The 71,769-nt window shown below is 39.5% G+C and overlaps 2 protein-coding genes across 3 annotated transcripts; both read left to right on the top strand.

Moving 5' to 3' along the window:
• The first annotated feature begins 661 nt into the window (after positions 1-661).
• ICE1 (interactor of little elongation complex ELL subunit 1) lies at positions 662-46,548 on the top strand. 2 transcript variants are annotated; one of them, XM_065752989.1, is made up of 18 exons: positions 662-779; positions 1,660-1,718; positions 3,188-3,227; positions 4,767-4,892; positions 8,499-8,575; positions 15,477-15,514; positions 17,309-17,391; positions 17,645-17,684; positions 17,765-17,821; positions 18,858-18,947; positions 26,498-26,850; positions 27,340-32,091; positions 34,501-34,669; positions 37,896-38,056; positions 43,689-43,879; positions 44,407-44,513; positions 45,086-45,184; positions 45,987-46,548. In XM_065752989.1, exons 1-18 carry the CDS (start codon positions 666-668, stop codon positions 46,166-46,168), a joined length of 6,738 nt encoding a protein of 2,245 aa, XP_065609061.1. In that variant the 5' UTR covers positions 662-665; the 3' UTR covers positions 46,169-46,548. The 2 variants fall into 2 exon arrangements, with proteins under 2 accessions (XP_065609061.1, XP_065609062.1); XM_065752990.1 differs by lacking the exon at positions 662-779 and adding an exon at positions 828-955.
• A 15,831-nt stretch (positions 46,549-62,379) lies between these two features.
• Positions 62,380-68,965, top strand: HUS1 (HUS1 checkpoint clamp component). Its single transcript, XM_065753056.1, has 8 exons — positions 62,380-62,468; positions 62,745-62,872; positions 63,412-63,588; positions 64,239-64,346; positions 65,221-65,295; positions 66,708-66,807; positions 67,143-67,274; positions 68,612-68,965. The coding sequence occupies exons 1-8, from the start codon at positions 62,417-62,419 to the stop codon at positions 68,692-68,694; spliced, it is 855 nt and encodes a 284-aa protein (XP_065609128.1). The 5' UTR covers positions 62,380-62,416; the 3' UTR covers positions 68,695-68,965.
• Positions 68,966-71,769: the final 2,804 nt, after the last annotated feature.

Consider the following 71,769-nt stretch of genomic DNA (forward strand, 5'->3'; position numbering starts at 1 on the left):
TACACTGGGGTCTGTAAGTGATGTGCACCTTCCACGTAATGCTTAGCAACTTACTGATTTCAACTATTTCAGCTACAAAATATGGACCTCTCTCAGAAGACATTCAGCAGCGAGGGAGGTGAGACGAGATCTCCCAGTGCCACCTGCCCTGCAGTTATAAGGCCAAGCGTTGCTGGCTCCCATCTCACTCCCGCGCCGTCACTTAGCTCTGTCCCGCCTCACTCCGGGCGACAATCGAAAAGGGCGCGGAGCAGCACAGTTCAGCGACGCCACCCAAGTACGACGCGCCGCACACAGCCGGCACACAGCAGCCTCGTCCTCTCGCGAGGCGAGAAAAGCCTCTCCACATTGGCGCCTGTTCCTACAGCAACTCTAATCGCGCCCGGATGGCAACAGCGCCGTGGAGGAATGCACGTATGGAAAAACAAGAATAGCAGCTTTCCTTAGTCCGTGCTAAGATATTGTTCACCGGACCCTTTCGATGCACGCCCTCTTCAGAGGGCAACGCCTTCTGTCTTTCCGCTGCCACCAGTCAGGCAGCAACGAAGCCACTCTCGGGGACGTGTGGGCGGATCCGGGTCCTCGCCAAGGTGGCGTCGCAGCTGTGTGACTCTTCACCACATCACTGCTGGTGCTGCGTAAGGGGGCGTAGACGGGGGAGGTGAATGAGCAGAGCGGAAGGCGCGGCTGGGACTATGATGCCTGGGGAGACGCAGCTGCCGCCAGCGGGGATTGCTGCTGCCGCCGTACCCTGCAAGAACTGTGGTGTTCTCCAGCAGGTAGCGATGGTCCACGGTCCACGTAGCGCAGGAGTGCCTGGGCGGGGTTTTTGCTTAGGGACGCGATCGTGGGAGTAGGCCTGGCCTTTGTAAGGTGAGGAACGCTGGGTTCCTCATCCGTTCTCCCGGTGCAACGTGAATTCGGATAGCGAATGTGACATGCGGGTTTTGGAAAGGTAACAGCAGAGGCGAGCTTCTTTAATTGGGCGAAATGCAGCCAAACACAGCCAAACATAGATAGAAAAATGTGTCCTGTCGTTGCAATTAGACTGCAGTTTGGTTAGAGAAGTCTGGTATCCTTTAGTTAGAGTTTCTGGTATCCTTTTGAAGTTGCTTCGATGCAGTGGGAGAAAGCCGTTTGCCTTTGTTCCTAAGCAAGAACGTTCTATAGTATAACACTTGGTGCGGTCTTCGTTTCCTCTTTAAAGGAGGAGGGCACTGCTGACAGTTCGTAGAGTGGGAAAGATCATCAGGTATCCCTAGAACTGATAAGAGTCATGCATGTGGGATAGTTGTAACCTCAAAAGAACTAGGCAGTGTTTATTCAAAATATTCTTCCTGAGTTTAATTTGATTTTGAGAGATAAAACTAAGATGATTTTTGAACATATTCTGCTGTACAGGCAAGGTTTAAAGAACTTTTGTAGTAATTCCTCTCAAGTATACATATTTTCATGTGCATCCTGCAATCTTAATGTGCTTGTACATATACCTAATTAATTTTTTTTTTGTAAATAAGTGAGCAGTATTATAAGAGAAAATTGAAAAGTCATATTATTTTACAGTGTAAAATATTCCTAATCATATTAGCAGTCATTTACAGTGCATAGTACTGTTCTGGGGGTAAAACATGTTTACCAGATTGATACTCTTCCTTACAGAATATAAACGAATATGTAGCTGCATTAGTTGCCCTGAAGCAAAAAATGATTAATGGCGAGTAAGTACAATTGCACGTGTGCCTTATATGTATATATATTTGCTATTCTTTACTAATTATTAAACCAAATGATGATCTGTGGGATATAGATGTTTATTTAATGCACAAAAGTAAACTCTCAAAGTGAAAGAAACTTATTCAATAACAGATCTTAAATCTAGTTTTAAAGGCTTCTTTATTCCTTAAAATGTCTATGTGTAAGTTTTGAATAGTTCTGTAGCTTTTTTATTATTCTGAATAGATAGCAGAAGAAGCTCTTTGAAGGTATTTATTTCATTTTATAGATTGTTAACCATGTGTGAGAACTGAAAGCTGAGCACAGATGTATAAAAACCTTTTCAGGAAAATTTAATCCTAGCATTAAGATGTGAAATGCTGCTGGAATTAAATAACAGAATATGCAGTGCTGTAAAATGGTTAGAACAGTAACATTCCAAAATGCTTCTTATAATTTGCTTTCTATTCCTGGACCGTTTCTGCCACATTTTTAGTATAAAATCATGTGGAAGAAGGTGTTGTGGTGTGTTCTGTGATGCTCTGTACCACAGCCAAATAGACTTGCTACATTTCCTAATTGCAACGGTTTGTTTCTTATGTATTGTTCCCCAGATATATGTCAATCAGGCTTTAGCTAATTTGGTTTCCAGAAGACATTTAAGAGAGCCCTTGCTGCTTTACTTTGAGACTTCTTTTCTAAACTCCTTTACTTACTTTACTTACTCCATAGAACACTTTTCCTGCCTCCAGTCTTTGTGTCATCCTTCTTCCTTGTGCAGTCATTTCTTATGTGAATTACCTCTGCTGTATCTACTTGTATCTCAGCTTCTTTCTTTTATGTCTGACTTGATGAGTCTTTACCTGCTGAAGGAGAAAGTTACTCTCTGGAGTAACTGCCACTGTACTTCTCATTCTTGCCCTTTCTTCTCTCCATTCATAAAAACTGTTAAATTTGAAGAAAGGAAAGAATAGCTCTCCTTGATGCTGTCCCTTGGCTCTCTGGTCAGATTAGCCACTCATGATTTCTAGGAGGATAACATAAAGATGAACACTTCAGAGTCTTTTGAACTATTTTTCTTCCATTTGTGTGTTATTTCCTTGAAAGATAATAAGTTTGGAGACTAGGGCTTAATTTTGTGATAAACACACAGATGTATCCGTATTCCTTACCCAAATTGTATGTTTTCTATTCTTTATAAAAGCTGCAAATAATTAATGTAAGTTCATGTAACTATTAGTTTAGTTGTATTTTCATTTTACATAAGTCTGATTTGTGATTTGTGATTTAAATGGCTTAATGAAACAAAAGGGTAATATTGACTTTTATCAAAAAATGGAAACTTATCATCTGTTTCCTTCATTTATCTATAAAGCAAAAGGGGAAGTGTCTTAGGATGTATTGTTAAAATCAATTTAGAAAATGAGTAGTATATTTAGCTTTTATAAATAATATTTTTATCTTTCTCTTGCAGCCGTTTGCTGACAGAGTATCAACAGAAATGCACTGATATCCTTTATTTTTCTATTAGCTCTCTAATGGAAGTAGTATATCAACATTTCTTATAAAAGGGCTTGGTATTTTTTATTTAAGGCTTACGTTAAGAGAGTATGTCTTTCTGTAGTAAGAACAGACTGGATGTACTTAAAAAATAAATAGGGCTTCAGAACTAAACTTACAATCTGTCTGTATCTGTCATGCTCCAATATAAAGGAGGGAGACGAGTCATGGAGGTTATCCTGCTGACTACGCCATTAGAAATGTCACGCTCCAATATAAAGGAGGGCGATGAGGGTTCTTTGATTATGTATATACCCAGCGTGAGATTAAGAAACAGTGGTTCAAATGTTTATCCGACCAGTTTATTACCACTATAAACCAGGGAGATGGGGAAGGCGGACACTGTTAGGGTGATGGGGAAGGGAAGGCGAGCGATAGGAAAGATAGGAAAGAAGCAAGGGTTTGTACAACGCAGGGAAAGTCACCAGCCAGGATCCCAGGGGCGGTCCGGTTGCAAGCGGCTCCGACGGTCCGAGGCAGAAGAGCAGGGGTGGCAGAAGCGGGGAGAACAGCAGCAGCAACGGGCAGCCCTGAGCAGCAAGCAGTTATCCTGGGGAAGCGGCACTGGGTCAGCACAGGAGAAGCAGCATGGGGAAAGTCCAGGAACAGCATCAGTCAGCACCGGAGAAACAGTGAGGAGTCAGCACCGGAGAAGCAGCAGTGATCAGCTCGTGAGGGTTCAGATGGTAGAACACCTCGAAGGAGCGGCGAGGTCCAGGAGAAAGCAGCATGTCTCAGGTAGCAGGCCCAGGAGGGAGTTCAGCAGCAGGGATCAGCTCATGAGGTTTCCAATGGAAGGGCACCAACACAGCAACAACAACAACAAAACCACAACAATCTCATGGTGGTCGATCCTTCTTTTATCCTTCATTTTACTTGCCTATGTTCATTTTACTTGCCTACGTGGCAAATCCCGTGCTAGCCTGCCAGGCAAGCTTCTCCTGAGATGGCTATCTCCCCACGGAGATGAGTACCACGCAAAAAGAGTGTTCAGCAGCCATTGAGCTGCAGCTTATCTCTCTTTCGTTGCCCATCTGCTTGTCCCTTAGACAAAGGATTTCACAACCCTTGCCCAGGACTAGCTTGGACATGTTCGGACATGTTCATCAGCAAACTTTGAGGCAATGATATAAAATATTAGTCTCTTACAGTATCTAATATACATTTTAACAGGAACTACTTCGAATCTGCACTGTTGAGAATTACTCATTTTTTTTCCAAGGAAAGATCTGCTTATTCATTTTAAATTCATTAAAATGTATCAGTTAAAATTTATAAAAGGAAGTGTTTACTTTTTGGGTGGAAGTCATTAGATTTTTTTTTTTTTGCAAGTAGTGATTGGACTGAAATATACTTCCATAAGCAGAACAAACTATCTTGAATTTCTGCCTTAACAAGAAATTACAGCTTCAGTTTGCCGAAAGGTAAGTTTGGTCTTATTGACTCTAGTTTTAAAACTACCTATATATATATATTTATTTAATTTAAATTACATTTCCTCTTATAGGGAGATCTCTGCACTACGTTGTCAAGTGGAGCAGATGCTACAGAAAATCCTGCCCCTGGAAAATGGTCAGAAAGAGTTGGGTTCCTTGAAAGCAGAGTTGGAAGAGAAAAAGGTGTGCTTTTAAGGTTTAAATAACTTGCACTTAGTCTGTCGAAGGAAGCAAACATCTAATGCTTTTCTTAATGAATCAGGTTACAATGAGCCCAGTTATTGCCAGCTTGTTGGGACAAGTAGTTCTGGTTTTAGGTGAAATCAATTAAATGTCAACAAGTTTCAGATAGGAACTACCTGAACTTCTGCTCTATGATTTTTGATCATATTATTTGGTTATTATTACTTAGGAAAGGGGGAGTTATTTTCAAATTCCATTGGTTTTCTGGTCTAATTTGGATTACTAGATTACAGAATCCTTCATAACCTGTTCTATTAAAAAGGTGCAAAGAGAGTCTGTCTGAACTGACTAGCATTTGGTTTGCAGTTTTGAATGTATGATTCTACACTAATAGCTACTTGAATTTATTTCTCATTTCTCTCCTGCATCTTACCTTATTCTTCTGCAAAAGAAAATTTGATTCCTCTAAATACAGTTATTTACTAGACATAAACTATTACTTCTGCCAGAAAAAAAAAAACAAAAACCTCAGAGACTCAGAGTTCTGGAGTTTGTTTTGCCTATATAAGGTAGGGAAATAACATTTTTTGAGTAACTATTTATAGTTCTTCTGTGTTAGACCTGCATTTCATCTTTGATTTCTCTCAGCAAGCCTTAATAGAATCATAGAATGGTTTGGTTTGGGAGGGACCTTAAAGATCATCTAGTTCCAAATCCTTCTAGATCAAGTAGCTCAAAGCCGGATCGAACCTAGCTTTGAATACTTCCAGGGAGGAGGCATCCACGACTTCTCCAGGCAACCTGTTTCTCACCACCCTCAGAGAAAAGAATTTCTTCCTAACGTCTAGTCTAAAGCTACACTCTTCCAGTTTAAAACTGTTTTCCTTCATCCTGTTGCTACCTGTCCTAACCAACTTTCTTGTAGGCCTCCTTCAGGTACTGGAAGGCCACTGTAGGGTTCCCCCCAGAGCTTTCTCTTTTCCAGGCTGAAGAGCCCCAGCTCTCTTGGCCTGTCCTCATAGGGGAGGTACTCCAGCCCTCTTATTATCTTTGTGACCCTCCTCCAACAACTCCATGTCTTTCTTATGTTGGGAGATCTGGAACTGGATGCAGTACTCCAGGTGGGGACTCACAAGAGCAGAGGGGCAGAATCACCTCCCTCAGCCTGCTTGTCACACTTCTCTTGAGGCAGTCTAGGATATGGTCAGCCTTCTGGGCTGCAAGTGCACATTTCTGGCTCACTTCAAATCTTAAAATCAACTGACCCTTGCACTTGGCTTTATTGAACTTCATGAAGTTGGCATGGGCCCACCTCTCAAGCCTGTCTAGATCCCTCTGGATAACATCTCTCCTCTCTAGCATGTCAACTGCACCACTCAGCTTGGTGTTGTCTGCAAACTTGCTGAGGGTGCACTTGATCCCACCATCCACATTGCCTACAAAGAGGTTAAATAAAACCATTCCCAACACTGATCCCTGAGGAACACCACTCATCACTGGTCTCCACTTGGACACTGAGCTGTTGACCCAGCCAATTCCTTATCCTGTGAGTGATCCATCCATCAAATCCTTTTTTCTCCAATTTGGCAGCCAGTATGTCATGTGGGACAGTATCAGATGCTTTGCACAAGCCCAGGCAGATTATATCAGTTGCTCTTCCTTTATTCACTGACACTGCAACTCCATCATAAAAGGCCACCAAATTTGCCAGGCACATCTTACCCTTGATGAAGCCGTGTTGGTTACCACCAATTGCCTCATCTTTATTTTCCTTGTGCCATTGTAGGGCCTTCAGAAGAACCTGTTCCACGATATTGGCAGGCACAGAGGTGAAACTGATGGGCCTATACTTTCCTTGTGGATCTTCTTTCTTTCCCATTCTTGAAAATAGGGTTATGTTCCCCCTTTTCCAATCAGTTGGAACTTCACCAGACTGCCATGACCTTTCAAATATGATGGGCTGTGTGGCTTGGCAACTTCATCTGCCAGTTCCCTCACAATCTGTAGACAGATATCATTGGGTCCCATGGGCTTGTGTACCTTCAGGTTCCTTAGATGGTCTCAAACCTGATCTTCACTTACAGCAGGTATATCTTCCTTTTCCAAGCTTTCACCTTTGCTTTCTGCAATTTGGGTGGTGTGGCTTCCCGGTGAAGGCTGAGGCAAGGAATTCATTGGGCACCTTAGCTTTTTTCATATTCCTCATGACTAGGTCTCCAGTTTCCTTCCAGAGTGAGTCCACATCATCCCTGATCATCTTTTTATATACTTGTATATACTTTTATATGCTTTTTATGTACTTGTAGAATTTCTCTTTGGTCCCCTTGATGTCCCTTGCTAGACTGGCTAATCCTGCCTGGATTTTAGCTTTCCTAACCTGGTCTCTGACTGCTCAGTCTACTTCTTTGTAGTCTTCCCAGGTTACCTGTTCTTGCTTCCACACCCTGTAAATTTTGAGCTTAATTAAGTCAAGAAGTTCCTTGATCTGCAGTGGCCTCCTGGTATTCTTGCCTACCTTCCCTTTTCTCAGGATGTGCTCCTTCTGGGCTTGGAGGAGATGGTCCTCAAATAGCAACCAACTTTCTTGGGCCCCTCTTCCCTCCAGGGCTTTTCCCATGTCATCTTGCCAAGCAGTTCCCTGAACAGGTCAGAGTCTTCTTTCCTGAAGTCTAGAGTAGCAAGCTTGCTGTGCATCCTCTTTGGCATTGTAAGAATTTTGAATTCCACCATTTCATGGTCACTACAGCCAAGGCTGTCCTTGAGCCTTCACATTACTCACTAGCCTCTCTTCATTGGCGAGGACAAGGTCCAGCATAACACCTTGTCTTGTGAGTTCCTGTACTACTTGGAAGAGAAAGTTATCATCAACATGTTTCGAGAACCGTTTTGATTTCTGGTGCCCTGCTGTGTTGTCGCTCCAACAGATATTGAAGTGGTTGGATCCTCATAAGGATCATGTTTTATGAATGTGAAGCTGTCCCTACCTGTTATATAGAGACCCTCATTCACTTGATCTTCCTGATTAGGCAGTCTGTAGCAGATCCCTGCTATGTCATCTCCTTCCCCTGCTTTCTCTTTAAGCTATCAGCTCTCTGTTAGCTTCTCATCCATTCACAGGTGGAGCTCCATGGACTCCAGGTGGTCACTGTAGGGCACAATACTCCCTTCCCTTCTTCCCTGCCCGTCTTTCCAGAAGAGTTTTTAACTATCTATTCCTACTTTCCAGTTGTGAGAGTCATTCCACTATGTCTCAGTGATGCTAATGACATCATAGCCCTGTAGGCCTGCAAATCCTCCTGCATGTTCCCTGTGCTCAAGTGCCTGTACATCGTAGCTGATATCCTTACTGCTTTTCCAGAGCAAATGCCAGATTGTGTATGGTATATGTTAGCTGTGTTATCAAATGCAGCTTTGAGTTCCTTTCCAGGTAGGTCTTGGAAATATATTCTCAGAAGGCAAGTTCTTTTTTGTTATAACTTTTTTTTTTTTTTAAGTGCGAGCGAAACCTTTCAATGCGCTTCTTTTCTTGCTGAATATACTTTTTTGACTATACAACAGTTCTCACCCAGGAGGGACATGTTTTAATTACGTTTTCTTTTTCCACAGAGTTCTCTCAAGATTTATCAGGAGAGTCAACTGGAATGTGTTAGAATCAAAGAAGAAATAGTTAAAAGTGATGCTGTGTGAGTGATATTTGTTTTTTTGGGGGGTTTTTCACCATCTTTCTTTTCTATTTATTCTTCCAGAACTTGATCTTGTTCTTTACCAAGTTACAATTTTTATTTTGCTTAAATGTTTTTGCTTGTAGGTTTGTAGAACAGGGAGTTGATGGGATAGTTGTCTTAAATTGTGTAGCAAACTCTCTAGAAAGTAATATTAGATTACTTAGTATTTAGTTTTGAAGTGGCTTTTAGTGGTTGTTTGGTGAAGGATTTTAAGAAAAGATGAAGTTAGAAGAGAAAGTCTAATTTCTCCACTTCAAGTGGTTCTTATTTTTTGTTTTTTTTCTTATTGCCATCTATTTCCCTTCTGTTGATAAATATCTGGGCCCAATACATAAATGATATTACGAATGCAATTTGTTTTTATAAACAGTTATTGTAATGTTGAATTTTAAGGAAGCAACTGAGCAGATGCTGAACTGACTACAGTAGTTGGAAACGAACAAAAAGGATGTGGCCCCAAAAAACAGGGGAACCATTTTTGCTAATGTAGTACATAAGACTTTGAAACAGTGCCTTGGTAATTCCCATAATTTGTTCTTAAAGTAACTAGGTACACAAAGGTTTCCTTAGCTGGAGCTTGTGCATGTATTATCTTTGTGAAGAATTTGTCTAATTGCTTTATAACTCTTATACTCCTGGCAGTAAATCATTGTGGCTGGGAAATTGTGAATTGTCAGTGTTGTATGGAAAGCTTCTTATGATCTCAAAAGGGAACTAGCTTGGGTGTTTGTGAATTTGTAGTTGTAATTTTCCTCCAAGTGCATTGCTTTGCATTTATCAATACTAATCCTTGCTGTCTATGAAAGACTGTTTTGCTTTTTTTTTCTTGCCAACTTTTATTTCTAATGTATTCCAGTACACATACCACTGGGACTTCACTTGTTACTCCCTTCTTCCTTGTAAACTGAGTATAATTTTGGTGTTAACAACAGGTTTAGGGAATACATTTTCTCTCTTTTTTTTTCTATTTTAGTTTTTTTTAGCACTTGTGAGGCCAAACCTGGAGGAGTGTGTCCTGTGCTCCCCAATACAACACAGACACAAGCATGCTGGAGAGAGTTCCAATGAAGATCTGCATAGCTAATTAAGGGACTGGCAGTTTTTCTCCTATGAAATACCCTTGTACCTTGTACCTGCCTTGTGAAACATGTAGATAATCACAAGCACAACAGTGCACCATAGCAGACTAACATTGTCATTTCTATCACACTGCTCTTCTTTTGCATGTAAGTACTTTGTCCTATAAGACTGAAGGAATTTGTAGCCTCCTGTCTAAGCAGCAGAAGCAGCAGCACCATTTCCAATGCTGTTTTGGGAGAAAACTGATAACTTTAATATGTTGTCATAAATACAGACATCTGTCTTGATCCCTATTGGTCTCTCATGTCTTCAAGAAGCCCCTCACTACAAGAAGGACATTGAGGCCCTGGAGTGTGTTCAGAGAAGGGCAACAAAACTGGTGAGGGGTCTGGAGCACAAGTCTTATGAGGAGCAGCTGAGGGAGCTGGGATTGTTTAGTCTGGAGAAGAGGAGGCTCAGAGGAGACCTTATTGCACTTCCTGAAGGGGGGGTGTGGTGAGGAGGGGATGGGCCTCTTCTCCCTGATAAATAATGACAGGACGAGAGGAAATGGCCCGAAGTTGCGCCGGGGAAGATTTAGATTAGATTTGAGGAAACATTTTTTCTCTGAAAGAGTGGTCAGGCACTGGAATGGCCTGCCTAGGGAGGTGGTTGAGGCACCATCCCTAGCACTGTTCAAGAAGCGTTTAGATGAGGTGCTAAGGGATTTGATTGAGTCCAGTGGTTAGGGATGGTGATAGGAGGATGGTTGGACTAGATGATCTTGTAGGTCCTTTCCAACCTAATGTACCTATGAACCTATAAGAAGGGCAAGAAAGAGGACCCAGGGAAATACAGGCTTCTCAGCCTCACATCAATTGCTAGAAAAGCAGTGGATAAGCTACTTCTGGAAATCATTTCCAGGCATGTGAAGGATGAGAAAATCATTATGATTAGTCACCATGGATTTACCAAGGGAAACAAGGAGGGCACAAATTAGGTTTTATGTCTCTCAGAGATATTAAAGGAATTGGGAGCACAGGTAGTGTTCTCTCTCCTCCAACTTGGAGACTGGGATCCAGCAAGAAGACAAGTGGATAGGTTGAATGATTGGCTGCGTGGATGGTTTCTTGCTTGGGTTTTGGGTTCTATGATGTTGAATGCACTTTTGAGAGACCAGTCTCTTGATGATAGATCAAATGCAAGTGACCGGCTGTGGCAACGGTATTCTGGGAAGCAAACTGGCTGGACTTAGTAGCAGACCTTTGAATTAGATTCAGGAAAGGAAGGGGATGTATTTCTGAATGACAGAGAAGAGCCAGGAAACACTGTCACTCTAGGAAGCAGCAGGGAAATTGTCAGAATTGTTCTAAGGGAATGTGGGAAGTCTACTCTGAGAAAGTTATGCAGCTGATAGACCAGCTGAAGTGCATCTACACCAACGCACGCAGCACTGGAAACAAGCAGGATGAGTTGGGTGTTACGGTGCAGTTAGAAATCTGTGACCTTAATGCTGTAATGGAAACACAGTGGGACAAAATGGACAAGTGAAACACTGTAGTTGAAGACTACAAGCTTTATAGATGATAAAGGTAGGGCAGGAGGGGCAGTGGTGTTGTTCTCAGTGTTAAGAAAGGAATGGATTCCAGAGTGTTGCATTTTGAGTGGAAATTAAGGACTGGACCAAAAAAAGATGGCTGTTAGACAGGCTGCCTGATCAAGGGGAGTCTGTTGACCAAGGCTACTACTTTCAGCTACTAGAAGCATTGCACTTGCAGGCTCACATCCTGCTGGAATGTTCCAAGCACCTAGATGTCTGCTGGGAGTGCAACACAGCTGGCTGCTAAACAATCCAGAAAATTCCTGGGGGGCACTGAGGAGAACTTCTTGGTCCAGGTATTAGACAAACCCACCAGAGGAGAAGCACTACTGGACCTGGTGCTCACCCATGCTCATTGAAAAGTTTAAGATTAGAGACAGTCTGGCCTATAATGACCATGCCCTGGTTGACTGAGTTTGTAATCTCATGGAATATAGGCATCTCTTTAAGGATTCCTTTCTTAAGGTGCAGAAGCTCTATGTTTCATCCCTATGTGTATGAAATCAAGCTGGGGAGGCAGGGAACAGGTACAGCTGAGCAAGAACCTGCTGGTGAAAGTGGGAGATAAAAGGCAGTGGAAGCTGGGACGCGTGGCCTGGGAGGAGTATGAGGACGCTGTCCAATTGTGTAGAGGTGGGATCAGGAAAGCCAAGTCAACTGAACTTGGAAGTGAATTTGACAAGAGATGTTCTGAAGAACAATTAATAGGGGACTTCATAGGTACATTAGAAAAGAAGAGCCATGGAGAGTGTATCCATTCTGATAAATGGGAATGGAGAACTGGCAACAACAGATATGAAGAAAGCTGAGGTACTCAGCAAGTTCTTTGCCTCACTGTTCTCTGATAGTCAGGTTTCTCACATCTTTCATGTCCCTGGGGACTGGGGGAGGAAAGTTGCTCCCACTGGAAGCAAAGGATTAGTTTGAAACCACCTGATGAGGCTGAATATGTTGGATAATGAATTGGTTGGAAGCTCATAGCCAGAGGGTTGCAGTCAAAAATTTTATGTCCAGGTGGATGCAGGTGATAAGTAGTGAATCCCAGGGGTCCGTCTTGGAATTCATTCCTGCTCTTCAACATCTTTTTCAATGACCTAGATGGAGTGTGCCTTTAGTGAGTTTTCTGGTGACTAAGCTGTGTAGTGCTGTTGATACAACACAAAGAATGGGACATGAGCTTGAATGTGAACCTGTTAAGTTTAAACAAATTCAAGTGTAAGGTGTTGCACCTGAGTCAAGGCAATCTCAGCTATATGGTCAGGCTGAGAGGAAAACTCATTAAGAGCAGCCCTGTGGAGAGGGAGTTGGAGGGTCCTGGTGGATTAAAAGCTTGACATGAGGCAGTGGTGTGCACTTGCAGCCCAGAAGTCCAACTGTATCCCAGACTATGTCAAAAGAAGTGTGACTGGCAAGGGAGGTGATAGTCCCTCTCTGTTCTGCCCACATGAGACCTCATCTGAAGTGCTGCATGCAAGTCTGTGGTCCCCAGCAGAAGGATGTGGACTTGTTGGAGTCAGTCCAGAGCAGGGTTTTGAAGATGATCAGAAGGCTGGGGGACCTCTCTTACAAGGAATGGTTGAGGGAGCTTGAATTGTTCAGTTTGGAGAAGAAAAGGCTTTGGGGAGGCCTCATTGCAACTTCACTATTTCAAAGTAGCTTGTAAATAAGATGGAGACAACTTCTTACATGGTTACTGAAGTCCATTATTCTGATCTGCCATTTGGAGATGTCCTTAGCAGCTCAACTTGAAAGCTGTTATTTAGTTGCACTCTGTATATTTACAAGGATGGTAATTCACTTCTAAGGTTGTAAGAAGCATGATAACTTCAGACAAGTGTTATACCACTTTTAAGAAGATTATGGATATGAAATTGCATCTATAGAGATTTGAAAGAAATGCTCAAAACTTAAGGTTGCCTTGTAAGTGAGATTGTTCATTTTAGTTCATATTATTTCTATGGAGGAAGTAGGTATGATGGACAGTTTTTGTTTGTACTTAGGTTTTTTTAAACTGTTGACTGTTATAAATATATTAATGTTTTTTATAATTTTGGTAGTTTAGAAGTACTGCGTATTTTCTGCTTCTGAGTGTGGTCTGAGTGCATAGCTTTCTGACAGTTGAAGATTAGATAGGAGCTTAAGTTGTGCATCACAAGAGGAGCTCTGTCCAAGTGAATCATTTACAAATCTTGTTTTTTGCATTGGTTGGTGAAATCAGTCAGTATACCAGTATACCTCTAACTGTTTCTTCTGATATGATAAATATTGTCATTTAGTGGTTGTCTGGTTGTTCAGGATCTTAGCTGCTTGTATATGCAGCAGAATTTTTGTGTATTTGACAATTATGGAAAAGCAGAAGCTCGTTACCTATTATTTTTGAAAGCACATTCTTTTCTTTTGCACTGCAAAAATCTTTGAAAATTATTTTTACTCACCTCTGTGTTGACTGTCAAAACAACTATCTGTATATGAGGAGAGTTAATTATGAATCTGTTCAGGCAGAGAAGGCCTGAGTGAATCATGTTAACTTTGTAGTTTAAATACTTATTGTGCTGAAGATGGTAAATTGGTGATCTTTGAGTGGATTTTCAGATGCATTCTAATTAACATCTGAAGTGAAAATTAATGCTTCCACATCCAGGAAAGCTAAGGATGTAAATCTTGGTCCATTATACAAGCTGTAATGAGGAGAATGGATGAACAGTATTTGTCTTTCTCTTTGAAAATTATCTGTGAGCATTGGTAACGTGGTTTTTTCAGTTCAGTTTGTTTTGCGTATAAAATAGAGTTGGCAATGTAGATAATTGTTCAGGATGAATAATTGGTTTTGGTTTGCTTTTAGTAAACCCCTGGATATTCTAAACAAGTACCTGTGGGATGTAAGTTATCTTGAAGGCTCTTCTTGATTATCTAATGTATCTGCTAATAATTGTAAGCAAGGCTTATTTGTTTGTAAGGAATGATTAGACTATCCGGTCTACATTTTTTGTTGGGTTGTCTGCCCTGCATCCACAAAGCTGCCTGCTCACCTTGCCCTCCTCAGCAAGACAGTGGAGAGAATATGATGGAAAAAAAACTTGAGTCGAAACAGGTACAGAGAGATAACTCACTAGTAATGTGTAAAACAGAATTGATTTACACAGAAGATTAACTTATTTTATTGCCAGATAATTTGCAAATGACACAGGATAGATGGAGAATGCTTACAGTCAATTCATAATGCTTTTTCTCTACTGCTTCCTCCTCACACACTTCCCCTGTTCCAATGTAATGTTTGTCCCATGGGATATATGGATCTTGTAGGATACACTCCTTCATAAACTGCTCCAATGTGAACCCTTCCCACAGACTGCAGTTCTTCAGGAGTTGTTCCAGCATCGCTGCTTTCCATGGGTTGTAATCCAGAAACTCCAGTGTGAGTCCCCTTTGGGCCACAGTTCCTGCAAGAAAACCTGCTTCTACATACACTTGTTTATATGAGTTGCAGTTCCTGCCAGGAGCCTGTACCTGAGTGAGCTTTTTGTGGGCTCAGGCTTCCTTCAGAGCATATATACTTACTCTGGTGTAAGGTCCTCTGCAGACTCCACTGTGGTAAACAATAGAGTGCAGGGGGTGCAGGAGAAATTCTACTCCTGGACTACCTTCCCCGCAGCTCCCTTATTGCCCTTGACATCTACAGGGTTACTTTTCTCACTTTTTTTTTTCTTTAACTCCTCTCTCCTGCAGCTGCTCAATGTTTTTATTGATACCTGTGTTACTGATAAACTTAGCTATGTCTGCAGTGGATGTTTTGAGGCTGGTTGTAACTACTCTTTTCTCTAAGGGGCTACCCCACCCTGCTTCCAAAACCTTACCAACCAAGACTCCACACAGCCTTGCATCACAGAAATGCAGAGAACAGAAGCCCATTTTCTTAGAATACTTCTTTTTTGCTGGAAGCTTTAGCTGAATTTATATTTATATTCATGGATTAATGAACGGACTCTCTTAAGTAAAGAGCAAGCTTTTGCTATATGAAATAAACCTATTGATCTGAGAATGTCAGCAGCATGTCACTGATTTAAGCTTTCAAATTCAGGGTCATAGGCTTGAAGTCTATGAAGTAGTTTTCTTCTGAAATGTCTGGATTTATTTTCTGGCAATTTTTCATACAGTGTAATTGTGTACAAAAATTATATATTAATGCCTTCTTTTTAACAGGAGAAAGAGACTGGAAGCAAAAGTGAAGAAACTTGAAGGTAACTTTTTACATTGTGTTCCCAGTGCTGTTGACCTATTCCATCTTTTAATTTTTTTGGTATCCAAATAAGTAGTTGGAAAAGTTAAAGAAAAGCTCAGTAGTTCTGAAGTTCAAGAGAGCAAGGCATGTCATTACTACAGGTGATGTTTAGTCCCTGAATTACATCTGCCATTCTGCAGTATGTTTGCAGTAGAGTATTGTGGGCTCACGACCTAAACTAAGTTGGAAGGGAGCTTGAAAACCTCAAAGAACGAAGGCTGACGAGCCTGTCCAGGCTATCTGACCTACTACCTGACAGCCCTCATGGTGAAAAATCTTTTTCTTGTATCCATTCAGAACCTCTTGTTTCCTTCTGCCAGGCACCACCTAACACACTGGTTCCATAGCCTTGGTACATTATAGGTATAGAAAAGCTGCCCTTAAATCCTTTCAGAACTTTTTCTTCTCAAGCTAATAAAGTAAAGTTCCTGGAAATAACAGGGCTTATGCTCCAGTACACCAATAATCTTAACAGGATTCATGTAGTCATGTTTACATTCGTGTTTGAATGTGTAGTGGTCCTAGCACTTTTTTTTTTTTAATATATTTTAAATATTCTGGCAATTTGTTGTTTTTTGTTGTTGTATTTTTTTTTTAAAGCACTTACCTCATGGTACTCTTTCCCTTCTGCATACTCTCCCTTCATTGTTTTTTTTTTTTGTTTTTTGTTTTTTTTGCTACCGGAGAGTAGATATGCTTAAAGTATTCTGATACTTTTCTTGGTGTACTGTCAGTTTGCAAGGCAAACATTTTCATATGTGGTACACGTGGATACAGTTTAAATTTCTGCATATATTAAATCATTGTTTAGTTAGCTAGCCACAACGAACTGAGTGACTTGTATCTTAATTTATGAAACCCCCAAAATCCTGATATAAAATATAGGTACATTATGTTTATTTTGATTAATGCTTTGGAGTTATTTTAAAATGGCAGCATGGTTTTTAAATCCTCCAACCCCAAATGCAAATTCTGGCAGAGCTATGACAAAATTCTGTGAGGAGGTTTGCATTTTTTTCCAGTTTGATTTGTTCTTTTTTTGTGTTTGTTACATATTCCACTCTCTGTACTTTAGCGTGGTATCTTTTGTCAGTCCTTTTGTCAGTTCTTTCCCTATGATTACTTTGGTTGGACTGCCATTTGAGCTGCCGTTCAGTGTGTTTACTTGTGATATGCTGTGTTCTGCGACCTGCTCTGATCAGAATACAAGTTCTGTCTGTCTCTGTTCTCTGTGTATAAATCACTTAGCTCAAACATATCTCTGGCTTGTGGATTTTTTCAGGATCTTCAGATTCAGTTCCTATGCCCCCATGCAACTGTTTATTTCTGCCCTGCTGCACTCTCTTGAAGTTTATGCTGGATATTGAGTGTTACAGCATTCTAATCTACATTTTTATCTACATTGTTTGTGTTAATGCTTACCCACATTTTTCTAATGTAATTGGCTATAGTGTTTTCACCCTTAGACTAGAGCCTCTCTTCTAAGTTACAGAATGAAGCACATGAAGAAGTATTGCACTTCATTCTTAATCTTTTCCCTTAATGCTAAATGTGCAGACAAAGAAAACATGCTTATGTGCATGAGTTGTACATCAAGTTCAAGTATTAATGTGCTAAAATAAAATTTGGGAAGATTTTTATTTCACACTATCTACTTCATCTCATAATGTGATTTGTAAATTGGTAACTAGTATAAATTAAATTTGTTGACTCTCTTAATTTCCAACTTGAATTTTGATTCTGTTTTTTGAAGAGGCTGCAACAAAGCGTACACAAGACTTCAAACAACTGAAAATTGAAAAGAAAAAACTTGAAAAAGAGTTAAAGAAGGCACAGGTAAAACTTTCCTGTTTTGTAGAACAGATTTTTTGAGTTTTCTGGGGAAAAAAATAAGGAAATTACAGATATTGAATTAGTGTAATGACATTTGGGGATATTGAGTGAATAAACGTAGCAATTTTAAGAGATTGTAAATTTTCAAACTGAAGTATGACATTTGAAATGTAGATTTAAATTACAGTCTGATTTAGAGTAGATTCTCTGCAAACAGTATATTGCATGAATAATTAATATTATTTAATTTTTACAGGGAAAACTTGATGGCATACTTAAAGAGAAGTGCAGGAGGGGTATGTATTCAGTTTTTATGACCTTCAGATTTGTGCGGTAATGTTTCATTTGAACACTTTTTTTCCGTGCTTCTCAACAGTTAAACATGCAGAGACCCAGAGTTCAAATGAAGATTTTGCAACAGATATAGACAAAGGTAAGACTTTTGCAAGATCTTTCTCTGCACAGACCAAACCATTATGAATTTTAACTCTTACAGATATTTGTTTATTCTCTTTCCTGATTTTTTTTTTTTTTTTTTTAGAGAGAGAGCATCTGGGGTGCTTGGGGTTGCACATTGGCAAGAAAATGACAGAACTTTTCTAAGAGTAGTTGTTGTTGATAGAAACGTTACAGTGATGAGGGAATAGTATAATAGATGACTAGCCTATCTTCAGTTTTACAATAGGGAGGTATTTGGTTTGTTAAAATGACTACATCTACTCCATGTGTAATGTGTGACAGATTGATTTGCAGCTGTACAACAAAGCAAACAATAAGAAAAACAGAAACAGTTCCATCATTTTTGAAAATCAAACAAATCATAAAGGAAGTATGCTAAGCACAAGAGGCAAGATAGGAGTGTAATCTGTAGCTGTGTAAGGCTTTCTGCTTACTTATAATAGAAATTCACAATAAGTAGTTGTCTTATCCTACTGACATGCTTTACAGTTTTTTTTTCTAATGATCTAATATATTTCCTACCAATTCTTCAAACCTGACTTTAAAGCGAAGCTAACCCATTCAAAACTTCCTCTAAAATACAGAGGATAGAAGAGACTTGTAGCAACTGTATTTTTGCGCTTCTAAAAATAACTAGGATTGATTCTTTTTGTCTGAAATATTTTGAAGGCACATTTCAGGCAAAAGAACAACTTCTGTTTTCTATTTCTTGTTTTGCGGTACCTGTATATGAATTTTGTTGGCAAAATTAAACTATTACGAAAAAGATAGACTTTTTGCTTATAGATTAGTACGTTTTTGTTGCCTTTTGGGTTGTACTAAATCAGAATCCAATCTCATCTTTTAATTTTTAACTTAGTTTTCTCTTCCTCTGAGGTAAAGCGCCGAGTTGTCTTAATCTTTTTGTGTATTTTGTCATAGACATGTCTGTTTTGTGTAAGAACAGAGAAGCAAATTCTTGGTTCTCCAATCAATTTTTCCTTACTTTATGAAAATATTTCCTTTAACAGAAAAAATAAAATTCTTGTTAGAAGAACTCTGGATGTGCATTGACAACGCAAAAGAGAAAAGGGAGAAGCAGGAAAATGATACCATTTTGGGTGAGATGACACAAAATCTTGAAATTCTCTTGAAGCTGTCTTTCTTTAATTTAAAAAGAAAAAATAAATAAATAAATAAATAAATAAATATTCGTACCTTTTCTTATTCAGTTTCTGCTCAGGACAAGGCATAGCCCAGAAAAAGAAGGCTGTTTGTTACAAAAGGTAGATTCTAGTAAATGTGGATATATTAATATGCAAACGTGTTGATTTTAGTCATACTATTTGTGTAACTCTTTTTGCGTGGACTTAAATACTTTACTTTGATATTGCCTGATCAAATATGTGTGATTAGAATATTTGAAAATCATCACAAATTTTGATTTGAACACAAAAATGGGGGTAAAATGTTCTTGTATGCAAAAACTGACTTTTAATCTGTTGTTACAGTTTGGAAATCAAATTATTAGAAGTAGTCAATGCAGCTGATAATTGATGTAGTCAGAACACACCTCTCATGTTTATACCTTAATTATATCATTATAAACTGTGTAGTATATAATGCAAATTCTGGGATGCACATAATCTTTATTCCAAAGCAAGCACATAGTATCAAAATTACATTTTAAAATTTAAGAAGCAGTTATTGCCATTTTGTTAATATGTGACTGAATAATAGTAATGGTGCATTAATTAATGTGTATTTGGTGTATTATTTTTTTATGATACAGAGAAACATTGTACAGTTCTGTAACAACGTTCAATGTAATTGTAGAAAAGGATGAGTAGTTATCCACTTGTACATTGACAACAAACTCAAAGTGCTTTAACTTCACATAACGGATGCTGTTTTCTTTCTGCTGTCAAGAGTAATAGATTCTTGAAGCTGCATTGGTATTCCTGTAGATGCCTCCACACAAATAATTTTAATTTGCTCTTCTACTTCGGTTTTCCACACCTCAGGATGTAGAGAGATGCTGTATTATGGCTTCAGGATTCACAAATGAGGTAGACAGTTGTCACCTGGGGTTCTGAATTTCATTTCTTGATCAAAGATCAATTAAATGACAAGAACAAGCACAAGAAATTCCAAGAATTTGAAATGTGAGTGATTTCAGGGCTTATCACATGCTTTTCTCTTATCCACCACAAGCAAAACTTTAAATTTCCAGGAGTCCTCTTGCATCTTTCCTGTTCACATCTTCTGAAGAAGTGGTTTGTTCTGTTCTTTTCTGCTAAGGTGGTCATTTTGTTCTGGCTCTCAGTGGCCATTGCCTTGGATTTGTAATATGGATGTTTGATGTTTAGTAATGCAAATCTCTAGCAATCAAAAAAAGAAAAACAAATCTTAATGAGTTTGTCCACAGTTCTTGTCCAACATTTTAACAGCTTGGTCTTAGGAAATCAAATTGCTCGTGATATAGATGAAGTATCTTTTCCCAAGAGTGTTGGTTCTTATATCTGTCTGCATATAGCCTTTCAGGAATATAGCTCCATAGATGATTTATTTGTACTGTTTATTCTATTCTATTACAACACACTAATTAGAATAACTTGGGTTAGAAGGGACCTCAAAGATCTTCTAGTTCCAACTGCCCTGCCTCAGGCAAGGCTGCCAACCACTAGATCAAGCCAGACAGGTTGCCCTTACTGGTTTTGGACACCTCCAGGGATAGGGCATCCACAGGCTCTCTTGGGCAGCCTGTTCCAGCACCTTACTACCTTCTCAGTGAAAAAATTGTCCCTGACATCTAGTCAAAATCTCCTATCCTTTAGTTTAAAACCATTCTCTCTTGTTCTGTCACTTTCTACCCATGAAAGAAGTTGATCTCTTTCCTGTTTATAATCTCCCTTTAAATATTGGAAGGTTGAAATGAGGTCTCCTCAAAGCTTTCTCCAGACTGAACAAGTCAAGCTCACTCAGCCTATCTTAGGAGAGGTGCTCCAGCCCTCTGATCATCTTCATGGCCCATCTCTATACCCTCTCCCACAAGTTCTACACCCTCCCTGGGAAGGGAGCCCCAGAGGCTAGGTGCACTACTTTAGGTGGGACCTCATAAGGGGTAGAGTAGAGAGGGACAACCACTTGTCGCCTGACTGGCCACCCTTCTTTTGACGCAGCCCTGGATACAGTTGGCATTCTGAGCTCCAATTGGACACTGCTGGCTCATGTTAAGTTTCTCATTGACCAGGACCCCTAAGCCCTTTTCCACAGGGCTACTCTCGAAGATTTCTTCTCTGTCTGTATGCATAATCCGGGATTGCACTGACCCATGTATAACACCTTGCTCTTGGCTTTGTTGAACCTCATTAGGTTTACATGGACCCACTGTTCAAGTTTGTCAAGCTCCTTTTGGATGTCATTCCTTCTTTCTGTTGTATCAAGTGCACCATTCATCGTAGTGTCATCAGTAAACTTGCTGAGGGTGCACTCAATGCCATTATCTGTGTCATTGATAAAGACGTTAAAGAATACCAGTCTGAAGACAGACCCCAACAGACACCCTTCAAACCCATGTCACCCCAATTTTGAGATAAGGATGTGGTACAGGGCTGTGTCAAAGGCATCGCGCAAATCTGGGTAGGTGACATAAGCTACCTTCCCTTTGTTCACTGTTGTTGTCGCTCTATCATAGAAGGCCACCAGATTGGTCAGGCATGATCTGCACTTGTTGAAGCAGTGCTGGCTGTCTTAGAACCCGTTCTCATCCCTCATGAACCTTACCATGTCTTCCAAGAGGATCTGTTCCATGATCTTCCCAGGCACAGATGTGAGTCTCACTAGCTTGTAGTTCCCCAAGCCTTTGTTTCTCTCTTCTAAATGGAAGCGATGTTTCCCTTTCTCCAGTCACCATGGACTCTGGCTAACATCCGTGACTTTTCAAATATGATGGAGAGAGGCTTGGCAACCACATCAGCTGGCACCCTCATGACCTTAGTGTGCTTGTCATCTGGCCCCAAATATCTGTTACAATCAGTACTTTTTCTGTTCCACTTGAGTAGCTTTCTTGAAGAACATGTATACGTACGAAAACTGGAAAACTAATCATACTTTCCATCTATGCTTTTACAAAGAAGTCTGCTATTGTGAAGCCCTCAGAAGGCAGTGAGGACTGGATAAAGTTTGGGTTGGTTTTGGAAGTTCTGCTAGAAATCTTACAGTAGTAAATTTGACTGTATCTGTAATTGAACATAGGACCGTAATGTAAGGTTAATAAAGGGCATTTCTGTTTTTTCAGAATTTGAAAACCTATTTCCTGTGTAACTTAAGCATAAAATCACCAACATTTTGAATGGACATGTGAAGAAATATTTGAAGAATCTTTTGCAGCCCAGTGCTAAAGACTTTGGTAATTTGGGTTCTCCTAAATGCACTGATGTGTAAAGGAGTAGAGGAGATGAGGGAAAATGGGAAGGCGGTGTGTGATGAACTGAGTCTCTTCAAACAGTATGTGCAACAGGGTTCTGAGCTCAGTCTAGCTCTGTAGTCAGAGCTATACCTATTTTATCTGATCTTTCTTTTGGTTTGAAATTCCAGGAGTATACTGGAGGCATACTGGCATGTGTCTGCATTAATACTTGGTAACAGTGGTGTTACATGTAAGAGACAAAGATAACACTGAATCCCTAAGGACCAGTGTAGATTTTATGACTCTGAGATTGAAGTTAATATGATGTGGGTGAATTATTAATCAGATTTCACTTTGTCTTTAAGACCATATGAAGATCTCTCAAGATACTGACATTTTAGGTATTGTTATTTTCTGTATTTAGTTTCAGCCGTGCAGTGTCCTCCTTAGTTATTTGTTTCGTGTGCTGGTATGTATGGGCATGCTCTATTGTAAATTATAATATACTGCCTGTAACTCTTAAGAATAGCAAATGCATAAAACATCCTCAAGTTTGTGTACTTAAAGAAGAGTTAAAGAATTGGGGGTTGTCAGTAGGATATTAAAAACTTTCTCGGGAGGGATTTTTCTCAGACAAATACTCATATTTTTCCTTGAAAAGCAGGAAATGGTTATGGCCAGGCAGTTGCAAACATCATGCTGAAAGTGGTGATTTTTTTGCTTCTATTTTATAGTAGAAAAGATTATGTGGCTGGAGAAATTATTCTGGTAAAATATCCAACATCTTTATCAGTAAGCTGGTCCTTCTTTTTGAGAAAAACAAACAAACAAAAAGACTTGTTTCAGTCATTTACTTTGTTATTTAGGGTGGAGAGAAAAGCAGACAATGCAGGGCTGTTGAACATCACAAAGCAATGTGGACAATCAGGTGCAAATATTTGAATTGTAAAATTCAGGTTATTTAGTTCCAGGACACTTGACATTAGCACTGGATTGCTTATTTTATCTCCTCTTTCTCCATCTTTTACCAAAAAAGTGTTGTAGCTGTTAATGTTCGTTTGTTTGTTTTTCCAGTTCAGACTAATCCTGATATTCTTTTCAGGAGTTGGAGAAGGCAGCAGTGTAAGGATTTGAAGCTATATGGACTAGATTCCAGATTGTAGGCTCCAGGACAAAATGTAATCATCTGGATAAGTGACATTGTGAAAAAGAGTAATATTTCCTGGAAAAAGTAAAATTTGTCTTTAAAATGTGATTCCTGAGGGGATCCTTTTGGATGAAAAGGGCTTGATATTGCTAGCTCTTTTCTTTATTTAGGTAATTGGACATCTTTTAAAGTGACAAAGAATTCATTGTTTCCTGTGAGTTAGGTTACATTGCTATGGATAAAACAGGTAACCAGGGTTCAAAGTAAAAAAGCACCTATTCCTTGAAGAAATTCAAGAAAAGTGATCGCAGACTAGGTAGGAAAGAGGTGGAGTGAAAAGTGGAGAATCTCTCAATTACTTTGAAATGATGATCAGTCTCTCATCTGTTTCTTAGAGGAAACTGTTCAGTGAATGGTATGTATCAGTATTGTAGGGCTTCGTATAAGTGTACTACCAATCTTGAAAGGATAGAATGTAAATCTGATAACTTACTACTACTTTGTAGTTTACTGTTCAAAGTGAATTTCCCAGTTGTCTAATTGAAGGGGCAAAATAAGAATTGCATGTTTTTTCCCTTTTAGTTGTGGAGGGTCTTCAGAGCTTATAACTGGTTGACACAGAAGAACTTGAGAAGTCTTCTATTATCTTACAGAAAACTGCTTTCTGACATTTATTACTGTTTGTCTTTTTGTGTTGTTTGGGTTTTTTTTCATGCTAGTGAAAGATCTCCTTTTCCCTTCAATGGTCTAAGGGGGCTCAAACTTTATAAAGCACTGTGTGATCTTAAAACTTTGAAAGCGTAGCTTTGAGTGAAGGAGATGTCAGAGCTTATTTGTGTTTGGGGGAATGGGTTGTAAGGCTCTTAAGGCTTGTCCATTTCTTCATTCTGCTAGTATCTTCTTCAGTCATCTTGAAAATAAAGTTTTTCATCTATTTTCATACAAAAGCATTTAGGAATAGTCAACATATCAGAATGTGCTTAAAGGTTGTTGGGAGACTGTCATTGGTTTGCGGGACAGTTTGACCCAGTACCATGACAATTGAGGCAGGGGACCCAAAGGTCCACGCCCCAGGGAAAAGGAAGGGGAAAAGGGAAAATGGGAGATGGGCCTAGGAATAAAACAGCAGCAACAATCTGAGGAGGAAAGCTGATTTACTAAGTAAGATATAAGAAAGTAAAATAACGCAATATAATACAATATAATTGGAATTGAGGCTAATGAATCAAATAAAATGAGCAAGAGAGAGAGTGTCTGATAAACCGAAGGCCTTACGCTAACACTGAAGGCGGATGGCTGCAACAAACACCCACTGCCGAGCTCAATCCTGAAGGGAAGAGAGAGTCCCGTGACCGCAGACAGTTTTTATCTTTCCCTCTGGGCGGAAACATGTAAAAATGCAAAGCATCGCAAAGTCCTCTGGGGAATGTAGTTCTTCTCTTCTGAAACAGGTACACCCATAACTATTGATGATCCATGGAGCTGGAGCATTAACTCTTTAACTCCCAATACACTACATGATGCTGTGATGTGGAATATCAATAGTATAACAAAAATCATAAAACCATAACAGAGACAGACCTCTGGGGGACCATTTTCACCTCTGGAATTGAATTAATTCTTTCAAATCTGGTACTACCATTTGTGTTGATTGACAAGTATCACTGTAAGTTTTAGCAGTAGAGAAACAGCTGCAATAATAATGAATCACAACATTATTTCTTACTTTCTTAGGAGACGAAGTTGTGTCAATTAAATCAGTATATAATCTGTTCAAAATCATTTTGTGTATGTGTTGTGGAACAGTAAGTGGACGTACGAATGTACAGAGAACAGGCTTGATCTCTTTGCTTGGAAACTGTTGTTGCTGTGTCCAGCAATAGATATTTGTGGGCTATTAGAACAAACAAACAAAAACAACTTCACAAATGTTGTATAAGAATTGAAAATATGGAAGATTAGGTTCTAGTATCATGGGGAGCACTAGCTTTTGAGATTGTTGATTTTTATGATTCTATCAGAGATCAGTATTTCTTTTTGTAGAATCATAGAATTTAAATTTCATAAACCAGGCCATCTTTTCATTGTTAAAACTATCTGCTATCAGTATTTGAGTTCTTTATTGTTACTGTTTAGACTTTCCTAGGGCAGTGTATTTTATCTGCATACATAAAAAATGTGTTACTGTGTAATAATAAAACATGTAGTTTGAAAAGGAACAAAACAAAAGTATAACGGAGAGAACCACATACAGCACGTGTACATTCTTGCTTGTTGCTAGAATAACTTTATGAACTGGTATAATTGTCTTTATCTTGGAAGAGTTATCATCCTCTTAGTATCTTTTTGTGTGTTACAAACTCCTTCTTGCACAGCTATGATTTCTATTAAAAAAAAAACAAAACAAAAAACATAAAACTAACTGCCTCACTTCTAGGAAGGTTTTCTTTAAGGGTTTAGCTTAAACTAGGTTATATCATTAAAGACAGAATCTTACACAAATAGACTGAAGACTGAAATTTAAATAATAAAAGCTTTAAAAACATGCATATTAAATCATAAACCTAGGTGTATGGTAGGAACTCTGTTTATAGCGGTATGTAATTGACCTACATGTCATGCTTTAAATATGAAGGTGCAGCTTCTGGCTCAAAGCTGCATGTTCCTTTAAGCAGAAAGTTAAGAGTTTGAATGAGGAATGTCGCTACATGCTTATCCTGCTTTTCTGGAACATCAGTTATTTGGCTAAAACTGGAAATAAATTACTGGACTGTTCAGACTGACAGTGCAACCCAAGTACAGTCATTTCTGATATGAAAACCTAGAGAAATCATGGAATTCAGAAAGTGTGTTTTGAGTGGGAGCTTTTTGTACATATGTATAGTCTATTCACAAGAAAAGGCTATTTGAATAATAACGTGATCTTGTCAAAACAAGAATAACAACATGTGGAAAATATTTCTGGAAGTCATCTTAAGTGTTCCTTTTTACTCATCTGTGGAGAATATCACTTAAAAAGATGATAATTTAGTCTTACTGTCTTACTGCATTAACTAAATAAAGAAAAACAGGGAGGAAAAATGTTTTAATTTCTTAATGTTTTTGTCTCTTAGAAACTGTACAAGCCCACCGAAAGATTGGAAAGTGTGATGGCAAAACACTGCCTTGTCATTCTTCAATAGGAAGTGCTGGAAAGCAAAGTTCTGTAACAGCTCTGCAATTTCAAGTGAATACTGATCCTTTTGGAGGTGACTATCTTGAGAACAGGACTGCTGAAGATTATCGGCAAGGTTGTGAGGATAAAGCTATAGATGTGGTAGCACAGAGAGATGAAATGCACAATAGTTCAGCCTTCTCTGATCAGGAGCAAAAGGGCCAAGGTGCAAATGTGGTGGATATATTGAACTGGGTGAGGCCTCTCCCTGCTCTACTTTCTCCAGTACAGCTTTCACCAGTAGCTACTCAGGTAAGTTCAAAGGTATGTCTGACAACTTGGTGTTGGTAATATATTGCTGCAGAAATAACAAGTTGATATTCTTGGGCTTTTTGGGGTACCAGTGTTGCTTACTCATACACTAATATAATCTCTGAGTGTTTAGATTTGTATATGTATATTTTTTCATGTTCTAACACATTGCTTATGGTAGGCTGCAAAAGGCAGTCTTCTGAAGTATATTTAAATGAAGTTGGCCATGTCTTACTCGTGTCTTACTCAAATGTTATATTTCAGTAATCTTAGAATAGAAGTGGGTAAGCAAGGAAGTATCAATTTTTATAAAGACGATTTCTGTTTGCTATAAGGAGTAGTGATATAGAAGGTTGTAATTCTGTTGATCGGCCTTGATTTCTCAAAACGACTGCATGCTAGAACCATTAGTATACTTGCTTAGAAAAAACAGAGCCCTTAAAAATGATATTAGGCTTTGGAAAACTGACTTTGTATTTGTCATTGAAGGATATATTGTTTGGAGAAATCACAAGTTCTAGCGATGAAGAAGTTGACTGTGATGCTTCTGCAGTGGAGTGTATTCTACAGGAAGACCAAGTTCAGCCTCAAAGTTGTTGTAATGTATTCAAGCTGAATGAGGAATGTAATAGGTGGAACAAACCACATGGACATAGTGTTAATGCAGAAATTTCATGCAACTTGAGTAGAACCAAAAGAATTGTTCCTATAGACCTAGAGACGTTAATCAAAGAGGAGAGAAATACAAAGCAATATGAAGTTGATACTTCAATTACAAGTATAGAATCTAACAGAGACTGTTTGAAGGAGAATTCTGAGAACATGGAAACTATGAAGAGAGATCTAATGGAAGCAGCAGCATGTGAATTGGAAGCCAAAGAAGAACAGAAAGGAGATATCAAGAAGATGCACAGTGAAGAAAGGGCCTCTTCATTACATTCTATGCTACATAGTTTCAAACTTCAGAATCAAATAGAAACATGTGGTGAGGCTGAGCAAATGGAGAATGTGAGCTTAGTCAGAGATGGTGGTTATGAGGGTACACACGAAAAGTATGGTGAGTTAATGAAAGCGGAAATATACGGATTATCACATGAAAGAGAAATTCCCAAGGCAGTACCCATTCCCCAAAATGCTACTCATTCTTCTCATGAGCAAAACCTTGCTGTATTTCAAAGAAAAGATTCTGAGGAGAAATCTGGTGTTTTGATAGAGAGTGAAGTGGTTGAAAATGAATGCAAGGATGCAATAAAAGTAACTAATAAGACAATTAATGTTGAGGAAAATATCAAAGAAGTGATAACTGGAGAGGAAGCAACAGCTGCAATACAGATGCAAGGGCTCTGTGCAGAGCCTAACAGTGAGAGAGCGCTCTCTGAAAATGTATTGTACAGTATCAGTAGCTCTAAATCTTTCTGTGAAGCAAAGTGTCCTGAAGATCTAATAATACAGTATGATGGTGAGGGAATAGTTATGGAGACTGATGTATGTACTAAATCTGCTGAGAATTCTGTTCACTCTCAGTGTTCTGAAAGAAGACATGACAGAGAAAAGATACTGGAGGAACAATGCATGCATACACTCAAGTACAAAATAGTCAGAAAACACGAACTGGAGACAGCTGAAGTCTCTCAGTGTTATTTACCTGTATCTGCTGTTGAAGGAATTGAACATTCACTGTATATGCATGATACAGACAAAAAAGTAGGTGTGGTGGGAAGTGCTTCATTGGCCTTACCAGAAGATGATGGACAGTTCAAAAGTCAAGACATAAGTATAATCAGACCCAAATCTGTTGAACTAACTATGATATTGAACAAAGCAAGTATTCTTGACATAGCTGAATCATCAGAGCTACTCCGTAGTGCAGAAAATGAAAAATTACTATATGAGAAGGAAAGGGAAGATTTAAAAGGTAAAAATCATCAGGAAGAAAATTACAGTCATTTTTTCCAAGAGAAGTCAAACTTGGAAAGTATACCTGCAGTACCAAAGATGGCATGCATTACTGATGCAGAAAGCATAGCTAAGTGTGAATCATTTGTGTTGGATTTTATGGAAAGAAATGGTGAAATTAAACAACCTGAAAATCTCTGTAGTACCTTAGAATGTGAGTTGTCTGAAACTCAAAACTTTAGAGTGATTGAATCTCAGGAGAGTCAATTCAAAGTTAATCAAGAAGATTTTATAAGGGAAAGCAGTAAACTGTTAGAAGTGGATACTATCCCGTCTGTCTTAGTAGAAAGTAATCTTACTTCTCAAACACAATTTGCAAAACCACAGAAGCAGTTCTTGGTAAGTGAAAATGCTAAATGTGATGAAACAAAAGCAGAATTAAACAAGCAAAGCAAGGAATTGATGGTTGAGGCTGAGGGGGAAAAGAATATTGTGAATAAAAATAAAGTTTCAGAGCTCATACAACAGCCTGCTTCAGAAACAGATGTCAATAATGGCTTTGCTCTGTATTCTCAAATGAACTTGAAAACAGGCTGTATAAATTCTGAAGAAATGGATTTCCCTGTTCAAGTGAGAAATGGCTTGGAATCTACAGTGCCTAGTGACATAAATTTCAGTTTTCAGAAAATTATCAGAGTTGTTAAAACTGATTTCACAGAAGATACTTCTCCTACACAGGAAAAAAAAGGAGATAAAAATTGCATTATGAGTAGTGCATTTAATTGTTCTTTAGAAGGCTTTAAAAAAGGTGCTGAGATCACAAGTACTGAAAAGGCTAACATACACAAGGAAGTGGACTCCTGCTCTGAGAAGTACATACAAAAAAATGAAGGAGAAGTTCCAGGTGAGGAGTTGCCAACAGATAAAGAACCCGAGGCATCTGTTAAATTACAAATTCTGCTTGCAGATTCTTATAAGAAGAATACTTTAAGCTTCCAAAACTTTATTTGTCAAGAATCAGAATGCAAGACTTCTGCGTGGGATGCTAGAACCGATTCTTCTAGAACTTGTTCACTAACAGCTGGGGGTAAAAGCAAGGGGTTGAATAGGTTTGAGGCATCTGAGGAAAATAGCATTAAAAGGTCTAAAAATGCTTTTGATATTGCAGAGCAGAGTAATGAATCTAAGGAGGACTATCCACTACAAAAGGTTAGATGTATGAACTGTTCTGAATGTGTTCCCATGTTCAGGAAGGAACTAAGAGCATCAACAAGAATTGTAGTGGACGCTCTGGAAGCTGGTGCACTTGTTGGAGCTGGTGACCAACTATGTGAACTTCATTCAACAATGCACTCAAGAAATACAGTGACAGGTAGTCACCTAAAACCAGATGCAGTAATGGGTATGGATAGACATTGTGAAATAGTCTCTTCTCCAAATGCAGCAAATGTAAAGTCAGATATGGTTGAGGAGGGTTATCGTAAAGACTTTTCCTTTTTGAAAAGAGGATGTACGTTATCTGAAAATACTGATGGTGCTAGTGAATTCAGGGTAGGTAATTGTGTAACTGGGTGGATGAATGATCTGTTAAAAGCTGGGACATTCAAAGGAAGCCCTGTGATGCCAAGTGCTTCAAAAAGTAGATTACCACTATGCCGGATGTTAACCACATTCTCAGAAGCTTACAGAATAGCTGTAAAATGCAGTAAATTAAATACAAGAATGTTAGCACTCAGGAATTTCATAGAAAAGTATTCTGAGATGTTTGAGTCAAATGTGGAACAAAGTTTACCACACAGTATCGATATGGATGTTTCAATTTTTGAAGAATATAATAGCAATCAAAATTGCACTGCTTGCAACTCAGGAGAAAATGCCACTAATGCAATGCCTTGTTGTTTTAGTGGTACAACTTGGAAGGACTTTCTGGATAGTGGTAGAAAGAACTTCATTGTTAAGTATTTTGCAAATCCAGCCCTATCTGATGTAGACTGCAATTCTCAAACAGTTAATCAGGCTCCTGAGCCACAAAAAATAGTATTTGAGAACTCATGCATGCTAGAGTCAGAGTCTTGTGTGGATGTTGCTCTCAAAAAGACCAATAAATTGAATTGTAAAGGGCAAGAACAATCTGAAGTCTTGAGTGTTTCAACCAAGACAGCTGTCCAAGTAATGCATGGCAGGCTATCAAAAGAACTATTTCATGGTGAAAGAAAAACAAATGCTGTTGAATTTAATGTAACTGAGCCAGTTCTTGCAAATGCTGATACTTCTATGCCAACAAAATGTTCATCTGAAACTATAAATAAAATCAGGCAAGAGTTGGGTCCTCCTCTGCCCCCCTTGCTACTGCCTTTGATTGCTACTCCTCCAAGAGCTGCGTGTTCTATGGCCCCAGTAATGTCTTCTTCTGATCGATCCTCTTTGCTTTCCCCTCTTGATGAACTGATATCGCCACTACGTGAATCCCCTGTTCCTCCTATGATGCCTCCCTTGACAGATACTCCAACAGTCAGATCTGCCCTTTTGTTTTCCTCTCCATCACCTTCAGAAATGGCAGTAAGTAAAAGGATTCTCTCCTCTCCTTTGCAATTTTGTACTTCCATTCCAAAGCATGCACTTCCTGTTCCAGGAAGATTTCCTATGAGTGCAGTTGATGGTGCTACTGCAGGTGGTCCTCAGGAAAACTCTGTGAAAATACTGGACACTATGTATCCAGAGCTATCTGCAAGGGCAAGGACACTTAACATTCTAAAAGGCAATATTCAGCTTAACTTACATGCTCTTTCAGATAGTCAGAGTTCCCCAGGACCTGTGGCTCAGATAGGTGGTTTCAAAACAATAGCATCTACATCAACTGCTTTTGTTAAAACTGGGAGCAATTTGAAATCGGATGGTAGCAAAGATCAGGACAAAAAACTGAAAAATCAGCAATCGATTTCAAGCTCATCAAATCATCTTGAAAAAAGGACGTTACTGCCAGTACCTATGCCTAGAAGTGCTAAGAGGCTGAGGTTAGACAGTGAGCCACCAAAGCTGGAGCCCAGTGGTATTGCTGCTATCAGAAGTGGTCACAATATGATCTCTGAAATAGAAGAGAATTTCGATGACAAGAGCTATGAAATCAGTGATTCAGCACACAGTTCCAGTTTAGAAACATCTTTACCAGTAAAGAAGATCATTGATGCTGACTGCCAGAAAGTTTCTTTGGCATTGAAGAAAATTGCTGAGTGCTGCTTTGACTTGTTACCAGTTATTCAAAGTCATTTGGGCAATATGTCAAAGATTCCAGTAATGAGAGATGAAGAGAAAGAAGTTGTCAACGAATTTGGTATAAAAAACAAGGTAAGTAGAGTCAAAATTTTGAGTTTTGTATTTTAATAGTGGCTCCTGTGCGAATGAAAAGAGTGAGTGTGTAGTAGTTGAATTCTCACTGTAGTTGCCAAGTGTAGCAAGAAAGATTATCAGATGTGTAAACTTTTATTATAAGTTTTTCACTGAGAGCATGGTGAGGTGCTGGAATAGGCTGCCCTATTCCACATCCACTGCTCCAGTTGTGGATGTGCCGTCTCTGGAGGTGTTCAAAGCTAGTCTAGATGGGCCCCTAGGCAACTGTTCTAGTGTTTGATCTAACAGTTGGCAACCTTACCTTCTGCAGAGGAAGTTGGAATTGATATTTTTGAGGTCACTTCCAACCCCAGGTATTCTATGAATCAATAAACAAAATAGAAGTTATTGTTCAAAAGTGTCCAAGATTCAAAACAGTATTTGTAGATACTTTATACACACAGAAGGAAAGCAAATACATTTTATTAACATAGCATTTTTTGTAGTGGGTAGTGTAAGAGAAGTTTCTTTCCTTTAAAGGTGAGGCTTGATTATTGCTTTTTATTTTTTTTTTCAGTTAAACAAGATAAATTATGTTATATATGTGATAGTGGTTTGCCCTTTTATTCTGTGTTTTGATTCTCTAACAAGTTGTTCAAGTTAATTTTATTGAAAAAATCTTTCATTAGTTCGTGTCTCAGAACTTGCTTGATGTCATTCCCATGGATATAGTCTGCAGAAGAGCAATTTACCAGCTGATTTGTAGCAGTACTTTGCCTTGTTCCTGTAATGAAATTGATTAGATCAAAATACTGATCTCTCAATTCTCCACAGAAGGTGTCTAAAGAGTTCTTTGGTTATCTTGGTTAAGAATAAGAATTGTCATATTTGGTAACTTGATAGAAGCAAGACTGTGCAACCTGTACTCCTAGTAGGCATATGCGCAAAGTACCTGCCTAACCTTATTCCCGTCTTAAGCTGACTACAGTGAAAGGCTGGTACTGGAAGAAATATACTTAATCTACCTGTATGTACAAGGGCTGGTCCAAAAGTAATGCTTCCTGTTTCATTTTGTTGGCTCATGACACTGGGGAAGACTATGGAGTTTGATCCTTCCTGCCAGTATTCCATTAAATTTTGTTGCTGTGCGACAGATGCCAACAGAGGGACAGTCTGACAAAATGACAACTGATGTGGAAATGTATTATGAAGCGAAGATGTCTAATTGAATTCCTCCACGTGGAAAAAAAATCCACACATTAACTTTCACCAATGCTTGCAGAATGTTTATAGAGGCCAAGTAGTGGTGGGTGGTGCCTTTCAGCAGTGGTGACAGCAATGTTCATCTCCACCAGTACAGATTTTTATGAGGGCAGCATGCAGGCTCTTTGTTGATTGCCGGTGAAAATTCATAGCTAATGGCGATGACTGTGATGAAAAATAGCATTTTTGTAGCTGAGAATTTACTCTATCAAATAGTGTTATTGTGCTCCTTGTATTTGTTGTAGTTTCCATGGAAGGTATTACTTTCAGAGCAACCTATGTGGTACATATGGATCCATTCAGTAGTTAGCTTTAGACATTTAGTCTGTCCAGTAGGTGGCTCATATTTTTCCCGTTTTCCCAGCTGACCATATATATGCGATCTTGTGCATGTTGACTTACAGAACGACACAAGAGAATGCATATGGCTCCAGTAGCTGGACAAGACTCAAGACATTAACAGAATCTGACCCTCAGATTCACGCATGTTTGGACTTTAGGTTTCTCTAGAAGCCACCATTCAGTCTCTTGATGTCTGTAGGTTCCCACCTAAACGCAAGATGTCTCCAGCACTGGTTCCTAAACTTCTCAATTCTGTTTCATACTTTCAGCCCTCTAGGCATCCTTTAGAAAGTCTTGAAGAATCCAGATTTTCTTCTGTTCTGCTCATTCTGTATTGCATATCCCTGTAGACAGTTAGACCCCACTCCCTCCCTCTCTCAAAGGAACATCAAATGATCTGTGGAGAACCTCTGCTGTTGAATAATCTGTTAAAACTTTCACCTGGACAGTGGGCTGCTTGTCTTCCTGTGACAGCTGTAGGAGCAGCCAAGTTAGGATGCTCCATTTGCTCTGATAAGATTATTGGGGTTCTTTATTGCTCTCCTTTTTGTTTATGGAAGATAGCTTTTAGTCGTATAACTACACAATTCATTTTTAAAGAAAAGTAGTCCTGTTTTGTGTCTCTTTAAGACGTGTGTTCAGGGAAGTTTCTACTCTTATTTTTTCTTTTGTTACTTTCCTCTGATTTAATTATATGCATTCTTATATATATATATATGCAAACAGTACTCTTACAGGTAGTTCTCTTGTCACATTGTGAGAATGCTATTAAATGTTTTCAAATATAGTACAATCTAATAACTATTTTTTTATGCCTTACAGCATTTAGCAGAGCCATTGCTGCATGTTATTCTCAATAACCTCAAGGCTCAGAAAACAGTCTCAAGTTACAGTTTCAGTCAGGCTCTTTGTCGAGTTTATACAGGAATTTGTCGACAGCTCGGGGATTTGGAAAGAGCCCGCCTCTTCTGCTATAGCTTACTGAAAGAAGGTATAGTGTGTGTTGGTGGTCTTGTGTTTTTAATGTGATGTGTTTATTCTGTAGTGTTCCAGAATGATTATGTTTGTAAAAGCAAACATTAAAAAAATCCTTCTGTGAAACGGACACTTTCCTTAGTAATGCATGGCAGGCTATCTGTAGTATAGAAATACAGACTGTTCTAGAAGAAATTTACTCAGTTTCTCTGTATCATTGTATCTCAGCTTGGTGCTCTTGGTGGTCAATTCATTTTTCAAATAAATACTTTGTACTTTCATTTTTGCCCTGCCATCTCCAAAATGATGAATAAGGGCTGATATATCATTTATTTGTTTGTTTATTTATTTCCTTGTTTGTTTATTAAATCAAACCATGTTTTGGCTTAAAACAGTGTCAGGAGGTGGACACCACCTGAATCTAAACCAGTGCATTTTTGTAACACGTCCTCTGTGACATTCTGTCATCATCTCTTGTCTTAAGTCTTGCTTGGTTAAGAGGTTTTTATTGGTGTTTTTTGTTTTCCTCCATGTGTTCCCATTATCTTGAGTGATAGAGTAACAAGGGTAATACATAAATAGTATCACTGTATTAGCTAAGTAGTTCTGGATGGGCTTCACTTAACTTGAAAATACATAAGCATCTGGAGTTCAAAAACAGTGTATTGGTATCTGCATGTCAAATTCAGATTTAAAAAAACTAAAAATGGGGTGCACTGTAGGGCTAAATGCTACAGTTATTGATAGCTTAAGGTATTTGTTCTAAGTTAAAAATTATGATTTTATTCTGTCCTTATGTATTTTTTCCTTTCTTTTTCATAACTGTTGATTTCTTAACCTGTCTTACTTTACATCAACATCGATCATCATGATTCTCCTTCAATTTTTTTGACTTTATTAGTTTTAATCCCATACTGTGTTGAAAATCATTTGTCAGATACTTTTTCATAGTCTAACTTAACAATTAAGACTTTTATTTTGCAGTACCTTGGTACTTTACCTTTTTCTAGGCCCTTCTAAAAGTTCACTTTTTGGCAGGTAGAAAGGAAGTAAGATCTAAATTCAGTAGCTAATTGCAAACTGTGTTGAATGGTTTTCTGTTCTGTACTTAGAATTACATACATTCCTATTGTGTGTGTTCTGTGTTTTCATTATTTTGAATGCAAAAAGTTACAAACATGTTGAGGGTGTTTTTCATTCATTTCACATAATCATAGGGGTTAGAAGGGACCTCTTGAGATCATCAACCCTCCTATTAAAACAGGTTCCTTAGAGTAGGTTGCACATGAAAGTGTCCAGGTAGGTTTTGACTGTCTACAGAGGAGTCTCCGCAGCCTTTTGGGGCAGCTTTCTGCTGTGCATGTTCACCATCAAACTAAACTTTTTCCTCATGTCTGTATGGAACCTCATGTCTCCCAGTTTGTACCCATTGCCCCTTGTCCTATCACTGAAAAAAGCCTGGCCTCACCCACCAATTAGATATTTATAAGCAATGTTAATGAATCCCCTCTCAGTCTTCTCCAGGCTAAACAGTGTTGGGTCTTTCAGCTTTTTCTTGTAATGCAGATGGTCCTGTCTTCTTCCTGTCCCTCCACTGGATGCTCTCTAGTAATTCCTTGTCTGGGGAGCCCAGAACTAGACACAGTACTCTACATGTTGTCTCACTGGGGCAGAGTGGAGGGGGAGTAAAACCTCCCTCAACTTGCTGGCCACGTTCTTTTTAATGCATCCTAGGGTATTGTCCTTTTTGGCATACTGCTGGGTCATGGTCAGCCTGTTATCTACCAGGACACCCGGGCCTGCAGAACTCCTTTCAAGCAAGTCGGTCCCTAACCTGTACTGTTGCTTGCAGTTATTCCTCAACACGTGCAGGATTGAACCTCAGCAGGTTCCTTTCCGCACAGCTTTCCATTCTGTACAGGTCTCATTGGCCAGCACAGCATTCTTGTTTGTCAGCCACTCCTCCAAACTCTGTATCATTAGCAAACTTGCTGGGGATATACTGTCCCTTCATCCAGGTCATCGATGAAGATGTTAGATAAGGCTGGACCCAATACTGACTACTTGAGGGACACCAGTAGCTACAGGCTACTGTGCTGCTGATCACAACCTTTTGAGCTATGCCAGTCAGCCAGTTCTCAGTCTACTTCACTGTCCACTCATCTGTCCCACAGTTCGTAAGCTTTCCTATGAGGAAGTTATAGGAGACAGTATCAAAAGTCTTACTGAAGTCAAGGTGGACAACACGCACTTCTTATCTACCCAGCTGATCATGCCATCATAAAAAGCTATCATGATCATTATTTTCCCTTGGTGAACCCACTTGGACTACTCCTGATAATCTGCTTTTCTTCTACTTGTTTGTAGATTTCATCCAGAATTTATTTTTATTTGATTACCAGTGCATTCATTTTGAGGTTTTCTCCTTATATTGAGTTAAACATATTAATTCTTGTCAAAAACTTGGCAACGTAAGATTGAGCTATGTTTCATCTACACATTTGTCAGACTGACTGAGTAGTCAGTACTATCTCTTTAGACTTGCAACATTTGTTCTCTTGACTTCCTGTCCATACCTTTTTGTTATGTTCTCCTTTTAGGTATTCTGCCTTAAATTAGGTCTAAAATATTAAATTTTACCTCATTTTCGTACTTCTTTTTCTTTTATCCCCTCTTCTGTTCTTGTCATCCTCTTTCTTTTCTTTTTTTTTTCCTTTTTTTCTTTTTTGTCTACCTTTGGCTTGATCCAGTGATTTGAGTATCCATTTTGTGACTGGAGTGTAATTAGGCAGGATTCTGGAGTGCATGTTCCACTTTATCATCATTGTAAAAAAAAGTCCAGTTTCTGTGTTCCAAGACCTGAACTAAACAGCAGTAACAAGAATAAATGGAGACAAATACAAAAGAACTGCAGTTGCTGTTGTTACTCAGCCAAGTCTGGTGAAGCCATGCCTGGCCTAGTGACTTAAATACACTCTTTTTGGAAAGAAGAAGGAAGAAAAAAACAATTACAGTGGGAGAGATGGGGTTTTTTTGTTTGATTCCTCCCTGTGCCCCCCAGTTTAAAGAAAGGAGTGAGGTGTGACAGTATGGCTCTCTTTTCATTGGACTGCAGTTGTTATGTCTTCTGCCTTATCCCCTTGTTATATTGTTGTAAAATGTACTTGCTTTTGATGTCTGAGTATACTTTTGTTTTAATTAAATCTTAAAAACTTATGTTCTTCTCTTTTATTTCCTCTTAGACTTTCCAGACTCAGTGAAATTGATTTTATTCATGACAAATATATGGCCTGACATATTTTTCTTCCGAGGTGCAATTAACAAAGCTATGCAATTAATTATCAGGCAGAATGCAAATGACAGTGTCCTGGCCTGTATGAATGCCTATCTCAGCTGGGAACAGGTAACTTCTTTCACTTACAGTATCAGCTTTCATCTGCATTGTTTCCATTGCAGGTTGTATGAAACCAAGAAGCTTCTGATGAAGGATGTAAAGAGACCTTATTGCACTCTACCACTTCCTGAAGGGAGGTTGTGGTGAGGAGGGGGTGGGCCTCTTCTCCCTGATAAATAATGACAGGACGAGAGGGAATGGCCACAAGTTGCGCCGGGGAAGATTTAGATTAGACCTGAGGAAAATTTCTTTCTCTGAAAAGAGTGGTCAGGCACTGGAATGGCCTGCCTAGGGAGGTGGTTGAGGCACCATCCCTAGCGCTGTTCAAGAAGCGTTTAGATGAGGTGCTAAGGGATTTGATTTAGTAGTTGGGTAGGGATAGTGATAGGAGGATGGTTGGACTAGATGATCTTGTAGGTCCTTTCCAACCTTATGAACCCATGAACCTATGTTCAGTGAACCTCCTATGGAGTTTGTAAATTGCACAACTAATACTACTTATGTCTTTCTTTCTGTGGTTGTCTAAACCCTATCAGAACGCAACACTTTTTTTGTTGTTTTCCATATTATTACTAATCCCTCTATCAAACATTTAAGGTAAATATTGATTTTATACTTTGACTGAAGCATTCTTGGACCAGGGAATTGTATGCCTCTGTGGAACTGTGTTTGTTTGGTTTTTTTTCCTCATGTTCCTTTAGGTCATTTTTTGTTTGCTTTACTTTGTGGGGTTTTATTTTGTTTTGTTTTCAGTATGTGTTGGGCTTGTCTGTCTTTTATAGTAATTGGCAATTGTTTATCACAGTTACTTTCAGGATGAGCATGTCTCATCTTGTGATCTTTCTGTGAGGTACACTGTAAATAACCACTTAGCATAAAACAAACAAACAAAAAAAACATTGACAAACCTAATTTCACAAGCAGTTACAGTGAAGTTCAAGTCTGAGCCCAGGACTTCATGTATGAACCTGGATAAGTCATTTAATTTCTGTTAGTTTTAAGCAGGCACAAATTGCCTTCCTAAAATTAATGTTGCAAAGTGGAAAAACTGAATCATCCTTAATATCAGTAGAAGCAAATATATATAATGCAGACTGGAAGCTGGGCGTACTTTGCTTCTGCTTTAGGAGTTTGTATAACAAGCTTGGGTGTTTGCTTGAAAGCTACTGCCCTATTAGATTTGAATGCCAATATTAATACCAGGCTTGCTTGGTGGAAGAGTTATAGTTCTGTAAAGTATCAAGTGAAAAGAGTCATCTCAATTCATAGTTATCCTTTTCTCAGTCCTAAGCATGTTGCTTGAAATCTATAATTGGAACTACAAGTAGGTTTACAGTTATCAGTGTGGCCTTTATGTGTTATACCCACTGGGAAAAGCATGTGGGTTTTTTTTGTATGATAAGAGTGGAGTCGCAGCCTCTATAAATGCTCTGTTATGGTACAGGCTTACAGTGGAATGAGGTAGGAGGCAGTGGATTTGTATGTATTTCTATTTTGTTTGGATGTATCACAAAGCTTTGGTGTTTAGAGTTATGCAGAACTACAATCCCTGACACAAAGAAATTATACTCTCCTTTTTGTTAGGTTATTGTTTTCAATCTTGTGCCAGTAGAGATATATACAGATATGTCTCAGTGAATGTCCCAAGATCCATTAATTCTGTATACTCTCGCTACCTACTTTATAGCTTGGAGCTCTGTAACATATGAGAGCTGTTGCAACTGGGGAACAATCTCAGGAGCTTCTATTTATGAGAAACACATCACCCTTTCTGTAAGATGGTTTTTACTTATATGGAAATACAGGGAGAAATTTCCATTGGTTCATGGTTGAGAGTGTGTTATAAAGAATCACATGCCTTAAGACAAGCTGGAAGGGAAGAAGACCAACCTGACTGAGCATGGAGCTTTCTTTGAGAACTGAAGGGGAAAAAGAGAATTTACCACTTTTGGAAGAAGGGTCTGACAACTGAGGAAGAGTACAAGGATATTGCTTTAATAATTAGAAAGGGAAAAGCCCAGCTAGAACTGGGCTGTCCATCACTGTAAAAGAGAACAAAAAATGTTACAGATACTTGAAATAGCAAAAGGAGAGCCAAGGAGAATTTCCATTGGATGCAGTAGGGAACATCACCACCAAAGGATGAGGAAAAAAAAGCCAGAGGTACTCGACAACTTCTTTATTTCTGTCTTTAAGAATCAGATCAGTTATCCTTAGGGTATTCAGCCACCCTGAGCTGCAAGACAAGGATGGGAAGCAGAGTAAATACCCCACAATTCAGAAGGAAACAGCAACCTACTACTCTGCCTAGACTTTCACAAGACTATTGGGCTAGATGGGGTACACCTGAAGATCCAACTGAGGGTACTGACAGAAGTGTTTGCCAAGCTGCTTTTCATTTTTATCAGCAGACCTGGTCAGCCAGTCCCAGATGACTAGAGACTTCCTGGTGTGACACCCATCTACAAGAAGGGTTGGAAGGATGATCTGGGGAACTACAGGTCTGTCAGCCTGAACTTGATATTGGGGAAAGTTATGGAGCAAATCATCTTGAGTGTCATCATGTGGCATGTACAAGACAGCCAGGGCATCAGGCTGAGTTCACTTGACCAATCTGATCTTCTAGGACCAAATGACCCACTTGTGGATGTAGTCCATGTAGACTTTAGTGGAGCCTTTGATGCTGTGTCTTATACAGCATTCTCCTTGAAAAGCTGTTAGCCCATGGCTTAGATGAATGTACACATAGCAGGGTTAAAAAATGGCTGAATGCCTGGGCCTGGAAAGTGGTGGCAAATGGAGTTAAATCCATCTGGTAAACAGTCACAAATGGTATTCCCCAGGGGCTGAGGGGGACCTTTTATATATCTTTGTTGATGATCTGGACAACTGGATTGAATGAGTCCTCAGTAAGTTTGCAGATGACAACAAGTTGGGAGGAAGTGTTGATCTGCTTGAGGGTAGGAAGCCTCTACAGAGGAATCTGTGTGGGCTGGATCAATGGGCTGAGGCCAGTTTTATGAGATTCCACATGGCCAAGTGCTAGGTCCTGCATTGTGCTTATAACAGTCCTGTGCAATTGCTACAGGCTTGGGCCAAAGTGGTTGGAAAGCTGTACAGTGGAAAAGGATCTGAGGGTGTTAGTTGACAGCCATCTGAACATGAGCCAGCAGTGTGCACAGGTGTCCAAGAAGATGAATAGCATACTTTCTGATACCAGAAAGACTAGGTGTCAACAGTTTGCAGGCCGGTTTGACCCAGTACTGTGATGATTGAGGCAGGAGGACCCATGGGCTCATGCCCCAGGGAAAAGGAAGGGGGAAAGGGAAAAAGGGAGAAGGGAGATGGGCCTAGGAACAAAACAGCGGCAACGATCTGAGGAGGAAAGCTAATTTACTAAATAAGATATCAGAAAGGAAAATGACACAATATAATACAATATAATAGGAATTGAGGCTAATGAATCAAATAAAATGAGCAAGAGAGAGTGTCCAATAAACCGAAGGCCTTACACTAACACTGAAGGCGGATGGCTGCAACAAACACCCACTGCCGAGCTCAATCCTGAAGGGAAGAGAGCAGGTCTCGTGACCACAGACAGTTTTTATCTTTCCCTCTGGGCGGAAATATGTAAAAATGCAAAGCATCGCACAGTCCTCTGGGGAATGTAGTTCTTCTCTTCTGAGACAGGTATACCTGGAACTATCGATGATGCAGCTAGAGCATTAACTCTTTAACTCCCAATACACTGCATGATGTTATGATGTGGAATATCAATAATATAACAAAAATCATAAAACCATGACACTAGGGAAGTGATAGTCCCCCCTCCTATACTCAGTACTGGTGAGGCTGCATCTTGAATGCTGTACTTAATTTTGGACTTCTCACATGTGAAATACAATGAGGCCCTGGAGCATATCTATAGAAATGCAGTGAAGCTAGTGAAGGGCCTGAAGCACAAGTCTTCTGAGAACCAGCTGAGAGAACTGGGATTATTTAATCTGGAGAAAAGGCCTAGGGGAGACCTTACCAGTCTCTATAAGAGTTGCACTTAAAATAATATCTCCTACTTAATTATGTTGTCAGATAATATCAAAGATGGATGTTGCTGGTAGTACGGCAGCAGAGGTTGAACCTGCCCACCAATATTCTGTTAAATTTTTGTTGCCATGCGACAAGTTGCAGCAGAGGGACTGTCTGACAGAATAGCATCTGACATGGAAGTGCATATGAAACAAATAAATGTAATTTAATTCCTCCATGTGGAAAAAAATGTACACATTTGACATTCATTGATGGTTGCTAAATGTTTATGGAAGCCAAACAGTGAATGTGAGCACAGTGGGGTGGTGAGTGGTGCCATTTAGCAGTAGTGACAGCAACAGCGAGTCATCTCCACCACCGCAGATTTTTATGAGTGTTGCATGCAGGCTCTTGTTCATTGCTGGTAAAAGTGCATAGCAGTGATGGTGATGATGTTGAAAAATAGTATTTTGTAGCTGAGAATTTGCTCTATCAAACTGTACTACAGTTCTCTTTGTATCTGTTGTAGTTTCCATGGCAATAAATAGAAGGCATTACTTTTGGAGTCACTTATATATCTGAAGGGAAGCTGTAGTGAAGTGAGAGTCAGTCTCCCCAGTAGCTAGCAATAGGGTAAGAGGTAACAGCCTAAAGTTGTGCTGGGGAGATTCAGGTTGGATATTAGTTCAAATTTCTCTGAAAGAGTAGTCAAGCATTGGAAGAGGCTTCTCATGAAAGTGGTGGAGTCACTGTCCCTGAAAGCGTTCAAGAAAATTGTAGATATGGCACATAAAGTAATGATTTAATGGGCAGGGTAGTGTTGTTTTGACGATTGGACTTGATGATTTTAGAGGTCTTTTCCGGTCTTAATGATTCTGTAATTCTATGATCACAGTATAAAAATGACCCCACGTGTGACAGGAAAGCTTGTTTAGCATGGAGATTTTGTTCTCAGTTGAAGTATACCAATTTTAGTGACACTGCAGAATATCCTGTTTATGTGGTCCTATGCACTAAGAAATTAAGCAACCACTATGTATGTGTTATGTGCCTAGATGTTTTGTCTTATTTCTTCAGGTTTTCAAAGTATGTTTGTCTTTTTAATCTACTTGCTTAACCATAGCTTTTGATTAGCAGAACAATTTTATTATATGTTTTCAGTCATTATTGCTTTAGATATTGAAAGTACTTCCATTGAAATTAAACCCTAATGAGCAATAATCCATTTTTTTAGCATTGTAATATAAAAAAAATAAATCTCAAAATGGGCATGACTGGTGTAATCTTGCATTGGATAAGGCCTTTTTTAACCTTAATGTTTTGTGAAGAGAAAGAATAATCTCCTAATTGTGGGAGCAGGGGGAAGAATATGGTTTATGGTCATGTCTGTTTACTCAAACTATGTTGTTATTGAAAGCATCAAGAAGATTGAGGTCTAGAAGATTTCAGTTCAGTGTAATTTTGTTTGTGTTAACTCAAGCTCAAAAGTTGAATTTGTGGTGTAAGATGGTCTCCAATGGTTGCTGTACATAGTCAGAATCTGTTATTTGTAAACAGTATGCTTCTAGGTTGTAACTTTTTGTGCATTTAAGGTAATCAACTTCTGCAATTCCAGGGTTCATCTTTAGATGCTGGTATTATGGTCTCAAACCTGCTTTTAGAAATGCAGTCATGTACAAAGATAGAATTTCAGCTGAATGAGCAGTATGGAGAAGATCTGAGTGAAGATGCTTGGCAGTACATATTTGCTATTGATCTACTTTGCTCTCATCTTAAATGGAATTGGACACATGACAATGTCATAAGGTATTGTAGCAAGCAGTTTGTTCAGACATTTTTACCTGTTTTTTGTTGTTGTTTGGTTGGTAGTTGTTTACTTTTGTTTGTTGTGTTGTCAATATTTTTTGTTGTTTTTGTTTTCAAATCAGATCATACTTGTAACTCAGTTTTCAGAGATATAAGGAACTTGTGTAATACATTCACATTGTGGCATACAAGTCATATACAAATACAGATGTAAAGTCAGTGGAGTAGCCTCATGACTTCTGAGATGCAGAATGTTGCAAGGAAGTGACAGTCAGAACTTATACTTTGAACAGGAATGATTCTTCCAACAAGTTAGTTTTTATTGTAAGCATTTAAAACCTTCTTTACATTGAAGATTTCTAGGTGCTCAGAGCACTACAGGTCTCCCTTGAAGATGTATTAAAGATATCATGGATTTCCATAACTCCAATTTATAAGCAGAAGAATCATTTGTATTTGTTATAGTATAAATACCATACCACCCCTTCATGCAGTATTGGATTCTCACATTAATTCATCTTTCACAGCAAAGTGCTCTGGCCTTCTATGGACAAATGGATAAAGAAGAGAAAAGAGCATGAAACTGCACAATGTGTTCCTGATAGTATTATAGCATTGACACTCAGGCTAATTGGTAAGTAATCTAAATTTTATTTTGAAATTATTCTTAATTTATGTCCTTTAAATAAGGCAATTCAGCATAAAAAGTAATTTGAAGTACTTCATTTTTTGTTTTTTTTTTTATTTCCTTCAAAAATTTTCACCTTAAAGGACGAATTGCTACAATCCTCTGCAGATATTTTTGTTTTGTCAGCCTGTGAAAAGCATGTACTTAGGTTCTGAGAGATGTTGCTACGATTTCATGATAGTAAATACCAATATCTTTTATTTATTTAAAATGAAAATATATAATCAGGAGCTATATTATTTTATATACTTTGTTACAAAAGCATGCTTTACTTATTGCTAGGGTAGATTCCTTTATTTGCTATCATGGATGAACTGTGGTTCCCAGTAGATGTTTTTAGTTATTTAATGTTGTTTTTAAACAGAAGTTGCATTCTTCAAGAGTTTTATGCTGTCAAATTGTATGAAAAATACCTTGGGATCTGTAGTCAGAAGAGGAATAGGATGACTGTTGTTTCCAAGACAGATGCAATAACAAGAGGGAGTTTTTTTTTCTTGTTGGTTTTTTTTTTTTTTCAGGTCGATTGGGACAAATAGGTTTGAAGGAAGGATATCTTTCTGCTGTGAAGAATATTAGTTCTGTAATTGGGCTGTTTGTACAGCATGCAAAAGAGGAAGGTAATGTCTATTTAGAAGAACTTAAGTGTAAAATTTGCAGTAGACAGAATGAGCTCAAATTGGGACATTCATGCCAAAACAGCCTGCTTGTGCAGTTTTGTGTTAATGATGAACAATATATACAAGTTTCCGTTTGAGTCTTTGGCTCTTCCAAAGATAATGAAGCCTGGCTATTAATATCTCTTTTGGTCAGGGAGCTACTCAGAAGTATTTTCAGGCAATTTCACCTAATGTACCAGCTGCTTCAGAGTACATTTTGACACAAACAAGAATAGTTTGCTACCTGAGCAGCTCAAACTGTTCTAATTTCTTGACTAAGACAAAGCGAGGGAGGAAGACAGTAGAGATTTGCAGTACTAAGTTATTCTGGATATTAAGTTCATTTTACAGTGAAGCATTCACTGATGGGAGGGAATTATTTGACCTACTCCTGTAGCTTTTTTCTCTTGAGTCTCAGGCTTTTCCACGTAAGTGGATGGAGACACCTGTAAGCATCTGTTTCTGTGTAAACCTGTTTGTTTTCATGAAGTTTAATCGCCCTGAACTAGAGTACAATTACTGGATGCTCAAATCATTTGTGTCCATTGAATACTAGAACCCTGCTGAATTCAGGAAACTGGAAAGTACAAGTTTAAATGAGATGTTAAGGAATTTTAGTGCAGATTATCTTCTTCCTACTTTCAGGCTTTAGACATCTCAGCTGTTAATGTTTTTATTCCAGTTCTTGAGCTAGCAGTTTCTTTAGATTTAGAATTGCTGATATTCAAGTTTATGGAAGCTAATTTGTGTTAACTCTTTGCAGATGTTCCATGGGGTGTGCAGCTGGCAGCCATATATTCACTATGTGACTTGGGTTCAAGCAATCCAGTTGGCATTGTTGGGGCCATCCATGCTTGGAGAGCAACAGTTCTTAACAGCATCCCTTTTGCAGTCACAAGTGGCTTAGCTGAAGTCAGTTCTCTCTGTAAAATGGAGCTACACTAAAACATAGTCAAATGGTCCAGACTAAAGAAATGAAGTGCCTTACACATTACTAAGCAGAAATTGGTTCCAGATAAGAACAATACACAGTGGTATCTTTTTCTTAGCAAAATATCTGATCACACAAAGCAACCTCAACTCTTTTATTTGTCTTTTCTGCTTGAGGGGAGAGTTTTAAAATGAATTAAAGCTTGCATTTCCAAATAACTCATCAGTGATCTTGAAAGCCAGTGTGGTTTTGATTTCCAATACATTTCTGGTTTAATGTCAATAATAATCAGTAGTTAATTCAATTTGGAGCATGGGCATTTTGTAATGGCAGAATATTGAGCATGACTGAAACTTTATTCTTATTTTGTACTATATTTGTAAATTAGCTGTTCAGATAGCAGAATTTTGCCCAGATTCTGCTCTATTTTCCTTGAATAGTTTCATCAACTTAATATTAAGTAGTTGTGTAAAGCAGGTAGAACTTATGAACTTAAAGTAGGTAGTCACTTAGAGAGTAACAGAGATAAGAAATCTCTGAACTTGTATATATATGATATATTCTGATAATGTGTTTTTTACACTTGATATTGTTCCACTTTGGGAATTTTGTGAATGTAAATAGAAAGTTGGTTCAGAAAAAATGTAAACTTCTAATGATAACTTCACTACAGCCTGCATTTTTATACCTTCTCTAATAAAAAAAAGCAAACACTGTTATGTTCTTGGTCTTCTCAAACAACGCACTGGGAGTGAACTGTTGATTATAGTTTAAATAAGTACTAATTAGAGGAGAGCAGTTTTCAATGGGATTGTCTAAAGTCATTTAAGTATTTTTCCAGTTGCAGCAAACATTTCATTTTCTTCTGGATCTTGTAAGTCTTTCTAGCACCTGAGGATCAGGTTCAGTTTCTTGGTCCTATAAACAGTTTCTCAGTTGCTTCATGAGCCACAGGGCTTCCAGCTTTTTTTCCTGGATGTTCTGCCTCAGAAGACAGCTCTTTAAAGAAAGTAAAGTCCTCCCCTTGCTGTTCTGCTTCACTTAGATGCTGCTGTCTTCAACAGTATGCATGCTGTTTTTGCATACAGGCAATTAAGTATTGCCTGTAGTAGCAATGCCTAATGCATCATACATTAAACTGAGACACCTTAGGCTTATTCTGTCTTTCCAGTGTGTTTTTACATCTAGTTCAGACTGTCTAAACCTACCATTTCTGGTGTTAATGGAATTTAATAATCACTATTGATCTTTATGCTTCCTATTCTAGACTCCTTGATAAAGAAAGATTAAAGTACTAAGACCAGTTCAGTCATGTTTCTGAATGTTCATTGGAAATATAAATCCTGGATTGGAGTAGCTCATATTGACAGTTCAAAAATTATATTTTGTAAAATACAAATACTAAATTGTATAGTTGCAGTCAATACACGTTTTATACAAAATATGGTATTTTTCTTCGGAAGAAATTGCTTTACATTCTCACATATAGAAGCTTAGTCTAACTACACTTTAACATTGTTTGCTAAAATAATCTCTATTTGTAATGACTTGACGTGTAATATATATTCTTTAATATGGAAAAAAAAATTAAAAAAATCAGACATTGGAGGTTTTCCAAGAGGAATTCAAAGGTACAACAAGAGACCAAATTACCCAAAAACAATGCTGCGGTCTTGACAAAAAGGAGAAAAACAATATGTATTTCTGCATGGTTTCACTTCAGAGTAAAGATTCTTTCAGATGACTAAGATGATGTTAGAGTCACACTCCAAAGAGCTGTAAAAAATCACACTGCTTATCAACTCCAGCTTTCAAGGAAGGTGATAATAGCAGCAGAAGTAAAAACAAAGTTGAATGTCCTAGACCATCATGGGTGTCCAAACCTTTGTGAATGCAGCCCCAGGCAAGCCAAAGGTTGCTCCAGAAATAATGCTTTGTTTTTATTTCCATGGAAGCTACAACTGATATGAAGAGCACTGTAACACTATTTGAGTTCTCAAGGTGTTCCTGAGAGATTTTTGATGAAGTTTCATTCCTCCTGTACTTGATCCTTGAAGATAGCTGTTCACAAATGTACATAGTGCCAAAAAGCAATAGCATGAATAAGGCATAAGTGTGAAGTGAGAAATATTTTTCTGTAGTAAACTAGGGCTTATAAAAATAAAGAGATATGGTCAGGTTTTTTTGATGGAACAGGATGCAGCTGTTCTTCCATGTGTACAGATTCAATTTTGAGACACCTAGGCAGACAAGCTATAATCTGTGGTGTGTTCTCTGAGTTAGGAGTAATGAAAAGGCATCAAGGCCTCCAACATTTGCCATAGATCTTTCCCCAGCAAAAGAAAGATGCAATGCTCTTAGAACGGATCAAGAGGAGGGCCACTAAAATGAGCAGATGGCTGGAGCACATCTCCTGTGAGGAAAGGTTGAGGGACCTGTGCATATTTAGCTTGGAGAAGAGAAGGCTTCTCATTGTGCCCTTCCAGTACTTGAAGGGAACATATAAACAGGAGGGAGAATGATTGTATACATGGGTGGATAGTGATAGGACAAGGGAGAATAGTTTTAAATGAAAATGGGAGATTTAGGTTAGATGTTAGGAGGAGGTTTTTCACTCAGAGGGTGCTGATGTACTGGAACAGGTTGCCCAGAATGGTTGTGAATGCCCCATCCCTGGAGGCTTTCAAGTCAAAGCTGGATGGGGCTCTGGGCAACCTGGCCTAGTGGTTGGCAATCCTGCCCACGGCAGGGAGGTTGAAACTAGATGGTCTTTAAGGTCCTTTTCAACCCAGGCCATTCTGTGATTCTATGATTCTATGATTTTGGATGACACTATCCCCCTTCCTCATCTGTAATACCTCCCCTATTCATCTACCAGGTTTTAACCTGTAGTTTAAGCTGTCAGACAGAAAAGCACCACACAGCTGCTCATTCACTCCCCAGCCCAGAGGGATGAAAGAGAGAAATGAAAAAGAAAAGTGCAACAACTCCTGGGTCCAGAAATGAAAAAGGAAAAGAAAAGGAAAAGGAAAAGGAAAAAGAGAGTATGTCCAATGGAGAAGAGGAAAGTAACTGAAAATACACAGGATCCACAGAACAAGTACACAAAACAAGAGATGCACAATTGTTCACTGCTCACTGATAGATGCCCAGCCAGTTTCAGTTTCCGAGAAACAGCAGTTTCGGACAGATGTCTTTTGAAAAATGTCATCCAGAATATCATTTGTGCTTTAATTGAGCACAAGTTTGGTGTGGAAGAAGATGAAATAAATGTAGTGCTTTATGAAGCACAGAACATCAGATAGAGTGATCAAGTAGTCCCATCTGACTACAAAATATGTGAACTGTAAATTTCTTAATAGGCTTCTCTGTGGTATTTATCACTGTAGATTGGAAAGAGGTGGAAATATTCCTTCATTTGGCTTTATTGCTCACAGAAGGATCTTAGTTGTAGTATCAGTTTCTACATAATAGCGTTATAGAATCATAGCATCATTTAGGTTGGAAAGAACGCTTAAGATCATCAAATCCAACCATCTACCTAACACTACAAATCCTGCAGTAAACCAAGGCCATAAATGCCACTTCCACTTGTCTCTTAAATAGCTACAAGCATGGCAACTCCACCATTTCCCTGGGCAGCCTGTTCCAATGCCTAATCACCCCTTCAATTAGGAAATGCTTCTTGATATTCAATCTAAAACTACCCTGGCACACTTGAGGCCATATCCTTGCATCCTAAGTTGCTGCTACAGGAGTAGAATGATGTTTCTGCATTAGAACTAGCATGTGTTTTATTTCATGGTCTCTGCTGCTATCTAGCATCCTTTGTCGGTACTAATAGTTCTATCTGGGGGTCTTTTTACTTCATTGGGGGTCTCTGATAGTCTTCATCACTTGTCCTTTAGATGAACTTTTCACATTTGTGTATGCTCAGTAGATAGGTGAAGTAATTTATAGTTATGGAAATTAGGTAGATGGAGTAATTTATAGTTGCAAAGACTGAAGCACTTGTCTTTCCAGCCATCTGGAATACCTCTGAGCCCTGAGTTAAAGACAAGTTAGACATCACACTCCTAAGCAGTGTGATAATGTCCTTACAAATCAAAAACCCTTAACAAGGATATCAATCAGCTCACTATGTTGGAAGACTACTAATTTTTGGTGTTGGACAGACAAGATAGAAAAGATTAAGGAGAAGTTAAATAATTAGTCATATATATGTTTAGCTAGCAACAATTTATGTTTAGCCAGTATTCATCTGTTTAGTCAAGCATTGGGATTTGCGAACCTGAAGTACTCAGCCAATGAGGAACCAGGGGAAGGTAAGATAAGCACTGGGTAATATGGCATAAAAGATGTCCCACTGTTTCTGAAGGCATGCTCCTGCTTGCAGGACACCTGCCATTGCAATTGTGAACAAAATCTGCTTTTATCAGAGATACCGTCCTGACAAATTATTTGGATATTTCTAACAGTGCCTTATGTGACAGAACCTCATGTGAACATCCACAGTGGAGTAGAGTGGGGAGTAGACAGTGGGAGGAGAATCTCAGATAATATTCTGCTCCTGCTGCTCTCGGGCCTGTTACAGGAACCTTCAGACCCAAGAAATGCCCATCTCCAAGGATACCGTAAGTTATGAATTGCAGCAATGAGAGAAACTAACAGTGGCTGCTGCATTGGCTGGCCAGCTCTGACAATACGAATACATTCTCTCTTCTTCCCTTGTGGGTGGCCTGCATCTCAGCTGTGGAGAAAGTGCTTCACAGTCTTGAAGATAGAGTAATTCTCTGTCACCTGTATGGACCAGTATCTCAGCTATTCAAAGTAAGCATTCTTCTGCTCAAGAGAAAGGATATAGTAGGCACACATCACATGCCCTGTGTGGTTTTTGTTGTGTGACCATAGAGAGGAGATGGAAGTGGGGTGGAAAATCTGCCTTAAACTTAGAGGCCAGGGTATGTGAGTTACGAGGGAAACAAAAGCAAAAAGGAATTCTCCCAGGAAAACTGGTTACAGTTTCCAGTAGGCAGTTCTCATGGCAGAGTAAAAGGAATGATCTTCTGATTATGAAGGGACTTCTGATTCACATTTACAGGAAGTAACAAATGTGACCAGGACTAGACATGCTCTGCTTTCAGCAAAGAGGAGAAAAGGGATGAGCACATTTATTGAACTATATGGATTCGATGTCCTAGCAGATTAGAACCACAGGAGTGCAAAGCCTCAGAGGACACGTGCACACTGTACCATCAAATTATAAAGGGACAGAACCCACCTGTGTTTCTAGAGTGACAGAAAGATTCTGAGAGCTAATAATTGGAGGCGGAAGTGTGTCTAACTATGAAGGAGTTGCAAAAGCAACCCATTGTGACTGGCTCAGAGGCTCTGTGCATCTTTAGCATAGACTGTCCCAGGCGAGGGTACTTAAAAGGCACAAAAGGATAGAGCTGTCTTGGGGATGGAGGACATTAAGCAGCTGTATAACTTGCTTGATCTCTCGGAGGACCCTTCTGTTTGTGGACTTGCTAAGCAAGTGCTATTCACTACCTCAGTGATGCACCAGGAGCAATATTGCACCAACCTCAATACCCATCCATAATCTGATTAGTCAACTGGGTAGCCAAGGAGTGATCAGCAAGATTTTTTCACCATTTAATATTCCCATATGGCCAGTGTAAAATTTTAATGGAGAGTGGAAGTTCTTGTGGTCTGACTCAAGTCACCACTGGCTGCTGTCATGCCAGACATGATAGAACTACAATTCAAACTGAAGTTAAAGACTGTCATGTGGTATGCCACAGCTGATATTGCCAATGTGTTTCTCTCAATCCCTATGGCAGCAGAGCACAGGTCACAGCTTGTTTCCACAGGGGTGGAAACACAGCTGTCATTTGCTATGAACGGATCCAGGCTGTATTGGAACAAGGTAAAGCTCATGAACACCTGCAATGTATTGATGACATCACTGTGTGGGACAACATAGCAGAAGAAATGTTTGAGAAAGGAAAGAAAATAATCCAAATTACTCCTAGAGCTGTTCTCGACAGAAAGTGAAGTAAGATCAAGGGACCTACATAGGAAATACAGTTTTTAGGAATAAAATGGCAAGATGGGTGTCATCGGATCCTAGTGGATGTAATCAATAAAATTACTATCTTCTCACCAACTAGCAAAAATGAAACACAAGATTCCTTAGGCTCTGGGCTTTTGGATAATGCATATTCTGGATTTCAGTCTGTAAACCCTCCCTACCAAGTGACCCAGAAGTAGAATGATTTCACATGGGCCCCTGAGCAACAACATACCTTTGAAGAAATTAAATGGGAGATAGCTCTTGCAGTAGCCATTGGTACAATACAGGCAGGAAAAGATGTAAAAAATGTGCTCTACACTGCAGCCAAGAAGAATGGCTCCACTTGCAGCCTCTGGCAGAAAGCGCAACTTGAGACCCAAGGTTGACCTCTAAAGGATACAGAGCGTCCGTCCAAGGCTTGCTTTGGAGGCAGTTGAAACTGAAACACAGCACCTCTCTGTAACCCAACTGCCTGTGCTGAGTTGCATGTAAAAAAGAGGGGTTCCCTCCACGCATCGTGCAACTGTTGCTATGTGGAGTAAGTGGATTTCACTGATCACACAATGGGCTTGAATACGAAAAGTATCTCAGACAAGCAAAACAACAACCTCCCTTCATTCCATATGATTTAGATCATGCTCATATCCTATACTTTTCAATATATCCTCATTAATCATAAGCCTTTGAGTAACACACATATAATTCCCTCAGTTTACGGATGACTTCTGATATCAAACTATAATCCAGAGTTAGGTTATAAAACAGGAATTCATTTATTCAGTGATGTGCATGTGCCGAGCTCACTCCACCTAACTTGCACACCGACAAGCAAAAGCTCATTACATATAAAAGCCAAGTTCATACATATTAAACAGATTTCCAAGAACTCCTTTGCATACTGTCCCTCCTCCTTGCATTTGTGCCATCCATTGGGGGAGGCTTCTGGCAGTCACTGGATGAAGGCTCATTGTCTTCCTCTCTGTCTACCTTGAACTTCTTTGGGAGGGGCTCCCCTCTGACCAGTTTCTGGGTTTCTGCTTGCTTCATAACATCTTATCTTTAATATTTAGAGTACTTGCTCTGTCTTATGTCTGCCCAGAGTCCTTGGTCTCTCTCGTGCTCTTTCACTAAATCATATTTTTACATTTCTCCTTTGAACTGACTCCTGAAATTTTCTGCCTCATGGACCGCATCTGTGAAATATCTATAAAATGTTCACCAAATTCCCTTAGTCTACGACAGCTTCTTCTTGTTAAGTTGTTCATGAAAGGAGAAGCAGTGTGCTTCCTGGAGCTATTGAATGACAAATCCAGCTCAGGTCAGGACATGTCTATATTTGCACTGCTTCTTATGACACTTATTTTCTACTGGTTTGTGTGGTACCAGCTTTAGGACTTCCTGTATCATATGACTCAAGTCACAGTTTACAACAGTTCAAAGGTATAACCATTATAATCTCCACCCACTACACCCAGAGTGTGTGTGTCCCCACATGGACTTGCCCACAAGCCACAGTCCGTGACTTGAGCTCCAGCCTGTCTAGTACAGCAGCACAGGAACAACAGCAATGACCTGGCCATCTGCTAGCCCAAGTGTGCAGCCACAATTGTTATCCAAATGTTAACAGTCACAGCAAGGCAAAATCATAAGCAGTAGAGCAAACAGCAGAAGCAAAAGCAGACATGTACAAGTACTGGACTTTAACATACAGTAAGGCAAGCAAACCCAATGACAAGTAGAGGAGCCAGTCTAGCACCTAAACATAACATCTATAAATTCGGTCCAGCACATTTTCCAATCAAATCTATCATTACCTTGTACCCTTTGACCCTCATGTTGGGCACTAAAATGAACTGTTGCAGTTTAACTCTGACAGGCAGCTCAGAACCACACAGCCGCTTTTTAACTCTCACCAGGTGGGATGGGGGACAGATTTGGAAAGGCAGAAGTGCAAGAAAACAAGTGTTGAGATAAAGACAGCTTACTAGGTAAAGCAAAAGCTGTGTATACAAGCAAAGCAAAACTAGACATTCATTTGTTGTTTCCTGTCAGAGTGCAGATGTTCAGTCATTTCTAGGAAAGCAAGGATCATCAGTCAATATGGTTCCTTGGGAAGACAAATACCATCAGTCCAAATGTCCCTTCATTTATCCTTCTTTACCACAGCTTTTATTGCTGAGCATGTCACCACATGGTATGTGATGTTCTTTTGTCCAGTTTGGGTCAGCTGTTCTATCTCCATCCCTTCCCAGTTTCTTTTGCATTCCTAGCCCTCTCACTGGTGTGGCCCTCTCACTTGATGCCATATAAGCACTGCTCAGTAACAACTAAAACACCGGTTTCATCACCACTATTTCCATCAAAAATCCACAACACAGTATCATATGGGCATCTATGAAGAAAATTTATTCGATCTCTGTAAAAATCATGACGTAGAGTTAGGGAAGGATTGATACCTGTCAATAAATTCAGGGTCTTCAACAATAAATTCAGAGCTTTCAGTAATAAATTCAAACACCTCAGAGGAACTATTCTCTTGGAAAAGTTCTATTCCTAGATATGACATCTGGAGCCTAAAAACCAGACTCAATGCTCCACCAGCCTTGAGTAGGAGGTAAACTGTACCCTGCTAGGGTTGATAATAGGCGCCATAACAAGGTCAAAGTGCAAATTAAGTTTTTAAATGGCACAATTCAACATCAATATTTTTGTAAATAACTTTCTGACAATATATGGGACTTGGCTTATGTAACATAGATACGACCACCAAAGACACTTTACCAGAACCCCAAATTAATACAAAGCATGTGTAGAACTAGATTTTAATATGTAGAAGAATCCTAGGAATAGGCAGGGATTTCATAGAAATTGAATGAACATTCAAATTTTGAAATGTATAAAATCTTCCTGATTTCACTCATGGGTGCACATGCCAGGAGGCAGTGATCCCCCATGCACCCAGCAATACAATAATGTCAGCTTTCCAACCTGTCATTCAGGTTGGAGAAGTTTACTCCTGGATTTTGGTGACAGGATTATCTTTAGGGTTAGTACATGGTAAGATACAGGGTTATGGTTAGGGTCCTAGGTCAGTGTTAGGCTTAGTCCATATGGTTAGGGTACAAGACTAAGGTTAGAGCTAGCCATTAGGGTTACAGTTAGGGTTAGGGTTGTAGGTAGGGTTGGGGTTTGATGTTATGTTTAGGTTTAGAGTTAGGAGTAGGTTTGTCGGTTTAGATTAAGGTTTAGATTTAGTGCCTAGGTTTAGGGTTAGGCTTAGAATTACGGCTAGGGTCATAGATGGGTTTAGGCTCAGAGGAGACCTTATTGCACTCTACCACTTCCTGAAGGGAGGTTGTGGTGAGGAGGGGGTGGGCCTCTTCTCCCTCATAAATAATGACAGGACGAGAGGGAATGGCCACAAGTTGCGCTGGGGAAGATTTAGATTAGACCTGAGGAAACATCTTTTTTCTGAAAGAGTGGTCAGGCACTGGAATGGCCTGCCTAGGGAAGTGGTTGAGGCACCATTCCTAGTGCTGTTCAAGAAGCGTTTAGATGAGGTGCTAAGGGATTTGATTTAGTAGTTGGGTAGGGATGGTGATAGGAGGATGGTTGGACTAGATGATCTTGTAGGTCCTTTCCAACCTAATGAACCTACGAACTTATGAACCCCTTGTACTATCACTACACTCCCTGGCAAAGAGTCCCTCACCAGCTTTCTTGCAGGCTCCCTTTAGGCACTCCCATAAGGTCTCCCCAGAGCCTTCTCTTCAGGCTGAACAAGTTCAGCTCCCTCAGCCTTTCTTCAGAGGAGCTCCAGCTCTCTGGTTATCCTCATGGTCCTTCTCTGGTCAGGTCCCTTTTCTTATGCTGGAAGCCCTAGAGCTGAACACAGCAAGTACTGCAGATGGGTATCATGAGGGCAAAGTAGAAGGGGACAATCATCTCCCATGACCTGCTGGTCACACTACTTTTGATGCAGCTCAGGATACAGCTGGTCTTCAGAGCTACAAGGAGATTTTCATCCAATAGCATCCCCAAGACCTTCTCCTCAGGACTGTTCTCAATGCACTCACAGCCCAGACTCTATATTTGTGATTGCCCAAATTCAAGTGCAGTGCTTTGCATTTGACCTTCTTGAACTTCATGAGGTTTTAGAGGATTAGTTTGTTGTTTTGAATTAAGTTTAGGTTTAGCATGAGGATTCAAGGCCAGGGCTAAAGTTTGGGGTTTGAGTTAGAGTTGATTGGTGTTAGGATTAGTGTCCTGTGTTAGCCATTTAAGTTCATACTAGGGTTAAGGTTAGGTGCTACCATTAGGGACAGAATTGGGGTTAGGTTTAGTGGTAGTGTTAAGGTCCTGGTTTAGCTGAGGAGATTATCAGTTTCTCAGCTTCTCATGCTGTCCTGTCACTGAAGGGGCACAAGGAGTTTGAAAGGTACAGAGCCAGCCACTGATAGGGAACTAGCTGGGCAACAGTCAGTACTGTGCAATTGCTTCGTCCATTACTTGTTTTGTGTATATATATATATGTTGTTATTATAACTTTCTCCTTCTTTTCTGTTTTAAGACTTTTTGCCTCAACCCACAAGTTCCACTTCATTGGTTTTTTTACAGTTCTCTCTCTGTCAATGTTTTACAGGCTCGTTCAGCCCAGTTCTGTGACCCGTACACCCATATCCTGGGAAAAGGGAAGGGGGGAAACAGAAAGGGTAGGGAGTTGGGCCTAAAAATAAAACAGCGACAATGATCTGAGAAGGAAAACAAATTTACTGAATAGATAGAAGAATGCAAAATAACACATTAAATTATTAAATATAATTATTACATATTATTAAATATAATACAATATAATTGGAATTGAGTTTAATAAATTTAAAAAAAGAGTATCCAAAAATGGAAGGCCTAACTCTAATGCTGAAGGCAAGATGGCTAGGAACTGGGAGCACTGCAGACCAGCAGCAAACAGAGGAAGTCTTGGGAATTGTATGCAGTTTTATTTTTCCCTCTGAGTGGAAAATGGGAATGTAAAGTCCTCTGGGTTACACAGTTATTCTCTTCTGAGAACCAGGTACCCTGAAATTTGGCAGTCCATAGAACTGAAGCATTAACTCTTTAACTCGCCTTACATGATATTATGGATATGGAGTACTGCTAACAAAAATCATAAAACCATTACACTCCTCAAATCACTGGGAATGGGGGAGGTGATAAGTGAACAACTGTGTGATGATGCTTAGCTTCCTAATGAGTAGCTAATATGATATTTTCAAGACTTCAAAAATAAAAACTCTTCTGCAATGGTGTCACTGGTTTGCGGGAAAAGTTTGACACGGTACAGTGACAATTGAGGCAGGGGACCCACAGGCCCACACCCCGGGGGAAGGGGAAGGGGGAAAGGGAAAAAAGAGAAGGGAGATGGGCCTAAGAACAAAACAGCAGCAACGATCTGAGGAGGAAAGCTAATTTACTAAATAAGATATCAGAAAGGAAAATAACACAATATAAGATAATATAATTGGAATTGAGGCAAATGAATCAAATAAAGTGAGCAAGAGAGAGAGTGTCCGATAAACCGAAGGCCTTACGCTAACGCTGAAGGCGGACGGCTGCAACAAACACCCACTGCCGAGCTCAATCCCGAAGGGAAGAGAGAGTCCCGTGACCGCAGACAGTTTTTATCTTTCCCTCTGGGTGGAAATATGTAAAAATGCAAAGCATCGCAAAGTCCTCTGGGGAACGTAGTTCTTTTCTCTTCTGAGACAGGTATACCTGGAACTATCAACAATCCACAGAACTGGAGCATTAACTCTTTAACTCCCAATACACCACATGATGTAATGATGTGGAATATCAATAATACAACAGAAATCATAAAATCATAACAAATGGGCTATCTATCACCTCAGTTTTTTTTATTTCACTTTATGGGAAATACAAGGAAATTTAGGAGCCCTGCTTTGCATTTTCATTTTCTCAAAGCAAGCATTGTGCCCCTTGATGTCAGAGTGTTTATTTATTTATAGATGGCACACTATCACTTTTGCAGATTGATACATTTCAGGGCAGTGAGACAAAGAGGCATTTAAAGAACAGCATTAGCACCAAGAAATCAATGCAGATATATTACCGGGTCTTGTTTTTCAAAGATGTAGCTAATAAATTTATCTTTTCTCATCTGAAGTTTTCTTAAAAAGCAATAAATACATTTTAAAATGTGTTCTCTCATGAGATATATTGAAAATTGCTGAGTGGGACTAGAAAAAAAGACCTTAACAGATGGACTTCTGTGAATTGTTTCATATAGCACAAAGTAACAAATGAATTTCACTGGAGATTATGTGGATTAGTACAAGAGCTTCATAGTTAGCAAGGAAGAGGGAGAGAACATACTTGTGCTGAAAAATTAACTACAAGACTCAAATTCTTCCAGGACCAACTGTGTTCATTGTTTTCCTTAATGACTTTGGTATAAAAAAATAGGCAAATGTCATTTAGTGATAAACACAAAGGTGGAATGTACTCTCAAGAATAACATCAATATTTATATAGAAAATGGTTTTCATAGGTTGTAATCTTCTAACTACTAGCTCTAAGACCAGTTTTGTGAGCAGGATTATTGATGATATCACTTGATTATAGTGATAGCTGACCTTGATTACCTAGGATATCCCTTATAGTTCTATACTGTTCAAGAATCACACCATTTTTATACTCTCACACTTATCTGTTTTTTCAAAGACACGTTCTGAAAAAAAAAGGAAAGAATACATGACAGATGTCAGTGACATATCAAAATGGGCAGTTAACACTTACACTTAAAGACTGTGTGAAAGCCAAGGCCTGGCAATGACGGCAGTGAATACAGAGTCAGATGTAAAATGAATGGAGATACCTCATGCAATATCTGAGGGAAATTGTGAGGGATTTAAAAAAAAAAAAAGAAAAATATTACATAAATTAGCTTCCTTTGGTTAACTGTGTAAGCAACCTTGTCATAAAAGGAGATTAAATTCATTAAACAGGATTTTCCCCTCATGAATTCATGTTAGATGTGACCAACGACTGCGTTATCTTCCACGTGTTTTTCAAAGTTCCAGAATAATCTCCATAGTTCTGCCAGGCACTGAAGTGAGATGCACACACGTGTAATTGCCAGGGCCTTCTTTATCACCACCATTGAAAACTGGAATATTTGCTAGCCTCCAGTAAACTGGGGCCTCTCTGGATTCCCAAGACAATAGTTATGAAAAATAATTGAGGGATGTCTCATGATGACATCCGCTAGCTCTTTGAGTATCTAGGGATAAATCCTCCAGATGGAGCAAAACATCTCACAGAAATTCAATGGGAATTTATCGTTGACAAACATTATGGTTCTTCAGCTCGGGTCTCTGACAGTTCTAAGGCCTACCATGAACATTGAAGACAGTGGAAAATAAAGTGTTAAACATCTCTGCTTGGTCAGCAATCCTACCAGAGAGGTGACTCCTCATCACATAACAAAACATCATTTTCTCTGGTTCTCCTTTTGCTGCATGTTTTTAAAAACTATTTTTGTTGTCTACCACTGTACTGGCCAGCTTCAACTCTAACTGAACTTCGAGCACACAAATTTTCTCCCACATTGCCAAACCTTGCTTCCAGAGCCATGCACTTTTTTTTCTGCCCAAGCTCAAGATGACTCCCACATAGCCAAGATAACATTCTGCCCTGCTTGCTTAACCACCATCATTTTGGAACTGCCTGTTTCTGTGCTCCTAAGAGGTTGTGTTTAAAATGCAGCTACCAATGACAGACACCAACGTCATCAAAAACAGTTTCCCAGGCCCAGGAGACATGGCTAACTAGTTCCCTGGGCAGCCTGAAGTCTGCTCTCCCCATATCGAGGGGTGGCAGAAGGGCAATGAGAGTCCAAGGAGCTGGGAGAGGACAGAATCAGGACAGACTGGTGAAAGAGATACTCCATACCACATGATATCACATGGAAGGAGAGTTTTGAAGGCGATAGTTCATCTCTCTCGTTTGTTTTCTGTTTCTCTCCTCCATCACACTGGGAAGGGGAGGAGTGAGCAAATGACTGTGTGGTTCTTAGCCATCTGCTGGTTTATATCAGCATATCATGCTATTGCAGCTAGTCTAGTGGTAATCCTGAATCTGTTATGCCTGTCAATTCAATAAATTATCTGTTCTTTTTAAATGTTTGTGAATCTGTCCAGTGAAAATCCTGGGGGACTCTGGAAGACCAGGGTTTGTAACCTATTCAGTGAAAGCCATTCTGGAAGGGCTCTGGCAAGCTTAAACTTAAAAGTATATTCAGTGCAATGGCAGCAATCCAAGAACCTGAATCTGGCCCTTATTAGAGGGGGAGTAATGAAAAGAAGGAGGGTTTACTCACTGTTTCTGCTGCAGGGGGTTCCTGAGATTTGAGAAAAATTTCTTGAGACAAGAGGGCAAGCAATCCATCCTGGTCTTTGGATTAATAAGTTTGTTGAGGGGATACTGAAAAATTTTGCTCTGAGTTGAGCTCTTTGAACTTCACTTCAGGTAATGTCAGTGTTTGGAAAAGCAACTGACAAAGCTCTGCTCCTCTGTGATTCTACACAGGCAGATTCTACAAAGCTTTCTGTCACTGAAATCTGGGAATTAAACTCACAAATGACAGATTAGAAAGCTGATGTTACTGTACTGCAGCAGAGGATGCATGGAGGATCACTCCTCCTAGTATGCAAACCTAGGAGCTAAACCACACTGATCATATACACTCAACATGTGAATATTCATACAATTTCCATGAAGTGCCTGCTTATTCCTAGGATCGCTATACTATTAAAATCTAATATTACGCCTATACTATGCTAATACACGGTTCTTGCAAGGGGTCTTTGGTGGTCATGGAGTTCCACAAGGAGTTTCTATTGGAGTGGATTGATTCTGCATTAGAAGACAAGCATTTTCTTTCATGGTCTCTACCGCCATCTAGCGGCTTTCATCCATGCTAACAACCTTTTTCGGGGGTCTTTTTACTTCATTGGGGGTCTCTTTACCACTTGTCCTTTAGAAGAACTCTCCACATTATCACATGCTCAGTAGACAGTAAAGGAATCACAGAAATTAGGGAGATGGAGTAATTTATAGGTGTGAAGATTGCAGCTCTTGTCTGTGCAGCCACCTGGAATAAGTCAGACGCCCACTCCCAAACAGTGATAGTGCCGTTACAAATTAGAAGTGTTTGACAAGGAAAGCTACTCAATTTTGTTGCTTGGACAGACAGTATATTTTGTTTTCAGTGAAAGAAAACATAAGAAGTTAATGAATTTGCAATGCAAATGTTTAGCTAGTAACAATTTATGTTTGGTCAGCACCAATATGTTTGATTAAGCGACAGGAAGACGCTTAAGTACCTGAAGTACTCAGCTAATGAGGAACCAGGGGAGGAAAAAAGATAAACGTCGGGTAATGAGGTATAAAAGATGTAATATTGTTCTTGTGTGTGCTCCCATTTGCAGGATGCCCACCACTGCAATTGCAAATTAAACATTTCATTACCAGAGATCCTGTCTCCTAAAATTATTTCAGAAATTTTTCTGGCACTATTCATCCAAGTGTTGTGTGCTAAATAGGTCAGATCCCATATTTGGTCAAGAAATTAATTATTAAAAATTTGGCTTCTGGTTAAGTTTCTAGTTATCACACCGACCTGGTTCTGGTGCCTATAGTATCATCAACCCTAGCAGGATACAATGTAACCTCCTCAGTGCCTGTGGCCCTCCCTAGATAGAATGTCAGTTTGCTGAAGACTCACAATTAATTCCCAGGTATCACTCCCTCGCGGCGCACGGTGGCTGAAACCGTAGTTTCTCACGGGCCAGAAGCAACTCTTTCCTGGCTGTACCTGACGCTGAAGTGCTTCTTGCTGGTGGAATACCCTCCTCTGGTAACGCCAGCTGGGGCACCTGCAGGAAACGCAACGGCTGACACCGACTCCCAGCCGGCCACCTACCTCCAGCCCCACTTCCACGTACAGCAGCCTGCCGCCCAGCACCCTTCCGCTCCAGTCCCGTCTGTTCCAGTCCGGACCTTCCGTCCGACCCTCCCTTCCCGCCGAGCCGCGCGCGCAGGCCAACCTATGGCTTTATAGTTGAAGGGGCGGCGTGGGGTCGCTGCGGTGTTATTTGTGGCTATGCGCTTTAGAGCAAAGATCGTGGATCTTGCCTGTCTGAACCACTTCAGCCGTGAGTACGCCGGGGCGGGGTATAAGGACTGGCCTGAGCTACCCTTTCCGAGGAAACGGGAGAGGGAGGGCTGTGCTGGTTGGCATTCTCCAGTCACTCTGTGCTCGTGGGGCTCAGGCCGTGGGGGGAGTGGCGGCGTGAAGTTGTTGGCTTTGCCTCGGTGTGTTGGGGGATTTCTGCAGTAGCGCGAGTTGTGGTTTTGTCTGTAGAGGTTTCTCCCCCTCCACCGTGGTGCACAGTATGGAGCAGTGTGTGCTGTCCCCTCTACCCCACCAGGTGTAGTAAACACGATTGCAAAGTTAGCCAAGGCCTGCACCCTGCGTCTGACTGTGAGCAAGCTGTATTTCATCCTGTCCGACAGAGTTGCAAATGGAGGAGTCAGTATGTGGTGTGAGCTCTGCCAGGTAAGCCAGGGAAATTAAACATCCACACTGCACTGAAAAATAGCGCATATAGTCAGATCTCCTTTACAAGGTGTTTCTTGTAAGTATAGCCCTTACCTGAGGTGTCTCAAGATCTGGCGTAGCCTGTCTAGCTATCTAGCTATCTTGCTGTCTAGCAAGGTGTTCTGTTTTGCAAGACTGCCTTTCAGTTGTGCAGGGCTAGTGTTTTGGGCTAGGCACTGCTTTTCCTTGGATATCAGTCCTGCATAAGGATTCAGTATGCACTGGCCTGCAAAGGGCCTGCCCAGAACTGAAAACAGTGAAGCATAACTCACCCCTCCTACCACATATTTTGAGGACTCCTGGGTGCTGGGGGAGAATCTGAAGTTAATAGTTTCACATCTGAAGCTGTGGGCCTCCATCTTCACATAGCCTTTATCGATTCCTGCAGATTATGCTGGGCAGATGATACCTGCTGTAACCATCAAAGGTATGTTAAGTTGAAGTGGTTATTCCTTTTTTTTTAATTTGCTTTTTTTCTCAAATATCAAACCTCGCAGGGGAATTTCTTTGATGAATTTCAGATGGAAGGAGTAGCTGCAGATCACAATGAAATATATTTAGAGCTCATGCCTGACAACCTGTCAAGAGCATTAAAAACTGCCCAGAGTGCAAAGGCAGTGAAGATCAAGTTGACTAACAAGTACTCTCCCTGTCTCAAAGTTGCTGTGGAACTAGTAAGTGCAATAATGCTTTTGTCATCATCGTTATTACCTTAAAACTATTCAAAAGTAAGTGCATTTCTCAAGATCAACTTGTAGCTTTAGTAGTCTTCAGTGTAATTCTAGAAAACCAAGAAAAATCATGGCATTTTTCCTGTTTCCTGCCTTTCCTACCATCATAGTTGCTAACAGGTAATACCAGAATTGTATTTTCAAATGATAAGAAAGGAGTGGGGTGGAATAAAAGCCATGTGACTAAAACAGCTTTGTCCAATATCTTTGTCAACCTTTCTCTATTTTTCCATTCTCTAAATTTTCTGTGGTCTGTTGCCTTCTTATTGAAGCTCTTAGACTACACCAAAACCTCTTGCACCTCTGGTTTTGCTTTTGCTTGTCTCACTATTCAATTTAAAGGAGAACATCAGAGGTTTTTGTTGTTCTTGTTCACACTTCTTCACAATTTAAGGTTAGTTCATAGGTAGAAATGACTCTCCTGAATTCAAAAGGATAATCAGCTTAATTAGAAGACCTAAGGAAAATAAGCAAGTGGAACTGGGTATCTAGGGTAGTTGTATCTAATTTTTTCTCAGTCTGAGTCTGAAAAATTTAGATTCAGAATTTAAGTCCTGTTTTTGACTTAAAAAGTATTTTCTGTCTCTCTCAAGCCATCCTTATCAAGGAGCAGTAGGATTGTGACGCATGACATTCCTGTGAGGGTTATTCCCAGAAGACTGTGGAATGACTTCAGAGAGCCCAGTGTGCCAGACTTTGAAGTAAGCCTCTGTTTTTATATTTCCTACAGTGTGAGAAGGTTCATATTGCCATGGATTTTACTGGCAGTGGGTTTTGGAGAAGAAAAGGAGCAGAAAAGGGAAAGCTAGAGGCTTGGAAAGGGATAGGATGTAACTTAACATCTTGACAAGAGCCTCAAACCATTAAAGATGGAGCGGAGAGTTAAAAGTTGCTGCTGTGTTAATTGGGATGAGGCAATGGAGAAGCAAAGGACTGGCATAGTTTTGTACGGGAGTATCTCCAAAATACAAAGGTTTGTGATTATTTTGTATGATTTAACCTGTTAGATACCAAGTAGCCCAAGTAACTCTGCCAGGTATGCAGATTATATGTATATGTTTTTCCTCATGTTTTTTTTAATATCTTTTTTGTATCCTTTTTAACTTTTGAGCAGAGTTTCAACAATAGGTCTTTGTGCAAATTGTGTTCCTATTTGAAAATAAAGTCTCTGTTACCTCCATAGATAAGATTAGTTCAAATCTGAAGATGTAAAGACACAGTAGAAACTTGATGTGTTCTGTTATTTCAGATTTACACTGATGCAGTTTCAGAAATGATAGGCTATATTAACTCTTAACTTCTCAGTTACACAGATGTAGATTCATGTGAGAATTTGATCTATACAAAATGTCTATCCTCTATTTTCAACACAGATCTTGGATTGTGTGTCTGTAGTAATTGCTAGAGGGAGAGAGTTATTTTGTTCTTGGATTGCTCACTGATTTTAGTTAAATACTGTTTCTTCCACTCAGCATGTAGCTGTGGAGTCCAAAATAAGGTTGTACTTGAAGGGGAACTAGGGCATTACAGATGAAATACTGTCATGAATGTAGGTCTTCATTTATGTCTCTCTAGGTCAGTATTTACCTACCATTGCTGAAAACAATGAAGAGTATTGTAGAGAGAATGAAGAATCTCAGCAATTGCATCGTAAGTTAAGGCACTCAAGTCTATATCCTACAGGCCTCTTTATATCTTGGTTATAAGACTTTTCCCTGTTGCCTGAACTCACGCCTCTGTTATATTTTGCTTTTTTTGGATGAAATAGATGTTGAGTTAAAGGTACCTGAAGACTGTGTAAGGGGACGAAGGGAAATGATGAAGGGAATGATGGAATTTGTTTTAGGACTGACAGCAAAGAGCTTGTACAGGGCCTCGGTTGTGGTTTTTTTTTTTTGTTTTTTTTTTTTTACTGAATTCCAGAAAGAATGCAGTGGAAGTATTTACATGCAACAAAAGCACCGTATATAATTGCTTTGTTTCCAGAGTTGGGGATCTCTTATTACATAGTATAGCTGTATGATTGGGTTGATCTCTGGACTGTAGCAACACTCAGAAGGGGTAGTATATCAACACAGGTCATAATGTTCTTTCAAAGTTCCTAACCTCCTTTTCCAAAGTATGTTTATAGTCAAAACTAAGTAAAACTTTGGGAAATGTTTTTGATAGCTCTAAGGGTGGAGATACAAGGTGGAAGTACTCTACATGTTTTTCCATAATTGAAAAAGAAAAATATAAAGTGTCACAATTAATTGTTCATGTTAGATGCATCTTGGTAGTAAATTTGGTCAAGCTGAGCACTGCAAAAGCTGCTTTTTAGAAGGTCTTTCAAGCAGTAATTGGTCATTCTGTGTGCATCTCCCATTCTGTAGGAGTTTTTTGGTTGTCATATGAGCCCATTGTAAAAGTACTGAGAATTCTGATCACAGAAATCATTTGCTTGGATATGTATTGACTAAAGCCCTCTGGTTTCCCTGGGATTTTTGTAAGATAACACATTGTCTTCTTCTGGTATGATACCATTTTAAAGGATGGAATTTGAAAGCTTTCACCATGTTTCCAGAATTCCTTGCATTTCCAAGTCCTGCTCTGGTGCAACTAATGCCTGTTTTTAAGTCTTGGAAAGTGATTGCAGATTAGTTCCTCATGCATCCAATTTTCTGTATGTGTCATATGAAGTGCGTATGTGTCTTTCTGTTTCTTGAAAAGCTAGAAGAAAATGCAGCAAATGTTCTACTTCTCCAGCTTCAGTTTCTTGTTTCTAAAGGCTTTGTCTTACCACATGGACTTCCCATGGCCTACTTAATCCACAAGTAATGGGAATGATTATATTTTTCTCTTCATAGTTTGAGGGAAGTTGGTCTAGGATCATTTGCATTGGAATGATAAGAAATGTGTTTTGTAGCTCAGCATTCAAATATTTGAACTGTATTGAAGAAGTGCAGTTGAGCTGTGAAGGCACTGAAGTACTTCTGGAATCTTGAATAGAGCACCACATTATTCCTCCGTAATTCTGAAGCGTGAAAAAGGTTTGCTTAAAATTAAAATTGATTGTATTGCAGGTTATTGAAGCAAATTTGAGTGGAGAAATGAACTTAAAAATAGAAACTGATGTAGTATCTGTAACAACACATTTTAAAGATTTGGGAAATCCTCCCTGGGGTAAGTTTTGCTGTTTGTTACCTCTTATGTCTGTTTGATCTCATTACTTAAATACTGTCAATAGTACCTACCTTCTGTAAGTACTTAAAAAATACCATCAAATCCTTTGAAGTCTTCAAATGAGACCTTAAAAAAAGTGGCCAATACCCATGTTTGTGGGGCCATTTTCTTAAAGTAGTTTTGACAACTTGTTGGAATAGTGGGTTTCCACTTTTTGTTCTGCTTTTTGCTGATAGACAACCCCTTTGAATATCAGCTGTTCAGTGATTGTCAGGTGCATCCTTCTAAGTTTTGAAATCCCTTCTAATTTTTGACTAAGTGTTGTGTTCTTTCAGCATCAGAGGATGAATGCCAAAGCTCTGCTCAAGGCAGAGATCTGCAAAGCATGGCTGAAGCGCGCATAGACATCAAGAAGTTGCAGCAGCTGCTTGTAGGACAGCAAGTCAATCCCACAAAAGCTTTGTGCAGTAAGTTGAACAGTTTACAGACTATTTAAAGAAGGGATGTTTGCCATGCTTGTAAGTCTTAGGAGCATAGTGTATCTTCTGTTTTGTCACTTTGAAACTTGACTGTTTTTACTGCACCTGAGAACTTTTACTATTTCTAATTTTACTCAGTGAACATAGGGTCTTAGGTTCTCCAAGAAGAAAAAGATGATACTAAAAGTGTTCAGCCAGGGCCTTCTAAAAGTATCAATACTTAGAGTGAATAATAGAAACATGGAGTATCCTGAGCTGGAAGGTACCCACAAAAATAATCTACTCCTGGCTTCACACAAAACCACCTGAAACTTAAACTGTATATCTGAGAGTGTTGTCCAAACACTTCTTGAACTACAGCAGGCTTGGTACCATGACCACTACCCTGAGGAGCCTGTTCTTGTGCTCTGCCACCCTCTGGGGAAGAACCTTCCTAACCCAAGTTGACCCTCCTGTGATGCAGCTCTATGCTGTTCCCTCTGGTCCTGTTGCTGTCACCAAAGATATCATGTGGAAGCTGTAAGTTGCCAGGAGGTCTTCCCTCAGTCACTTCTAGGTTGAACAAAGCAAGTACCCTCATTTGTCTTGCCCTCTAGATCCTTTACCATCTTTGTTGCCTTAACACCTTTACTTAAAATGCTTTTAAACCCAGGTGAGTGGAAAAATTCTTTTTCTCCCCTCAAAAACAATTAACTTTTTTAATCATAGGCATTCCAGGTTAATACCCGACTGACTTATGGTTTTTTTTTTAATTGCCTTTGTTTTGAAGTTAAACTGATATATTTCAGAGCTGAATTATTTCCGTCTGTTTTCTGCTAGAGAAATAGATTTACTGACTTTATTTTTTTTGCCTTATGCTTTCTTACATCCAGAACCAAATTGATTCTGATACCATGTTTTTTTTACAGAGTGGGTGTTTTTAACAATCAAAAAGATGTGTTCCCCTTAAGGAGGAACTGTGCAGGGGTTTATGTTATTTTGTGAACTCTGCATGCTTTCCTCCTGGACTTCTGACTTTATAAGACTTTTCACTGTGGTTTAGTGCAGACGTGAGGGGTTTCCCAGGGTAGATTAAGTTATGGGTCTAGCGTTAAATGCCTGTGCCTTTATTTCTCTTTGGTATCAGCATTCATACGCTCCAGTAATTCCCTGTAGACCCTCAAGTACTTTAGTATTACAGGGTCGTATGTCTAGTCATACTCTTTACTTCAAGGTATACTCTAAAATAATGTCCTGTATCAGAACTGGCATTGTATTCTTATGATGGCATATTGTGAAGTATTTGCCATGCTTCAAACTGATGTGTTTTTTTTTCTCTTTAACAGATATCATAAGTAAAAGAATTGTCCACTTTATCTTGCTTCATGAAGATGTTTCACTTCAATATTTTATTCCAGCACTTGCCTGAATGTTTTGGAATCATAGTCATTTTCCAAGCTGAGGCATTTTCCACAAAATGGGATAGCAACTTTTCTTGGTGTTATCTGTTTGGTTTGTTAATATTTGTGATTTCCTGTGAGATAGGGAATTCTTCATTTAATAAAATTTGAGATGTAATCCAATAATTCAAGCGAATAAATGCTTTATACTGTTCTTTTGAAGTATTTGTCATCTGTGCTCGTTGAGTCACTGGGTCTGCAGAAACCTTGGGTTCTTCTTAATGGTGCTTCCAGAAGGGGCAAAGTAGGGAGGTTATTTCTTTGTTAGGAAGACTTTTTTTATTTTAATATGTAGGCTATCCAACCTGTAGATATTCAAATAGAATGTCTTCTTTTCTGAGAGAGTAAAAACAGTTTTGGGTGTTATCTTATGGTGTAGTACAGTCAGGAAGGAATTTACTGCATGTGTTTACTTGAGGTCATGCAGCACTAAGCATCAGACAGCTGTTAAATTATACCTTTTTAATTACATTGTTGAGAAGTAATTTGATTATGTTTCTTACTGCAGTGGCAGAAAATCTTGGAAGCAGGAAACTTTCAAGTTGTACACTTACTAATTATCCTGATATTTGTATTTGAGATAACTGCTGCTGAGTTAGTTATGCTTCAATAGTGTAGACTGTGTGTTTCAGTTGAAGTGCAAGTCCAGTGGGAGGTAAGTAGATGTATAATCCAGAATTGAAACTTTCTGGACTGATTGTAGGTATTAGATTCTGATTGGTATTATTACCCAACTCAAAAACAACAATTTGGCATTGTTGGAAACTTTTGGAATCAATGATTTTCCATCAAAGATCTTGAAGAAGCAGCAATTTTAATTTTTTTTTTTTTAATTCAGTATTGCAGTAGTGGGTGCTGCAAATGTCCCTTGTGGCAGGGACAAAAACTCACAATGAATCAGTGATCCTGATCCCCTATTGGCTAGGTGCTCCAGGCTCACAATCTATGTGATGCATTTGCTAATCAATTTCTGCATGTAAGGACTATCACTAGCCTATTGTTTTTAAGATCACTTTGTACTTTTCTATGGATTCAGGAAGGTGATGTTCCTTGAAGCTGTCATACTTGTTTTATTGCATGCCAGGCTTACCAAAGCCATGTTTAAGAAAGAATGTTGTGCTGCTATTCAGTGAGACCTGAACAGGCTTGAGAGTTGTGCAGAGAAGAAACGGATGAGATTTAACAAAAGCAAGTCTTGCCCCTAGGGAGGAATAGGTGCATGCACCAGTACAGGTTGGGGGATGACCTACTGGAGATGAGCTTGCAGAGTGGGATCTTGGGGTCCTGGTAACCTGGGGTGCAATAAAAAGAGCATGGCCAGCAGGTCAATAGAGCTGATTCTTCCCCTCTCCTTTGCCCTGGTGAGGCCTCACATGGAGTATTGTGTCCAGTTCTGAGCTCCCTGGTGCAAAAAAGACAGGCATCTCTTGGATAGAGTACAGCAGAATGCCACAAAGGTGATAAAGGGCTGGAGCACCTCCCCTACGAGGAAAGGCTGAAAGACCTAGGTCTGTTCAGCCTTAAGAAAAGAAGACTCACAGGGGATCTGATCCTTGCCTATCTAAGATGCAGGAAGCAAAGAGATAAGAACAGACCTTTCTCAGTGTGTGGTGATAGGACGAGGGGAAATGGCCACAAAGTGAAGCATAGGAAGTGTTTCACAAATGTAAGAACTTCTTTGCAGTAAGGGTGGTGGAGTACTGGAACAGGCTTCTGTAGGGCAAATAATTCTAAAGAAAGGAATTCAGATGGAATAGTACAGAGGATGGTATATTTCCATATGGCTTTATACAGATGGTACACAGACTACTGGAAAAGGAAGGCTCACCTTTACAATGGTCAGGGCGTGCTGATGACTCCACTAGTGAGAGATCTCCAACAATAGATCCTTCCTCGTGGTGGTCAGCCCTTAAATGGGATCTGGGAGAGGTGGAGCCAGACTCCACCCCTTCCAATCACACAGGTCAATTACCTTCACCTGTGCCCCTGCAGCTGACTCAGTGCTTGCCTCAGGTGATCAATCAGTGGTTCAGGCCTTGATTCAACATTTCCCATACAGCTGCCCAGAGTAGTTGTGGAGTCTCCTTCTCTGGAGATGAGTTCAAGATCTGCCTGGTTGCTTACCTGTGTAACCTGCTGTAGAGAGCCTGTTCTGACTGTGCAGTTGGACTAAATGATCTCTAGAGGTCCCTTCCAGACCCTACAATTCTGTGATTCTGTAACCTTAATGCACTGTTGGTGGTTGTAGACAATTAGTCCTGGGACTCCCACTAAAGATACAGCTAGAGATTGCTTCCTCCTTTGATAATAGGTTTACATTTCTATTACAGTTGCATCTAATTGTAGTGCTGCCTTTTTTGATTCCTGTCCTCTGGTGATAAAGGAACAGTTATAAGGGGCCATGACTACAGTTATTCTTCCCAAAGTGTAGGGGCTGCATATGGCAATATCAGGAAAAAAAAGGAGTATGCAGCTTGCCTGTGGAGAAAGAACCGTCCCATTGGCAAGGCTGTATGTGCTGAGGTATAAGATATATTCATAATCTCATTACACAGTAATTTTGAATTAGTTAATTATGAGAGCTTAGTGCATTTCACTACCTGAGTATGTGATGCACAGGTTACATTTGTTAACCTAAATGTATATGTTTTGGAACTCCACTGAGTAACTACCTCCCTCCCCCAGCTATGGATCATCCCATATGTGATGTTACTGTCTGACAAGAAACAATCTTACCCACGTATAGTCCTAGGTAAATATAACTTACTTCCTTCTCCAGGTTGGGGGTTACTTATGCAAGGCATTCCCATCAGCAACTCATAGGGAAATAACCCTACGTTTCCTAGATTTTGCCTTTATTTGGGCCAGGTCCAAAGGTAGCAATCTGATCCAAAATAAGCAAGTTTCCATCACCAGTTTCAGAAGGTGTTTCTTTATTTCCCTATTCATTCATTCTACCTTCCCTTAACTCTTGAGTGTGCCAAAGTGTGTGCAAATCTGTGCAAATCCCATTGCATCCTCAACATAGTAATGGTTCACTGCCT

The sequence above is a fragment of the Cyrtonyx montezumae genome, unplaced genomic scaffold (genome assembly GCF_038088225.1).
Source record: "Cyrtonyx montezumae isolate F1298 unplaced genomic scaffold, pur_monq_1.0 scaffold_8, whole genome shotgun sequence".
NCBI lineage: Eukaryota > Metazoa > Chordata > Aves > Galliformes > Odontophoridae > Cyrtonyx > Cyrtonyx montezumae.

What these genes read in the sequence shown, in the direction of transcription:
- ICE1 (XM_065752989.1), top strand. Translation starts at nt 666, where the DNA reads ATGAGCAGAGCGGAAGGCGCGGCTGGGACTATGATGCCTGGGGAGACG. An exon ending in TGCAACAGATATAGACAAAG is followed by an intron (nt 17,822 to 18,857) that starts GTAAGACTTTTG and finishes TTCCTTTAACAG; the next exon opens with AAAAAATAAAATTCTTGTTA. An exon ending in CTATAGCTTACTGAAAGAAG is followed by an intron (nt 34,670 to 37,895) that starts GTATAGTGTGTG and finishes ATTTCCTCTTAG; the next exon opens with ACTTTCCAGACTCAGTGAAA.
- HUS1 (XM_065753056.1), top strand. Translation starts at nt 62,417, where the DNA reads ATGCGCTTTAGAGCAAAGATCGTGGATCTTGCCTGTCTGAACCACTTC. An exon ending in TGTGGTGTGAGCTCTGCCAG is followed by an intron (nt 62,873 to 63,411) that starts GTAAGCCAGGGA and finishes CAAACCTCGCAG; the next exon opens with GGGAATTTCTTTGATGAATT. An exon ending in TCAAAGTTGCTGTGGAACTA is followed by an intron (nt 63,589 to 64,238) that starts GTAAGTGCAATA and finishes GTCTCTCTCAAG; the next exon opens with CCATCCTTATCAAGGAGCAG.